At 28.9% G+C, this 72,089-nt stretch overlaps 8 protein-coding genes across 8 annotated transcripts; 3 read left to right on the top strand and 5 right to left on the bottom strand.

Annotated features, from left to right (window-relative positions):
* Nucleotides 1-2,377: 2,377 nt before the first annotated feature.
* On the bottom strand, nt 2,378-10,600 carry LOC132953259 (uncharacterized). Its single transcript, XM_061025780.1, has 6 exons — nt 10,502-10,600; nt 10,232-10,296; nt 4,912-9,934; nt 3,008-3,375; nt 2,593-2,910; nt 2,378-2,534 (listed from the first exon to the last, which is right to left on the bottom strand). Exons 1-6 carry the CDS (start codon nt 10,598-10,600, stop codon nt 2,378-2,380), a joined length of 6,030 nt encoding a protein of 2,009 aa, XP_060881763.1.
* A 3,567-nt stretch (nt 10,601-14,167) lies between these two features.
* LOC132953258 (uncharacterized protein K02A2.6-like) lies at nt 14,168-17,107 on the bottom strand. Its single transcript, XM_061025779.1, has 3 exons — nt 16,228-17,107; nt 14,566-16,110; nt 14,168-14,334 (listed from the first exon to the last, which is right to left on the bottom strand). Exons 1-3 carry the CDS (start codon nt 17,105-17,107, stop codon nt 14,168-14,170), a joined length of 2,592 nt encoding a protein of 863 aa, XP_060881762.1.
* A 3,396-nt stretch (nt 17,108-20,503) lies between these two features.
* On the top strand, nt 20,504-21,064 carry LOC132953257 (uncharacterized). Its single transcript, XM_061025778.1, has one exon. It carries the CDS (start codon nt 20,504-20,506, stop codon nt 21,062-21,064), a length of 561 nt encoding a protein of 186 aa, XP_060881761.1.
* Nucleotides 21,065-21,175: 111 nt separating this feature from the next.
* On the bottom strand, nt 21,176-22,266 carry LOC132953185 (uncharacterized). The gene is made up of 2 exons (XM_061025713.1): nt 22,035-22,266; nt 21,176-21,294 (listed from the first exon to the last, which is right to left on the bottom strand). Exons 1-2 carry the CDS (start codon nt 22,264-22,266, stop codon nt 21,176-21,178), a joined length of 351 nt encoding a protein of 116 aa, XP_060881696.1.
* Nucleotides 22,267-32,495: 10,229 nt separating this feature from the next.
* Nucleotides 32,496-35,707, bottom strand: LOC132953256 (uncharacterized). The gene is made up of 3 exons (XM_061025777.1): nt 33,316-35,707; nt 33,062-33,166; nt 32,496-32,989 (listed from the first exon to the last, which is right to left on the bottom strand). Exons 1-3 carry the CDS (start codon nt 35,705-35,707, stop codon nt 32,496-32,498), a joined length of 2,991 nt encoding a protein of 996 aa, XP_060881760.1.
* A 7,364-nt stretch (nt 35,708-43,071) lies between these two features.
* LOC132953202 (zinc finger MYM-type protein 1-like) lies at nt 43,072-47,361 on the top strand. Its single transcript, XM_061025725.1, has 5 exons — nt 43,072-43,886; nt 44,080-44,184; nt 44,511-44,615; nt 44,671-44,745; nt 44,941-47,361. The coding sequence occupies exons 1-5, from the start codon at nt 43,766-43,768 to the stop codon at nt 47,184-47,186; spliced, it is 2,652 nt and encodes an 883-aa protein (XP_060881708.1). The 5' UTR covers nt 43,072-43,765; the 3' UTR covers nt 47,187-47,361.
* Nucleotides 47,362-47,424: 63 nt separating this feature from the next.
* On the bottom strand, nt 47,425-49,519 carry LOC132953255 (uncharacterized). Its single transcript, XM_061025776.1, has 3 exons — nt 49,360-49,519; nt 49,062-49,154; nt 47,425-47,909 (listed from the first exon to the last, which is right to left on the bottom strand). Exons 1-3 carry the CDS (start codon nt 49,517-49,519, stop codon nt 47,425-47,427), a joined length of 738 nt encoding a protein of 245 aa, XP_060881759.1.
* Nucleotides 49,520-50,674: 1,155 nt separating this feature from the next.
* On the top strand, nt 50,675-51,643 carry LOC132953195 (uncharacterized). Its single transcript, XM_061025720.1, has 5 exons — nt 50,675-50,855; nt 50,940-51,083; nt 51,152-51,262; nt 51,385-51,500; nt 51,617-51,643. Exons 1-5 carry the CDS (start codon nt 50,675-50,677, stop codon nt 51,641-51,643), a joined length of 579 nt encoding a protein of 192 aa, XP_060881703.1.
* The last annotated feature ends 20,446 nt before the right edge of the window (nt 51,644-72,089 follow it).

Raw genomic sequence — 72,089 nt, 5'->3', positions numbered from 1 at the left:
AATTTTGTCAAAATTCGATCTTTAAATGCTTATAAAAGAAAATTTTATGAATTTATAACTCGAAATAATTTGCAAATTTTCGTGATTTTTTCCATATTTTGTCAATTTTTGAACTTTAAATCCTTATAAAAAAAACTGTGACCAACGATTTTTAATATTTTTCATCTGTCTTTGAAACAATATTCTAGGAGCCTTGTATTAAATTTTCAAGTATTTTTACTCAATAAATAAATTTTTATTGATATTCATAAAAAAAAAAATAAAAAAATTGGAAACTGAAAATGTCCCTAAAACAGTTCAAAATAAATCAAAATATTTTGAAAATGTTATCATGTATAGAAAATGCAAATATAAACAACCAGTGAAAAATTCATGTATCTACGGTCATTTGTTTTAAAGTTACACGAAAAACCAAAATCGATTTTCTCGAAAACAGATTTTGCGTAAAAATTCCCGTTTTTCCTTAATTTTTCTTTTGTTTTTCCCGGCGCTTTTGAAAGCTACTGGGGAATTTAAATTTTGACCTCCCCAATGCACCAACGATATTCACTTTCCAATCGAACAAGATACTGAAGTTGAAAATCGAAGCATTATTTCGACTACTTATCGTGTACACAGACACAAAAATAAAAAAATAAAAAAAGACACTTAGACACTAGTCACTAACGTATATATATTAACAGCTAGGAGGAAGAGTTGTTCACGTCTTGTACCACAGACTAGTGGCGGTTTTGAGTTTTGACATGTAATTTGACATGAGTTTTTATTACACAGAATTTGGCGATCGGTGGAGTGTTTTAGTTTGTATTTAAGTACAACCTTAATTATATTACTGTCGTCATTTGTAAATAATAAATGGTCAGATTCACGATAGGTTCTAATTTCGTGTTTTTAAAATTAGAGTTTTATATCAAAAATTAAAGTAATCATTATCAATTCAGGAAGTAATTATTTATTACCCTGTTGACCACTGGCGTACCTGAGGCGGTGCATGGGTGTATGGCCCGTTCTTGGAATTTTTTATTGGTGATGTTCACGATTATATCCTGAATAAAATTGTAGTGTATTACCTACAACTTTTAAATTGCCCCTCACTATCCCCACCTTGATTGAGCTCTGCAGCTACTACGCTACTGCTGTTGACTGTTGTTTGTTTGTTTTTAAAAGTAAAAGACATTAAATTAGGTTCAGCTATATTTGATTTTAAGTAATATATATAAAATATACATATATATTGTTATAAAATATGTTTGCCGAGAGCCCGAAGCGCCAGAGAGAAGAGATAGTATTATTATTGCGCACAAATCAAAACGTGTCGTCCCCCGCCAAAACAATAGGTCATCATATATGACATATATGACATCGCTAGCCGTGGTGAGTCGTAAATCCACGAACTAGACCGCGAAGTAATCACATTGTTATTCGTTTGGCAATTTGAGTAATATTTTAATAGTTTAATTTATAAATAATAATATTATATTATAATAGTCGCAGTCGCACGTCCAAAAGAGCTATATAAATAGTAAAAATAGTCATCAACACAGTGGACTAAAATTACGAGAAGTGAAGTATATAGGTATATATATTATTTTGCCTTAACATTAAAAACATGAGCTGTTTAAGTCAAACCAGTAAAAAAAGACGGATTCGCGAAGAGCTTAAAGAACTTAAAAACCAAGATCAGTTTGTAATTAATCAATTAGACTTTGAAGAACATGATGATTGATGATGAAGCTGTTGGCTTAGAATATAAAAATAATGCAGGTTGGTGTATATATATTATATATGTATATAATATAATAAATAATTGTATACCTAGTTATTGTATACTAAGTAATTATAAATTATTGTTAACATTAATAGTTTACAATTAGACTTATATATATAGTTTAGAATTATATATATACTATCTAAAATTTCTATATCTATTAGATACTAAACTTACGAGAATAATTACGTTTTACTATTTATTAAATAATGAAAATAATGTTTTCAAAAATGAATAATCGCATTTATTCGTATATTATTGTTTATTACACAAAATTTTTTTTCAAAATGTTTAGATTAATTCTTAGTTTATACCACGGACCTATTTGAATAACAACCGTCGTAAAACCGTTCTATACTGTGTGTCTGTGTATAGGTAAGTCAGTACCTATACCCAGTGATGTATTGATAAAATAAACAGTGGGCCTTATTCAAGTAGATTTATATAATGGAGGGATCCAGGTAGGATCAAAAAAAAATTTTCTCGCTTCGCTCCAACTATGAGTTTTATTTATCTTTTTACAATATACTAAATTAAAAACAAAAAAATTATTTTAACAATTAATAGTCTAATATGACAAATGTTTTACATTTTTTTTTTTTAATTTGCTTAAAGTATTTTCCAAAGGTTTGATTTGTTTTCACTATTTGCAACGATAGCTGGTCGACATAATTTGGTTCTAGTGTCTTCTGCAGATCTATGACTAACCATCCACGATTTCACATAGTCTTTGGGGTCCCATTTTTCTAATGGAGGACCATTAATACTAATAAACATTAAGTTGGAAATATTCTTCATGGTAAGCCTTGCTCTTAGTTTAGTACCTACATTTGTTGTTCATTAAACTGAACCCTCTTTCACATTCCGCTGTTGAAACAGGAAATGTTTTATAAAAATTATCAAATTCTGGCATAATGTCTTTTGGTAAAACTGTTGGATCATGAATTAGTTGCCTGATTCCATTTATTGCATTTTCATGGTTGAGCATAAAGCGCTTACATAAACGTTTAACCTCGGTTTCTCCAAATCGTATGTCAATATTTTCTGGCCAGTTGGTCATATCCATTATTTGCATATCTTGAATAATCATATCATCTTGTTTATTATCGAGCAATCTAGATTTTAAGTTGTTTATCAGACTACTAAGAAATTGACTGATTAATTTTAATTAGTTTTGTATTGGTGAAAAGCTGAATATTTTTGAACTTCATAGTATCTTCAATTTTTAAAACTTCAGACATATGTTCCCCCGGTACATTTTTAAAAGAAACTAATACCCTAATTGTTCTATTTATATGTTTTTGACCAATAATGAGTGTTGTGGAACGATCTTGTAGTTGTTTTGACAAAATAGTTAATTCTTGAAGACAGTCACACATCAGGGCTAAGTCGGTCAAAAATTCTGGACTAGCTAATCTTGCTTTTAAACCTTGATACTTTTTTCTTGCTTTAGAGTCTTTATGAGTATCTTCTGATGCCTCAGAAAAATGTTTGCATAAAGCCGGGAACATTCTCCAAACAACATTGACAGCTTTCTTGCTGCTAGCTACCCAACGAACATCTAGAACGCGTCCCACTTTCAAAAATAATACATCTAAATCATGACACTTCCCACACAGCAAAATGTTGACATTAATATTCACTGTATATTTATTTTTTGTACATTTTCATATTATATTGCATTTTATATATCTGTGTAGTATTAAATTAGTAACTTAAATATCTAGTAATTATTTGGATAATAACTGTAAGCCAATATTGAAATCTATACATTTTACGGATAATTGTATAATATCCAAATTTGTATGTTTAAAAAAAAACATAAATGATATATTTATTAAATATACAATTTTTAATATTATAGTCATATCATTTTTATAATATCTTAGTAATATCATATTTAAGATAAATATTTTTGATTATTTATTTGATATTTTAGTAATATCTAAAAGTTCATATTCGATTTGATTCAAACAAATACATCAATAATAAATTTCCACAATATACAATGTTGAATAACATGGTAATATTATTTTAATAACATTTTATTAATATTGCAGTGGTACTGGCGATAACTATATCTAAAGTTCATATCAATAATAAGCTATCTCTAATATATGCAATCTCTTTATTTTCGTTTGATTACAATTTACAAAAGTTACAATTATTTTATGAGTCGTAAGTAATAGCGCATACCTCTCAAAACTACGCAACAAACAACTAAAAATATTATCGTACGACACTATACGGTCTATGACGAACGGCTACGCATTTATTACGATCGGACGGACGGCTAGTATAATATCTTATAATATCGTACGATAAATAATAATAATAAAATAGTTATCGATATTCGATATAGTTTTTAGTTATCAACAGTAACATAAAACATATATATATATGTATATTATATAGTACGATGCGATACGCAACACAACTATTCTGTTTCGGCTCAGTTTCAAATTGAATAAAAAAAACTAATGAAATACTAGTGGACTGTATAATTAATTGATATATTTTATTAATAATACTTGAATAATAATTTTAAATAATAAACACTATTTTAATTGTTATAATAATGTGAATATTACATTACGTCGCGTACATTGACCGGCATTGTCACCGACGCGTCGTTGAGATCGAACTGACGACCCGTGCCTTAATATTAAAGGTGAGGTGTTATTGCCCGATCCATAGCGATATCATAAATGATAATAATGGCTGCTATACATTATCGATAATAATATTGTACATTAAACATAGGGGCCACCTTGAAGGATAGTCTTCAACATGATATAATAAAATAATATTAAGGTCACGGTCTCTGAATGGAACAAAAATAAGTAAAAACATATTAAATTAATAACTAATAAATTTAGCCCACAATCAAAAAGATTATTAAAAATAATATAAAGTTTGCGTTAACTCACCATAATATAAATACAAAATTATAATTATTAGTTAAATAATATACTAAAAATAATATACATAATAAATAATTCGTTAATTCAACATAATATAAACACAAATTACAATAATTAATTGAAAAATACCCTAATAATACATTTTTTTTTTACAACTTTTTATTTTTTTTGACTTGATTCATCGTTATCTTGTATTGGCAATAGGCATAATAGCCTCACCGCTCTCTTCCTCGGCCCACTTGGAGTATTGACCGTTGCGACTCGTACGACGCCGTCACTGCCCGGAAATACTTCGCTCACGCGTCCCAGGTGCCATTGTAACGGGGGCAAATTTTGGTCTTTTATCAAAACCATGGAACCAATTTTTAAAACGGAATTATCTGGCTTATTCCATTTGGAACGTTCCTGGAGTTGACTTAGATACTCTAAGCTCCAACGTCTCCAAATTTGATGCGTAATGTGTTGTACCTTTTGCCACCGTGACAACAAATTATTGGTTAAGTTATTTATTTCTGGTTCCGGCAACGCTGAGAGTGAGTCTCCTATTAAAAAATGGCCAGGAGTAAGGACGGATAAATCAAAAGGATCAGTAGATAACGGGGTAAGTGGTCGTGAATTTAGACACGCTTCAATCTGTACTATTAGCGTATAGAACTCATCGTAGGTCATTTTTACGGATCCTATACTGCGATTTAAATGTTTTTTAATGCTGTGAACCGCCGCCTCCCACAGTCCGCCGAAATGAGGGGCCCGTGGAGGAATGAAATGCCATGTCATTTCATTATTGGTCATAAATTGATTAATCCGTATTTTGTGGTCTTCCACCGACATTAATTGTTTTAATTCGTTAAATTTATTGTTCGCACCTACGAAGCAAGTGGCGTTATCGGAATATATATTTTTACATAAACCTCGGCGGGATATGAATCTTTTTAAGGCAGCGATAAATGCATCTGTGCTTAAATCACACACTAGTTCTAAATGTACAGCCTTCGTCGCGAAACATACGAACACGCATATATATGCTTTTTGAGCTGCGGCATTTCGTCGATTACTGCATTTCAATAGAAACGGTCCTGCGTAATCTACCCCACAATTCTCGAAACATCTACTTGCCCGATCGACTCGAAATTTGGGTAAATTACCCATTAAAGGTGACACATTTTTCGGTCGTGCTCTAAAACATTTTACGCATTGATGTACGACTTTTCGCGCACATTTCCGCCCGTTGAGTGGCCAATATTTTAATCGCACCGTTGCAAGTGTAGCATGAGGACCAGCGTGCATTAACCTTTCGTGTTCGCGTAACATAATTAATTTCGAAAAGTTTGTCTCCTTAGGTATAATAATTGGAAATCGTTGATCTGTATCAATAAGTGTCGCGTTGGTTAGTCTACCGCCCACGCGCACGATTCCATCATCGTCTATGAACGGGTTTAATTTATATATATTACTACTCAACGACACATACTGTTTGCTTTTTAAATCTTTAATTTCCGAGGAAAAATATGTGCCCTGTAGTAGTTTAATTATTGATTTTATTGCAGTTAATACCTCGTCTGTATTAAGCGGGCCGGTAATTCGCGGAATATTATTACGTTTTGATAATGAGTTGTTTTTGTATCGTAATAAGTACGCAACGACGTGCGATAATTTGTTCAGCGTCGAGTACTTATCAATGTCAAACGACGCGCCCACATTTGTAGTACACACTATAATAGGCGTAATCTTTTCTTCATTTTTGATATCATTTATATGTGCGGAATCTTCTATATATGCTGTTGAATGTTTAAATTCATTATTTTTTAACCATACCGGACCATGCCACCAAAGCGTCTTGATTTTTAATTCGTTCGGCGTACACCCTCGTGACAATACATCAGCTGGATTGTCGTTCGATTTCACATGTCCCCACTCCAAACTATTAGTTAATGTTTGGATTTCACTGACACGATTCGCAACGAATGTTTTCCACCTGCCTGAATCTGCAGCTAACCAAGCTAAGGTGACAGTGGAATCTGTCCAAAAATATCTTTTTGACACACTTATAATAAGTGCTGGTATAACTGTGGACATTAGACGTGATAAAAGTAGCGCCGCGCATAGCTCTAATCTAGGAATAGAAATTACCTTTATTGGCGTAATACGAGATTTGGCACACACTAATTGACATGTAATATTACCGTCCTTATCTGACGTACGCATGTATATACAGGCGCCATACGCCTTCATGGACGCATCTGCGAACCCGTGTATCTCAATTTGTTTATCATTATTGGATCCAAGCCAACGTGGTATATTAAAAGTATTTAATTCATTTAAACAATCGATATACCCGTTCCACACCGATTGCATGTGTGGTGGAATTTGACTATCCCATTCAATTTTCTCACGCCATAAATCTTGTAGTAATATTTTGCCCACTAATATTACTGGACCTACTAGACCTAATGGGTCGAATAATGTTGCTAGTCCAGCAATAACATCTCTTTTGGTTACCTCAATGTTTATTTTCGGTGGTTGAACAACGTAAGTGTAATGATCACTGTTTGGTTCCCAATACAAACCCAAGGTCTTCACACTTTCCTTATCCATTGATACTGACGATGCTTCGTTTTCATTTGTGTCCGGGATTAGGTTTTTATGATTTGCTGTCCATTTAGATAATTCAAATTCTGCCTTATGCATAATTGAAATCAGTTCATTACGTAATTGTATTGCTTCCGTTAACGTATCGGCTCCGGTAAGACAATCGTCTACACAGAAATCGTTTTTTATAATTTCTTTTAATTTTACGTTGACGGCGTCCTCAGCAACGCGGTTAACACAACTTACTGCCAAAAATCCTGCAGGTGCTAAACCGTATGTTACAGTACACAACTTATAAATTTTTATTTCATCATTTTGATCAGATCTCCACAATATGCGTTGATAATCGCGATCTTCTTTGTGTATTAATACATGTCGATACATTTTTGTTATATCGACCGAGAACGCATATCTATGTGTTCTAAACCGAATGACGATTTCTAACAAATCAGGCTGTATTTTCGGACCATTCATTAATGTATCATTTAATGATATGCCGGTACTTGTTTTTGCTGACCCGTCGAAAACAACACGAAGCTTTGTTGTTCTACTGCGGTCATTTATCACATACGAGTGTGGTAGATAAAAGCAATTATTGTCATCGATTACCTGTTTATCACCGCCTGCGTCGCATACGCACTCCATGTGTTTAAGGTTTTCATATTCTAGCATAAACATTTTATATTTCGTATATAGCTCGGTATTATTGCGTAATCGTTTTTCTAATGATAAGAATCTTCGTAATGCTGATGTATATGAGTTACCTAACTGCCGATAATTGTCCTTGAATGGTAACCTCACCACAAATCTACCGTCTTTATTTCTCGTGACGTTCTCAATAAAATGTTTGGAGCATGTATTTTCTTCGTCAGTGAAATTACGTTTTAACGACACCTCTTCCATTTTCCAGAACGCTTCGATTTTACCTTCTAATATTTTATATTGATTCCGAGTTGCTAACAAGCATGTGTTTGGTCTTGTCATACTTAAATTATTCGTCGTTTTACCTACTGCTACCCATCCGAACAATGTTTTTTGTAAATATGGTCCATCATTGATTTTTATTTTATCAGCGCACATTATGTCCCAATAAGTGTCTCCGCCGATAAGTATATCAATATTACCTGGATAATTAAACGACGGGTCTGCCATATACATATCACTCGGAACATTCACACTGCGTATATACGTTCGTAGTAATGGGCCCGTTATCTTCGATAACACTAATAGGTCAATTATCGTAGAGTACGAGTTATTTAATGAGTTGATTACAGCTGTTACCTTATATTTTATTGTATTATTCGTTTCACTGATACCGCATATTGGAATGTTTACTTTTTCCCGCTGAAGTCCGAGTTTGTTTACCAAATTGTTTGTTATAAAATTGCTCTGTGATCCGCTGTCTAACAACACTCGCCCATGCGAATGCCTGCCAGCGGGACTCGATATTTTAATTATTGCCGTAGCTAACAACACTTCGCTATCAATGTTGACTTTTGCTGTATGCGCAGATACTGATGCATTGTTTGATAATATATTGACATTTTCGTCAACTGAACTTGTTTCCTTATGTAAAAGTAAATTATGCAACTGTTGACATTTTATACATTTTCTCGATGGACATAAATTTACATGATGATCTGTTTTTTTTAAACAATTTTTGCATAATTTTAATTCATCGACCTTCTTTATTCTGGACGCTATGTCAAGTGCCAGAAATATGGTACATTTGTAGATTGGGTGTGGTTGTTGACACATGTAACATTTCATTTTGTATGTAGATAAAAATGTTGACGCACCCTTCTTTGATGTTCCAACTTTTGAGATTTTTGATAGTGAATAATTAGATTCGTTTTGCTTGCCTGTTAGTAATCTAGCATTTTCGACTGACTCTAACATTTGATTCCTTTTACCTAAGAACTCCACTAACATTTCTACACTAGGTAGTTCTTCTCTGGACGTTTCCATTTCCCATTGCTTGATAGTGTTCGTATCAAGTTTCGTGTAAATTACATGTAATAACAACGCACCCCAATTGTATGGGTCATGGTTTAGCGCTTTTAATGCTTGCATATGTCCGTTTATCGAATCAGTTAATTGTTTTAATTTGATTGCCGATTCTTTATTGATTGGCTCTAGATCAAAAATACGTTTTGTATGCGTTTGTATTAACATACGTGTATTATTGTATCTTGTGGTAATTATTTTCCACGCTTTTTCATAGTTCGATGAGGAAGTTTCCAAATTTTTTATTAATGAAGTTGCTTCGCCTTCTAACGCATTTCTTAAATAATAAAATTTTTGGATATCTGATAAACAATTATTTGTATGTATCATTGCACAGTATATGTCATGAAACGTTACCCAATCATCAAATTTTCCCGTGAATGTAGGAATTTCGATCGGCTGAAGTTTTACAAATGAAAATTTGTGACTTGTTTTTTCACTTTGATCAGCCTGTATTAATTGTCGACCTTGCGCGAGTGCGTTATTTCCCTCTAATCTATCGTCGACTTTTGACAATAAATCATAGTATAAGTCTTCGAATGTGGACCTATATTGTACCTGTTCATTACTAACGTCTAATATCTCGATATTATTTTGTATGGCATCAAATTCGCTCCATGCTTCACGTATCTTTTCAGCCCGTAATCTTAATTGCGTTGTAACATTGGACTTTGGGTCATCCAGAAATGTTTGAAATCGTGTAAGCTGCCCTTTGATCTGACCGCGACGTAGAACGAATGCTGCTTATTTATTATTATCGCTAGCCATTGTGATCGACCTCTACCCACTATCTACCGTTTATAATGTTATGATGATATAATATTTTGGATATAGGTTTAAGCACAATTTCCCTAACGGATTTATTTTGAGTCAAGGACGAATTAATAAGACTTATAGGAGGCCACTTCTTATTTAAATACGTGTTAAATTGAGACTCACTCACCTGATGCTGTCTTCTTTCTTGAAGCTTTTTACTGATCTTCTTCCGTGAACTTGTAATTCAAAATACTACAATGCGTGTAATAATATTGACGCGTACGTTACGATCCGGTTCGTTTGGACCAATGTTTCGGCTCAGTTTCAAATTGAATAAAAAAAACTAATGAAATACTAGTGGACTGTATAATTAATTGATATATTTTATTAATAATACTTGAATAATAATTTTAAATAATAAACACTATTTTAATTGTTATAATAATGTGAATATTACATTACGTCGCGTACATTGACCGGCATTGTCACCGACGCGTCGTTGAGATCGAACTGACGACCCGTGCCTTAATATTAAAGGTGTTCTGGCCCGATCCATAGCGATATCATAAATGATAATAATGGCTGCTATACATTATCGATAATAATATTGTACATTAAACATATTCCATATACCTTTTTAAGACTAACACTGGCTTTGAACAGCGGAAGGAGGAAAACCCCATGTTCCTTATCACTGCGTAGCACGACTGTCTGCCTACCGGTAGGTAGTCAGCAGGCCACAGCAGATACCCGTTCGTTCGCAGTTCAACAATATTATTTTTGCATTTTGCGCGCCTTTCGAGTTTCGACGTCCAGCTATTATATTTCGTCATCGTCATATAAGTATATTATATTTCATTATTTAAAGAGGTTGTGTAATACTGGTGATGGGTATAATATTAAGGTAAATAGTAGAACTCTGTTGGGATAGGTATGTAGATAAATTGACTAGTATTTACAATGTATCAAAGTAAAAATAAGTTTAGTAAGTCTACTAAACGTAGAGGAAAAATTAGAGGAAAAATGTTTACAAGAACATTGATTGAGATAGATAATGTCCCTGCAGTAAGTTAATGAACCATCACAAATTACTCATAATATTACTTCTTCTGAGAGTATTGAGTCTACTTCAGATTTAGTCATTTCTGAGATTAATGAATCTTCTAGTTTAAATATAATAGAACTAAACCCTGTTGAAGATAATACTTATGATTTTTTAGAAGAATCTAATGATTCTTCAGCTGATGATACCGAAAGTAAATCTGATTCTCAACAACAACCATTTACTAGTGACTTGGCCGATTGGGCCGTTAATCACAATGTACAAAATTCAACTTTTTCTAATTTGTTAAAAATTTTAGAAAACCGTAAGTTCTTTAATGATTTTCCCTCTGATGCTCGGACTGTTTATAGTAATTATTCAGGTATTTCTTATAACAAAAAAGTGGATGTTACAACTGCACCACCAGGTATATACTACCATTTTGGTATTTTAAATGGTATTAAAAAACATATAGCTAAAGATTTTTCTTGTGACACAATTAAATTAGTTGTTGGAGTTGATGGTGTACCATTGACTAAAAGCTCGAGTAGCACTTTCTGGCCTATATTAGGATATGTTAGACAAACACATTCAATAGTATTTCCGATTCGAATATATTGGGGTAATGACAGTAATATTTTTATGAAAAACTTTAATGATGAATTAAAAGATCTTATTGTAAATGGTATAAGTATTGAAGTATGTGATCAAAACAATAGATATATTACAAGTAAGAAAAAAGTTACTATCGATGCATTTTGCTGTGATTCACCAGCCAAATCATTTTTATTAAAAACAAAAGGGCATACAGGGTTTTATTCTTGTAGCAGATGCACTGTACAAGGTAAATTCCTACAGAGACGTGTATGCTTTCCGTATTTAAATTGTTTAAAAAGAACTCATAGTGATTTTGTTAATACAATTAATGAAGAACATCATATAAGTGTTACTGAATTAATTAATATTCCCGGTATTGATATAATTCAAAATTTCCCCCTTGATTATATGCACTTGGTGTGTTTAGGAGTAGTTCGTAAAATACTTCTATTATGGAAGGGGAGTGGAGATATTGGTAGAGTAAATGTTAATTCACAAAAATTACCAACTAATGTTATTAAAACAATATCATGTAGACTCTTATTAGTAAAAAAAGATATACCTAATGAATTTAGTCGTAAACCTAATAGAATGTTGGATGATCTATCACGTTGGAAGGCAACTGAATTTAGACAGTTTTTATTATACCCCGGAATTATTGTACTTCATTCCGTTATACCTAAAAAGATTTATGATAATTTTTTATATTTACATGTGGCTATGATAATATTTTTGAGCCCTAATTATAATCATTTAGCAACATTTGCAAAATCATAATTAAATGATTTTGTTAGAGAATTTGGATCTTTGTATGGGAATCACTTCATATTCCATAACGTACATGGACTTATACATTTATATGATGATTTTGAAAAGTTTGGCGGTCTCGATAAAGTTAGTTGTTTTATGTTTGAGAACTACATAGGTCAGCTTAAAAAAATGGTTCGCAAGCACGAAAAACCCCTCAAACAGGTTGTAAAGAGGTATCATGAACAAAGCATAAAAGTCTTGGGTCATAATAAAAATACCAACAATTTAAGTTATGAACCACAATTTGAAATGCCACACAAAGAAGGTCCATTAGTTGATGAGACAGAATCATATGCATGGTTTAAAATTTTAGTTTTGGAAAAATTTAAAATAAAAATCCACAATGATGCTGATTCGTATGCTGGTGTAAATATTGATGGAGTATTAAGTATTATTAAAATTATAAATATTTGTTATAGTAAGAATTTAAGAACAGAAATAGTAATGGGAAGAAAATTTGAAACACTTGAAAATGTTTTTGAACACCCAATAAATAGTTCTACATTAGGGATTTACAAAGTCAAAAACTTTTCTAAACAAATTTTATTATATTTAGAATATTTGTAATTTAACTACTAAATATATTGTTTCAACTTCTGATGAAGGGTTTACTGTAGCTTTGCCAATTATACATTTTGATAATTAATATTATAAATCATATTAAATGAACAGAATTAGATAATTATACTGTCTTAAATAAATGTAATAAGTAACATTAGTATTACTATAATAATGTTGTATTTAGTATAAACAATATGTATTTAAACGTCTGTAATTTTAGATTAGCTTTAATATGTGGAGTGTCGTTCATTTCTATGATGACAATAGTGTGGAGGTTGTTCCTACTTATTGGATTGACAAAGAAGTGTGTGCATGGCCAAAAAACAACTATCATGCTGCTAAATTAAGAGATGGCAAAGTAAAGCCAAATAAATTTGAATTTGATTACTATAGAGCAAGAGTTTTATCGTCAAATATTTGTAAGTTTATGTTTTTGCTACCTATGTTAACACATCATGATAATAAGACTAATTGCACACTATTATATTAGATTGTTATTTCATTAAATACCTTTAATTTAATGAACAGGATTAGCTAGTCTTTATTTCTATAGTTGTTACTATACAAAATATATGTCAAAATATTAATTATTGGTTAATGATTATATAGTTGTTACTCAAATCCTATATGTATAGTTACATTTATTAATATCACAAATCATCATAATCAGTAATAAATAATTATGTACATTAGGAATAATAAGACAGTATTATTTTATAAACACTTTACTTTATTTAACTTTTTATAACATTAGAGTTGAGAGCGCACATGGTTAGTCGCTTGCTCAACACATACAATACACTTACAATATATATTAGGTTAGGTTATGTTATCATATACTTAATCATATCACGTTATCACAATCCTTATCCCTAGTTATAACATAATACATCAATACATAATTAATACATAACAAATTTTTTACATTATACAAAATAATTTAACAAAATTAACAATTAACAAAATCATCTTAACCTAAATAATTATATGTTCAACCTATCTGGTTTTTTCCTTTTACTTTTAGATCTCTTAGGTACAGAGACTTCTACTTCCTCTCCTAAACTTACATTTATATTCTCTTTAACTTTTTCATTTATTTCACTTCCTTCTATTTCAATATTTTTTTTTATCAATAGTTTCTTCTTTTGCTTTAATAATTTCCTTTTCCTTCAATACCGTTTGTTCTTCTCCTTTCTCCTTTTCTACTGTTTCCATGCCATTTTCCTTAACCTTACCCACTTCCATTAGTTGGTCAATGTGCCTTCTCCAAATCACATTTTCTTTTTCCAATCTCACTATATATATTCTCTCACCTAAAACTTCCTCGATTGTTCCTTTCTTCTACTCTTTTTTATTTGGGTTTGAATAATCTCTAGCATAAACTATGTCCCCTTCTTTAAAATATACTTTTCTAAATCTTTTTATGTACTTATTTTTTTCTTTAGGAATGCATAATTTATCTAATCTAGTTTTAATTTTCCTTCAAAACATTCTATAACTTGGTGACTCACCCGTTATCCAGTGTGGTGTATTCCTATATACTAACAGATATCTTTGGATTAGTGTATTTAACGAAACATTTTTATTCTTTTTATCTTTAACCGCCTTTAATATACCATTTTTTAAAGACTTAACAGCATTTTCAGCCGATCCATTCGTAGCTGGATGATAAGGAGGGGACGTCACAAATCTGATCATATTATTTTTACAAAATTGTATAAACTCTTCTGATCTAAATTGCGGTCCATTGTCTGACACAATTTTGTTTGGTAATCCAAACCTGGCAAATATTTCCCTTAATTTTTCAATAACTGAACAACTATTCATTATTTTCATTTCCGCTACTTCTGGCCATTTTGTAAATATATCTGTCATTATTAAATAATTTTTTCCTTGTAAATATAGAAAATCTATGTGTACTCTATCCATTGGACAACTCGCTTCCTCCCACTTTTTTGGTTCAGCTAAAATTGGTTCTGATCTACTTTGTAAACAAGCATCACAACTCTGCACCCAATTTTCTATATCTTTATCTAATCCAGGCCACCACATGTATGATCTACATAATGTCTTCATTTTGGACATACCCATGTGTGTTGAATGTACTTCTTTCAATAAATCCTTCCTCAGACTTTTAGGAATTAAAATTCTGTAACCCCACATTAATATATCTTTATCTACACAAATTTCTTCCTTTCTAATTGCATACGGTTTCAGTTCCTCCCTTACTTTAATCGGCCAACCTTCATTCAAATATTTAACAACTAAACTAAATTCATTATCTTTTTTAGTTTCCACTCTAAGTATCTCATAATCAATAGGCATAGTATTTTCCATAAAATCAACATAGTCAGCTTCATTTATTTGCGTTTGTACCTCCTCTTCATCAGGTAATCTCGAAAGTCCATCTGCCACTTTATTATCATTACCTTTAATATGTAATACTTGATAATCAAACTCAGATAAATATAATGCCCATCTTTGAATTCTCCCAGAGGCCATAACAGGAATACCTTTATTTTCGCCATACAAAGCTAATAGAGGTTTATGGTCAGTCTCTAAGAAAAATTTTCTGCCCAAGAGATATTGAGAAAATTTCTTTACACCCCAGAAAACCGCCAAAGCTTCTTTTTGTATTACTGAGTATTTTTTTTCAGCCACGGTTAGGATTCTTGATGCATACCCCACCGGTCGCTTTTCTCCATTTTCAAACATATGCATTAACACTGCTCCTATACCATACTCCGACGCATCGCAAGACAATACAACACTTAACTCTGGATTGTAATGAACCAATAATGATTCTGATGCCATTGCTTGCTTTGTCTTATTAAATGCCTTTCTACATTCATTTGTCCATATAAATTTCACTTCTTTTTTTAATAAATTGTAAATAGGACCCAATAAAGTTGATAAATTTGGTATACATTTAGCATAGTAGGTTACCATGCCTGTAAATGCTTTTACTTCAGTGACACTCTTAGGTTCTACTGCATTAAGCATTGCTTTAACTTTATTTTTATCCCTTTCAATACCTTCTAATCCAATTATGTGTCCTAGGTAATTTATTTTTGGTTGAAAAAAACTACATTTTTTTTTGTTTAATCTAAACCCAGCATTTTGCAACTTTTTAAACACTTCTCTTAGGTTATCTAAGTGCTCCTTTTCATTACTACCAGTCACAATTATGTCATCTAAAAAGTTTTTAACACCCTTTGTTCTTAACAACACTTTTTCAATAACACTCTGAAATTTTGAACAAGCTGGTTTGGTACCGAAAGGTAATCTTTTAACTATATAAATACCTTTACTTGTACTCCAAGCTAATAGTTTTTGTGTACTTTCACATAATTCTAATTGGTTATAAGCATTCAAAAAATCTAATTTAGAGAATGTTTTACCTCCTTGTAACGCCACAAATACCTCTTCTACTCTTGGTAATGGGTGGTTAATATCTACCAAATATTTATTAACAGTAGTTTTATAATCTGCACATAAACGAATAGATCCATCTGGTTTAATAACCGGTACAAGCGGAGTACCCCATTCACTGGTCTCAACTTTCTGTATTATGTCTTCTCTTTCTAATCTATCCAACTCACCCTCAACTTTTTTGTTAAAAGCAAAAGGTATTGGTCTCGGTTTACAAAATATAGGTGTACATTCCTCTTTAACTTTTAACGTCACTTTTTCATATTTATATTTACCAATTTTTTCCTCAAACAATTCTTCAAATTCATTTATTAACAATTCTAACTTATTATTCTTATTTGTGCTTTCTACTTCAATTTTTGAAACACCTCTAATCGTTATTCCTAATTTGTTCATTCTGCCTACCAGAGCTCTATGTCCTTTTTTAACTACTAATAATTTACAATATAGTTCTCTTTCACCATACATTAGTTTAACTTCAATCTCTCCCGTTGGTTTAATAATTGACCCATCATAAGTTCTTAGCTTTAAAATAGTAGGATGAATGTATATATGAGGTAACTTCTCTTTTACAATTTCTTCAGGTAATATTGAAATTCCTGCACCTGAATCAACTTCCATTTCAATTAATGCATTTTAAACTTTTACCATTATCATTACAGGACTTAGCCCGCAGTTATTTTCACTTTTAACCTCAACTTGAAACATTTCCATTACTTCATTTTCCTCCACTTCAATAAAATGATTTTTAACTGTTTTACACACTTTTGCCAAATGCCCTACTGTATTACAATTTTTACATTTATATTGTTTATACTTACATTCTGCAAATTTGTGATTTGTAAGACCACATACATAACAAGCCTTATCATAGTTTTTCTTCGAAGTCTTCTCACCTCCCATCGCTGTTGATTGTTTTTTCGGTGGACCATAACTATTTTTCTTCTTAACTCCTTCCTTGCTTTTCCCAATCGAATGTACTTCAATGTTCGTTGTTTTGATTGCAGCTTCTTTCTTCATTGCAATTTCAACAAGATCATTTAATTCCTTGGTCGTTTCTTCTTCATACAAACGATCTTTTATCGGACCGTCCTTCATCACCGTAGTGAACTTATCTTTCAGTACCGGAATCAAATTTGTTCCAAAACTACATTGTGCTGCAAAATTCTTCATTTTTGCATACCACTCTGTTACAGACTCATTAGAATTCTGTCTTATATTGTAAAATTCCTCTCTTTTTCTATAAACTAATACTTTTTTAGCAAACTGCCTAGTCAGTACTGTGCATAATTGCTCATATGTCCTATCAGCTGGCTTAATCGGATCACATAGATCCTTAAGCATCTTATATGCTTGTTCGCCCATGCATGTTATTAGTAAAGGTACCTTACGTTCTTCAGGAATTCCGTTTGCCAAAAAAAATTGCTCCATACGTTCCTGGTACACATTCCAGTCGCCATCGATTCTGAACTCAGCCAAAGTCCCCATAGTACCATACGTTTGGACTTTCTGTACATTTGAACCTTCATTCCCTCCTTGGGCGTTCTTAAGGTGGGTATCGACTACTCGCGGCTGCCGCGCGCGCCATGTTCGACCGCGGCAAACCAGACATTTGCCGCGAGAGCCATATTTAGGTATCAACTTTTATTAGAGCGCGGCAGCCTCGCGCGGCAGGTGATCCAGCTGTTCGCCCGAGCGATCCCGTTCAGTTGTGGTCCAATATCAACCATGGACGTTTCACGTGCCCGTGCTGCTGCTGCTTTCATCGTGATACATCAAATTATTAAAAAAAAGCCTAAACGAAAACCACGTTGGTGGATGAAGAAATTGTATTTAAATCGAATGCAGTATGGGGTGAAACTTATGGAAGACATGAGACATGAAGCCATTGAAGATACAATAAAAAATTTTACAAGAATGACAACTATAGAGTTTGAGCACCTGAAATCATTAATTGAGGCACAGGTGAAGAAAATTGACACTCAATTCCGAGAGGCAATTTCAGTAACGGAAAGATTGGCTATAACTCTAAGATTTTTAGCAACTGGAGACTCGTATACAAGCCTGCAATATCTTTTTCGAGTATCAAAACAATCAATTTCACGAATAGTTCCAGAAGTTTGTGACGCACTATGTGTAGCTCTGAAAGATTGGGTAAAGGTAAGTAAATCATTCACAGTTTTAATTAAAATTTTATTGTATACCTATAGCAATCGCTTGAACTTAAAAAAATTTTGAAATATTTAATCGTATAAAAATTGTATATTATAAAATATAATATAATACCTATGTATTAATCAAATAAAACGTAAAAAAAACGTAATCTTAAATATTTTTTATAAAACTTAAAAAAATTAAATCCTTTTTATAACATTTAAAAAAAAATTAAATCTTTTTATAACTTTCGTCTTAGGAAAACATATTTTCTTCATCAGTGATAGACCATGTAAAAGAATGGTCAACCGGATTTTCAGAAGATGATTGTAGAAAAAATTCAACTGGAGGCTGAGGATATGAAACTGTCGAAGTTTGAGTAGACGGGACTGGAGACTGAGAAGGAACTGACAGCTGCGGAGAATTGACTGGAAGAGACTGAGGAGACGGAACTGGAGACTGAGAAGGAACTGACAGCTGCGGAGAATTGACTGGAAGAGACTGAGGAGATGGAACTGGAGTCTGAGGATATGAAACTGTCGAAGTTTGAGGAGACGGGACTGGAGACTTATAATATGGAACTGCAGAAGTTTTAGGAGACGGAACTGGAGGCTGAGGAGACGATGTCAAATTTTGAGCAGTGTTGTCTTGTGTATGTCCATAGGTGTAGTATCCCAAATCAGCTTCAAAAATCACATTGTTGATTGCATTTTTCACGTAAATTAAAGTTCGTTGATCATATTTACGGAGCTCGTTTGCAATGTGCTGGCCGTAAGTAAAATATGAGTCAGTTGCCGATGACGTTTCATTTAGAATTTGAAATGCTTTTTTCAGCATATGTGACTCTTCATCAGTATTTTGTTTTCTTTTTGTTTTTTTGACTGTAGGAGTATTCGGAGCTTTGTAAATATCTGTCGGTTCTTCTATATGTTTATCTGTACTGTCCATGGCTGATAATTGTATAGGTTCTATATTATCATTGTTTTCAAGTGTTGTAACACTATTTTGAGTTGTTGATATCTATAAAACAACGAATAACGTTAAGAAAAAACTAGGAACTCACTCTACTGTATAGTAGATGTCGAATAGACCTCAGTGGGTAGTTCACTATATGTGTTAAATTTGAATGCAATGATATATATACTTGTGTACGAAAAATGATTCTGAACGAAGACGATTGTCAGCCTAGGATAATTTATATTATTACATATTTTATACAAATTGTGGAACCTCATTTTAAATTTTCAATTCTTAGCTATAAGAGTGTTTTTATATTTTTTAACTACAAAATAATTTTAAATTTTAAATTTGATAAATGCAGTCAAAATTTGAACTTTAAATGCTTATAAAAAAATTTGTGACTACGGACTTTAAATATTTTTTATCCACATTTGAAACAATATATAAGAAGCCTTGTATTAAATTGTCAAGCTTTTTTACCCAACAAATAACATTTTATAGATATTTATAAAAAAAAACTAATAAAATTGGAAACTAAAAATGTCCGTAAACACCTCGAAATAATTTATTTGAAAATATTATAGTGTAAAGAAAATGCCAATATAAATATTCAGTCAAAATCTTAAAAGGTGGTGACAGACAAAAAAAAAAATGAAATAATTGTAAAACCAATACATCCATATCTCCGTTCAGAATCTAAAAATTAATAATATTATGCTTATTAAATTGTTTCAGGCACCCGACTCAGAAGCAGAATGGTTAGAGTTAGCACACGATTTTGAAACAAAATGGAATTTTCCTCATGCAATAGGTGCGTTAGATGGCAAGCATGTAATGTTACAAGCCCCTTTTAACAGTGGTACCGATTTTTATAACTATAAACATTTTTTTAGTATAGTACTCATGGCTTTAGTCAACGCAGACTATTGCTTTAGGTACGTAGATGTTGGTTGTCAGGGTAGAATTTCTGATGGGGGTGTTTTCAAGAATACTAAGTTGTACAAGAAACTCGAAGAAAAATCTATGAAAGTCCCCCCACCATCAATACTTCAGGTCCCCTATAGTTTCAAAGTACCTTATGTCATTCTGGCTGACAAAGCTTTTGCACTCAATGAATACACAATGAAACCATTCCACGGAGAACCGGCCAGAGGTTCTCAGGAAAGAATCTTTAATTATAGGCTGTCTCGAGCGCGTAGAGTCGTTGAAAACGCTTTCGGAATTCTCAGCTCAGTATTTAGAGTACTACGGAAGCCTATGTTACTAGAACCAAAAACAGCTACTAAAATTGTCCTAGCCACTATTCATTTGCATAATTATTTGAGGAAAAAACCAAATACACGATCACTGTATACACCACCTGGATCTCTAGACAGTGAGACAAATGGGGAACTTAGACCTGGAACTTGGAGAAATGAATCTGCCCCTACATCACTACTGCCTATTCCTTCAATCACCACCTAACCAATGGTGAAATACCGTGGCAAAACAGATATTAAAACAGATATTACATTATATCATGTTATTAAATTATTATTTTTATTACATTATTATATTTAAACAGATATTAAAATTTTAACTTACATTTTCCAGCTCCGACATTGTGTCGGATGTTTCATTAGGTATGTCTTTATCTTTCATAAAATTAAATTCGTCAAAAGCAAACCACTTTGATACGTAAACTTGATGTGTACCTAAAATATAATTCATAATTCATAAGTGTAAAAAGTTATAATAAGTTGTTTAATTAATTGTGTTCGAATTAAAAATACTATTAATATACTGACTGTTACAAACATTTCTTAAAATAAATGACTTATTCATTTGGTATTAACTATTTAAATTAAATTGTATTTGGGCATGGGTACATTCATTTTATTATCGTAGTATTTTATTTACCATTTCTATTTTTAGATATTAATATCGGTGAAAACAATTTACATAAACACAGTAATATGGCCATATGGGTAACTTATCTTTATCTGACTCCCGAAAATAATGTATTTATTACGAGTAAACTATATAGGATTATATCACTTAAATAGTTGAATAGTTATATTTGCCGATTGTTATTTTTAAAGGATACTAGATTTTTTAAAATCGCCGACTAATACAGAATACTTACACATATCATATTATCACTTGGTATTTTGTAAACACTTGTAAATTGGGATATATGTATACATTAGTACCTATATTGTATAGAGTACCTATAGTAGCTACTATAACTATTTTTATATTATTAATAATGACATTAATTATTATATATTATAACATAATATGGCATATTTTAATCTGGGTTTTGCGGTCCTAGCCTGGACCAGTCTCACCAATTTAGGGCCCCACCTACGGTTCTGAATGTACGCTAGTAAAAATGTTTAAAGTTTATTGTTTTCTAAAATAAATGAAAGTATATTATGCAATACCTACTTACCAGAACCAGTAATGAGGCTTTTTGCTACTCTGGATTTTTCTCTTCTGTAAGATGCTTGAAGGGTGGTCATTTTTTTCTTTAGTTCAGCAACAGGTAAGTTCATTAGTGAACTTATTTCATTCCACGCATCTTCCCTTACAGTCTTATTGTGGTAAAGTGGAGATTTACTGTTCCACAAAAAATCTTTAGCGCCATACAATCGAATTAAAACTAGACACTCTTCACTATCCATGATGAACTATAATCCGCGTACGAATTTTAACGACAAAACCGTCCCAACTGCTCGCGAGCAATTAACTGAAATTCCTTTGCCGCGTGCCTAAATACCGACGCAATTTGGCTCGTCACGCAGCGTGTTCGAGCGCGGCAACTTTTGAGTTGGCTCGCACGGCAACGCGGTATCCATTTGTCGCGGCTGCCGCGCGAGCCAATGTTCGAGGGTTTGCCGCGCATAGTCGATACCCACCTTTATCCTTTTTGATCGCGTTCACATTTATTGTTTTTGCCTCGTCGCCATTGTTATATCTTATGAGGAATATTAAGACAGTATTATTTTATAAACACTTTACTTTATTTAACTTTTTATAACATTAGAGTTGAGAGCGCACATGGTTAGTCGCTTGCTCAACACATACAATACACTTACAATATATATTAGGTTAGGTTATGTTATCATATACTTAATCATATCACGTTATCACAATTATAAATACACTAATTAATAAATATTATTTATACGTGTAACATTATATATTATAACAAAGGTATATTATATATTAATATTTATGTTACATGTATACTGCAGTGTATACTACAAGTGTTTTCATTCAAATGGTAACACAAAGTATTTCTGTTCTTGTTCAGTGACATTATGGGATTGAATTGTGGTTTTTGGGAGGTGATAGGGAATACATTAATACATATGTATACACAACTGTAAGATTTCTTGATTTCATTTGATTTTGAGTGGTATTTTTTTCTCCCAAAAAACCCTATATCAATCCGAGGTCATCGAACTGATATATTTTGTGTTACCATTTGAGTGAATCACCCTGTGTATATAAGATACAAATGTTAAAGGTTTGTTTATGGTTTCAGAATAATAATTCAAAATATTTAAATTCAACTATCAATTAATTTTAAATGATTTGTATAGTTCTACCCCTTGTTCTACCATATCAAATATTATTTTGTCCAAGTTTTAATTGAATTAACTTGAAACATATTTAGGTACTTTAAAAATATAATCATTAATTTATTATAATTATAGGTTCTTTATTAGAGGCAAGAGAAAAATCAGAAAGAGCTCAGTTTACATCTGATTTATCTGATTTCGATGATAGAACCAAAATACAAAATAACAAAAACATCAACTCAAATGTGCAATTATCTCAAAGTACATTATATATATATAGTTTATTACTTATATTATATAATATAATAGGCATATATTTTATAATAACTTATGCTTAAATAAATAATATTTATCAAGTGTATTATTTAGGTTCTTCAAAAATGTCTGATAAACCATCCAATTTGCATGTGAAACATAGCTTGGATATTGGTTAAAAATCAAAAAAAAAGGATCTGCTATAATTTATTCAGATGAATCTAAAGCAACTGAATCAAACGATGGTGATAACTAACTTATTTAATTTAAACTTAATATATATATATAAAATGATAATGTATTGATGACAATTAATTATTTTATTTTAAATTGTTTATTGTTTTGAAATGCTACAATTTTATTTCTACTGTATAGTTGATTGATAATTACATTTATAGTTGTTGTGAGTGAAAGTGCAGATAATGATTATTCCCCAGAACAAAAAAAAAGAAAAGTACCGAATTCGTCAAAAAATAGTTACGACAACACAGATGATGATGATCATGATGGTATCTACGAATTACCAGACTTGATGATATTTCTTCTCAGGAAGGTTTGTTATAATTTAAATTTAAATTAAAATGAAATATCTTACTTTATTGTGCTTCTGTAATAATTAATAATGAATGATTTTCATGTGAAGAATATGTTACAGTAAATAAGGCAGTAGATATTGTAAACATTGAAAATACTCCTGGAAAGTTTGCTTTGTCTGTTCATAAAAATAATGGTACTTGATTTAATTTATTATCATAACTGAATTTGTTAGTTATCTATTTATTGCTGATAATATTATTACAGTTATTAACATGAATGTGAACGAACCAAACTCCACTTGTGTAACAAATTCTACAACTCTTCAATCAAGTCATCAGAATAATAATGGTTGGTATTTTTTTTTGTATCTTATAAGATGTATTATTCTATGAGATAATATGCATTTTATCTAATTTGTATAACTAGTTTAATATTATGATATTAATTTCTAATGTGAAGTATTTTAAATATGACAAAAATTTAAGTATGAGTATAAAACATATTTTCATTGGTAGGAGAAGCAAGATATTATCGATTTGTTTTAAATAAAATCAATTATAATAAATTAATTTCAATAATAAAAAAAATAGGCATAGGTACATAATAATAAACCATGGATGGACTAAGAATATAAGAGTTACCGTTAACCGGGCCAACTTGGGGCGCGTGCTTAACTTGGGGCAAAAATATTATCTTTTAGATTTACCTCCATAACGGTCTCTTATCAATTAATACAAGTATTCTGTTGTTATCTTAGAAATATTTAAAATCATTTTGCAAGTGTCGCAGCATCAAATTTTCAACGTAAGTATTAATTTTTATTAATTCTTTTTGTGTCTAATATCTATCGTTTTAAAAAGGTCCGAAAACTTACACTAATACTCATTGAATGAAACGCTTTACATACTAATCAATAATAAAAAATATGTTCGGATGCGTGTTAAATTTACTACTCCATAATGTAAATTATTATAATCCTGCATACATTTCTGTAAATTACGTTTAACTCATTTGTCCAAATTGGGGCATTGTTATTCAACTCTGGTCCAAGTTATACCTAGGATCATTAAATTAAATTTAAACAAGACTAACTTAGCTAAAATTTAGTCTAAATACTACTTTGGTATATTTATATTTTTAACTATGTACAGATGGGTAGATGCCGGAAAAAAATTGGTGGACGAACATACGAAACTAACCAAGATTTTAAATAAATACGCGGTAGTATTCAGCGAAAAAGTAGGACGTACCAAATTAATTGAACACGAAAATCTGCTAAAAGACCCGTCCCCAATCGCGCTCAAACCATATCCGCAGCAGAAGCAAACTGCTATCGACGATATGGTACGCGATATGGAACTCCAGGGGCTCGTAGAACCAAGCACCTCTCAACGGGCCGCACCAGTAGTAATGGCAAAGAAAAAAGACGGAACTTTTCGTCTCTGTGTCGACTACAGGAGGCTTAACAACGTTACGGAATCCGACGCGTACCCTATGCCAGATCTCAACAAAATGATTAGGCAAATGCGGGGCGCGAAAATTTTCAGCATTTTTGACCTTAAGTCGGGGTACTGGCAAGTGCCGCTACACAAAAATGCACGAAAATACACGGCATTCCGAACACGTAGAGGTCTATTTCAGTTCAGAGTCCTCCCTTTCGGTCTAAAGAATAGTCCAATGACTTTTCCACTAACACCTGCGAGTTTAATCAAACGAACACACAATGATTACATTACAAGAAAACACGATGAGCATCATGTTGGCAGTTCCATTTCAAATTTGTGTAATCTACCAAATATTAATATTGTGACACATTTTGCACTGGATTACATGCATTTGACGTGTCTGGGGGTTATGAAGAAGTTGATTGGTTTATGGATCGATAAGGGACCCTTAAGTGTACGAATTCCAAGTATGGTTTGTATAGAATTATCTGCATAACTGTTATCATTAAAACCATTCATACCTTGTGAGTTTGCACGAAAACCCAGGGGCTTAAATGAACTATGCAGATTCAAAGCTACTGAACTACGACAGTTATTAATTTACACGGGTCAAATATGTTTTAAAAACTATTTAAGTGAAGACTGCTATAAACATTTTATGACGTTAAGCATTTCTATGAGAATAATATTGAGTAATGAGTTCACTGATTACGTAGAATACGCTCAGGAACTCCTAAATTATTTTGTTGTCAACTTTGAATTGCAACCCAGATAGCAAAAATGTAATGATAATAATACTAAATTATTATTAATTCATTATATTTGAAACTAGCCGACCCGTCACAGCTTCGCCCGTGATTGGTTGTTTATTTTGCCTTCGGACCATGATATGTAGAATTTTTTATTCAAATATTATTATTTAATGAGATCGGCAAGTAAATATAAAAAACGGTTAATGAAAACGGATTGAAATTTTTCTAGCGTTATAAATGATAAAAATAAATACAGATAAAAAAGAAATAATTTATGGTTGTTAAAGAATTTGATTGAAGTTGATGAAGAAAAAAAAAGAATTAAAATAAGAATTTTATAAGACTTCTGAGTATATGATGTTTTTTAATTAATAATTCATCGATGGTAGGTACATTATATTGACCTCTGTGTTCATCTTGAGGAACTCTGTCAGCATGAATAATTAACTTAAAGTTTTGCAACTCATCAAACGACCTCGACTCCAGATTAGATCTAAAGCTCTGTATGAGGTGATTATTTTCACGCAAAACTGTTTGCAATGATTCAATGAGACCTCTTTTTAAATTTGGAATCATATTTGTTCGAATAGATATTTGATCCGACTCTGACATAAAATATATTTGTAAAAATTTAGCATTATTTCCAATTTCGGGTAATAAACTACCTATTAATGGAGTTCCCTTCACTTATTTCGTTTGCTCCAAACGATGTCATTTGAAACAGAGTGTTATACCGTCTAGAATTATCAATGAAATGTTTTGATAGAGGGTGAGAATTATCAATTAAACTTTTAATTAGGTCTGGAAGATCCTCAAATTGGTGTAAAACAACTTTACCGTCAGCGCAGCAAAGTCCATGGGTTTCATCTTTCCATTTTTTTGCATGGCACTTAGGACATAATATAGTCATTCGTCCAATTTGAAGCGCTTTAATATTTAAATAATCAATCTCGGATTGATAATTAAACGCTGATTTCATACTCAAAGCGTTACGTTGCTCCTGAGCACGTGTTTGAGAACGTTCTGGTGTGTTATTTTGTTGCCTTCTGTTATACCCAGGTAGCAAAAGTGTAATGATAATAATACTAAAATATTATTAATTCATTACACCTAAAATAATATAATTAAAATAATATACTATTGTTTTATTTACGTTACAAGTATTATATTATTATAGTAGTAACAAACAAATAATATTATATTATTATTATGAAATTATGAAATTAATATTATTAATAAAACAATATAGTATCGTTTTATTTTCAACAAACATATAATATTATTTTTAAAGTAACAACAAAATCATCCTATATTATTATTAATTCATTACTAATTTATTATTATTTTTAGAACTATATGGTATCGTTTTATTTTCAATAAATGTATAATATTATATTGTCATAAAGTCAAATCATACTATATTATTATTAATTCATTAGTATAACATAAATATATTATTATTATATTCTTTTTTGTTCTGAGTGATGAGGGGGTTTAAACTCAGCCCTACTCTGCCCCTCCTCGTAAATGTGCCACGACGCATGCATTCAGCATATTATTGTGACGCAAGCATTGAGTTGAGTTTAGAATATATTTTTGTAATTTTTAAATCTATAGTGGTGGATACGTACGTTTTCTGCTTAAATTATTTACAGGACATATTATATACCAGATACCTATAATAGGTACTATAATTTTGACATATTTTCTTCAACAGGAGATAAATACAAAAATGTATGTACATTAGGATTTATAGAATTATTCGACTAGTTAGGTACGCGTATGTTTGGTGATAATCCATGCCTGCAGATAGTAACAGTTGTAACAGTTCATATTTTATTTATCTGTATTTGTAATTTGTTTACCTATTATGGTTTCATATTGTTTTAGTTTATTTAAACTAGTGAATTTTGTATTTGCAATGGTGTTATTATGGCGTATTATTTAATTGTATTAATTTAATCATAAGTGCCATTTCGGTGGATTGCCTACTACTCCTTTATCACCGGACACCGGTCATTCGGCTGCCCAGCAATATACAAAGGTCAGTACTCAGCTGGGCACTTGTGAGCATGTGAACTGGTTTACTAGTGTACAATACACTAATACACTATACAGTGTACCTACTCAAAATTATAAGTATAATATAATATAGCATTCCGACATTCGTATACAGTAGACCGTAGTCCGTACTCCGTTCTATAAATAACTGTGTGTTTATTGTTATTACTGTTATCAGCATTATATTTATAACACCGCCCGCTCGCAATAACGTATTACCCATATCCTGCCGGCCCACGACGCTCCAGTGCACGATTCGTACAACTCTTTACTCTATGGCCATTTCACTCAGTGCGCATCGTGATCGTATTGGTTATTGTAAATTGTTATTAGGTACTTTTAAACTTGTGTAGTTGTGTGTGTACTGTGCCCGGTGTGTCACTTTGTCTCAACTCTTAATTGTTGACTGTTGTGGAAACTTCGATCTGTGTCAAGTACTAAAGTGTGATATTACACTTTATATATTTTCGGCCACAATAGGTAAGTAAATCTACGTATTAGTATAATGTAAATTAAGTTATAAGTATAATACGAGACACGAGATACCTAATACTTATCAGATTCCACGGGGCATACTGACAGGCGACAGCTACCTAGTAGGTACCTACCTATAAAATCTTACATATTTTTGATAATAATATGCTGTGTCGTCACGTCGATGTGCATTCGAAATCTAAACTACAGTGATCGCTATTCACAATTGTAGAAAATCACGAATGTAAATTGTAAAAACCCTTGATGTTTTGACAATTAAGCATCACAAAATGTAGATTTCCAATATGTTCGGTAGGTACATCGAACAAACAAAAGGTAGGTAGGTGATCATGCGTTATTCTAAGCGACCTATATTATACAATAGCATTTCAATTAGTCTCTACCTAACCTAGGTATAGCCTTCAGAAACTAGATTATTTATGTAGGTATTTAATGATTAATAAATAAATTACAGATACCTACCTAACCTCTATACATTTCTTTGTTTATACTTAGTTCAAGTATGAAAAAATCATTTCCATTAAGTTATCGATCAAAAAAAAGAAGAATTAATGAAGAGTTAGAAGCGCATTATAATTCTGTACAAGATAATTCTTTTTTTATTGATGACTCTGTAGATAATATTGATAAATCTCCTAGTAATTTATCACAAATTACAGAAAATAATATAGTTGAAACGAATAATAGCCCAAATAATAATGATTTTGTATCAGATGATAGTTTAACGGATAATATCAATAAGACTCAAAATTATAATTCAAATACTGAACATTTTAACGATCTGTTAAACTTAAATACTTCAACTGATGGTGATAATATATATTTTGTTGCAGACAAATCTTTTTGTTTTGAGTTAGCTGATTGGTCAATACAAAACAAAATTCCACATACTGCTTTAAATAGTCTCCTATTAATTTTAAGAAAACATAAATGTTTTTCTACTTTGCCCAAAGATGCTAGAACTATTTTACAAACAAAACCAGTAGAGTTATGTAAAATGCGAATCGTTGATCCTGGTAAATATTACCATTTTAGAATCGAAAATGGAATTAATAGATACTTTTCAACTTTTAATAAAATTGATCAATCTTCAAAAGAAATAAATCTTGTTATTGGCATCGATGAATTGCCTATTTCTAAAAGCAATTCCAATCAATTTTGGCCCATTTTAGCTTATGTGAGGTCAAAATGTAATGTTGTTTTTCCAGTTGGACTATATTTTGGTACTGAAAAGCCAAATGATAGCAATGAATTTTTAAAAGACTTTGTAGACGAAGCAAAACATTTAGTTGAAAATGGTCTAGTGATTAATAATAGTATTTATAAGATATTATTAGATGTTTTTTGTTGCGACACTCCCGCAAAGGCATTCATTTTGAAAATAAAAGGCCATAATGGTTTTTCTTCTTGCACAAGATGTGAAATTGAAGGAGAGTATAAAGAGAATCGGCTATGTTTTCCTTATTGTGATATTAACAAGCGAGAAGCCAAACGAACGCATGATAATTATGTTCATCAAACTGATATAAATCACCATTCATCATATACTACTATTTCAAGGATTGTAGAAATATCTGGTGTGAATGTTGTATCCTCTTTCTCCCTTGATTACATGCATTTAGTAACTCTGGGTGTAATGAAAAAACTTTTGCTATTGTGGATCAAAGGACCATTAAGTGTTCGTTTACCATCTTCAAAAATAAAACATTTAACCAAATTATCTTTAAGTTTCAAATCTGAATTTCCTTTTGAAATTAAGGAAATGTTTTATGATAAACCTATAAGATCATCTTGTCTTGGAATATATATCGTAAAACAATTATCAAATAATTTATATATGTGGAATATAAATGATATTCAAAATAAAGTTATGATATTATCATGCAATAAAGATTGCATTGCTATCCCTTTATTAAATTCATCATAGTTGAAAAATTTAAGTTTGTATAAAAAAAAAATATTCAAAATGTAGATTGTTAATTTTTTTGTAAATATTTGTTTTATTTTTTTATCAACTATAATAATATATATCAATTAAGAATAATTGTATCAAGGTTGTATCTATGTACTCGATAGGAACCTATACATTTTAAATATTATGCAGATAGTTTTTCATTAAATTATGCTAAAATTATAACACGCTTCTCTTTGAAAACTTCTACCAATGTGAAATTTTTGGTCAATGTTTTCCAAATACAAATTAATTAAAAAAGTAATTATAGTACCTATTTTATTACAAATAAAAATTATTTAAATATCCCCTAATATATCTAGTTAATTATGTGAATTGTGTGAATGATTAAATTATCCTTAAATTTATTTAAACATTTTTAAGTTATTTTTTCAGTAACAGTAATACAGTTACCCATATTGTATTTTGTTGTATTAGTTTGAGCATGTTAGCACACAATTTGTTTTCTCTCTGACCAATAAGGAACATTAAAATGTTTAGTATATTTTTAGTTTTAATATTATAGTGAATTGACAATAGGTCATATTATTATCAAACTTAATAAGGTAAGAATATTATCTAGCGTACATCATAATATGTTTTGATTGATACATATTTTATTTTTAATGCAAGTTATGGGCATTTAACTCTTTGCGGCACACGTTTTTCAGATTTTTCTACCCCGTTGTTGCACAACCTATTAAATTTTACTTTAATTGTCATAGCTTTTATTGTAATTTCTTTTTAATCCACTCCATAAAATTATTATTACGTAAAAAAAAAATATATGAATTGAATGATGTGTTAACTATAGGTGGGATCACATGTATCCCACCGTGTACTTTGAGAGGTTATTTTGTGAGCAGGTAGTATGGAATTTAGGATTTCAACATTTTTTTTATTTATTATTACAGCAAGTTATAAATTTTATAATAAACCAATTTATTCCTTATAATATGAGTTATGTCCTTTATAACTAAGAATAGTGTTATTAAAATAAAAAAGTAACAAATTTTTATTTCGTACAACAAAAAAAATCTTAAAAACAATTAAAAATTAAATTGATTACAGTAGTATATTTATGTAGGTTCTGGAGCACCGCCCCCTTAAATTTTACATGTAAAAGCATAGGCACCTTTGTATAGGCAATTCGTAGTACACGCACCGCTCAAACTTGCATTAATTACTCGATATAGGCAACCCGCAACACACATACACTCGTCACATACCACCCGATCCGACACGTGACTGACATATATTTTACCCCTTCCCCTTCAAATACATTACCTCCCCTTTAAAAAAAAATATATATAATATTCTGATGTACATTTGTATCGACTATATCGAACACTTGTCTGACATATATTTTACCCCTTCCCCTTCAAATACATTACCTCCCCTTAAAAAAAGTATGTATAATATTCTGATGTACATTTGTATCGACTATATCGAACACTTGTCTGACATATATTAATAATATACTTATATTGTTCTAGCATACATGTACCTTTACAATGTATGTTCAGATGTAAAGAATTATACATGCGAGAAAAGGAAATAATATATCAAAAATAATAAAAAGATTTGAATTATGATAAGTGACTTTATTACAAAAAAAAACAATTTAATATATATATAGAGATATTTTACAAAATAAAAAACAAAACACAATAATATCTACACAGCTATTTTACAAAAATAATAAACTAATTAATATCTACAGAGATATTTCACAAAATAAAAATTAAATTAACCTAAACATTTATAAAATTAAATATAATTTACAAATATATATGTATGTTTATAGTTTTTTTTTTTTTTTAAATACAATTAACAATCGAGTTTAAAATGTCCATGAGCGTAGGTATGTATTCTATCGGTCTTTGCTATCCGCTTATCATCTTGTCGGTTGAAGCATAATTTTTTGGATTTGATTGTTCGTATCTTATGGTTGAATGATCTGATGGATACATTTTCCCTAGTATACAGTTTAGAGTTCTCTTTTTCGTCATCGGCGAAAAGGCAATCGAAATGATCATTGAAAGTCATGTGATTTTTAACTACGTGCCCTCGTACGCCTTTTGCCTTAATTTTCTCCTTGTCGTTCAAAATGTAAGCGTATGACTTTGCTCGAAGCGCGATAAACTGGGTAATTAGCTGTCCCTTTCCCTCATCGGAGAACAATCCTGGAATTTTCTTTCGTTCGGAAATGTAGCATGGATGGTCTATCGGTAAATCTGAAGTATCCATCCGGTCAAGTAAGTTTGAATTGCACTTCAAATCTTTGTAAAAATCGTCAGTCTTAATGTGATATATCAGTGAATCTAGAAATAAATTAATAAAAAAAATAAATATAATGTTTGTAACAGAAAAATTGAATAATAATAATAATTTACCTGTATCTGTATACATGAGGTTGATATTATCACCATAATGCGCCTTCATTACATTAAAATGGTAATCGTACATCATGGTTTTACTGATATCTAATACTGCGAAATCTATACAAATAATTAAAAATTATAAATACTAAAATATGACATTTTTTTATGCAAGTAAAATAAATTGTTACCTATATATATTGGCTTGTTAAACATGATAATTTTGTTTTCCAATGAGACAGCAGCAAGATTTTCACTGTATGTCGTACAATGTTTAAATGTTTGCTTGTTGATTAGTTTTTGTAATCTTTGTGGACATGAAACTAGTTCCATCTTAAAACGTTTCCGTAAAGATTCCATAGTTTTCCCAAAAACTGCATTGTTTAAGAGTTTGAAGAAATCCTTTTCGAATTCATTCTTTGCGTTCTTCCTCATTTCGGTATTTAATTTAATGTATTTTGCAAGCCAATCCGATTGTTTGAACTCTAAAACTCTGTGTACTTTTTCTACAATTAAACCATTTGCTATGGCTTGCTGCAGGTTTCGATAATGGATTACGTAATTTTTTTTTGAATGAAGTGTCGCCATAAGTTTTTTCACTTTTGAACCAGGAGGAATTTTGTTCTCAGGTAAAAATGAAAGATCGTTGTGTAAGTCATGGAGTTCATTAGGGTATGATATGTCTACCTCATACACTCTGCCTATATCTGACGTCGGCGTCAAAGCATCTAATCCATCTAACTTAGGCTCCACCCATTTAAAGTCACCGTATGGCATGTGCTGTGACATTGCCCACCCGTACAAATTGTTACAATCTTGGTAAACTATCCACGATTTTGACTTTGTTGGGTCATAATCTTGGGTTTTTTCATTATTAGCTTTAGCGTACCTCATACTTGCTTGTGTGAGGCCGCCGCGGATTGAATTTTCGAAAAATAAGTGGGTGTCAAAATCAGAGAGTAATTCTAGTTTGACTTTGGTATATTTCAACATACAGTCAAAACTAAAACCTGGAGCTGTAAAGTAGTAAACAGGGTCTAAATTGTATGTAGAAATGCACATGTCTCTGAAATTTTCAAACACGTCAGCCAACAGCAGCACGTCAATTTTTAGATACAAATCGCTATATTCTCCTAGGGTTTTGCATTTGAAATGGTTCCATACTGTGACTGCGTGTTCGTATTCCTCATCGTCTATATGTTCTTCCGTTAATGTGCTATAAAAATCTTCTTTCCGAGGCAAAATCGTTTCTTCTAACTTGTCCCAACTATCGGTAAACTCGTAAGGGTATACACCCTTACGTGTGACGAGATCCATATCTCTGGGTGCGAATGCTTTTGCGGTTTCTCTGAACTTCTTGAACCCTGGTGTTAATAAATTTTCTGCGAGTGTTGATAACTTTGATGCCATGAATCGACAAGAGTCTATGAATCGAATTGAAAAGTTGTTGGTAACGTGTTTTGAAAATGAAATGTATTTTTCTTCGCTGTTTGGAATTACTGAGATTGATTTAGTGTCATTTCCGAGTTCGGTTACGATGAAATGTGCATCGTAATTAGACAAATTGTGTAGAAAGCACGGTATAAAGTTAGGTTTTTGGAGTTTCAGGTTGCAAGTATTGCATAAAGTTTGCCTAAATGTCCCTGATAGATGGCAGTGATCTGCCACCTTTTGGTTTTTGATAGAAAAATTACATTCACATAGATTGCATGTACTTTTCGATACATGTGCTATTTGCTCTTTTTCTGTCATTATGATGGGTTTATTTGTTTTAAGTAAATCTTGAACTCTTCTCGCGATCTCTGTTACTTCATTAACGAAACGCTTGGCTACATCCTGATGTGACTCGCTTCCACGATAAATAATAGGTGATGTTGGTATGTCATATTTCTCAAGCAAATCAATCGTAACGTTTTCTGTAGCCTTTACGAAAACTCCATAGCTCATTGGCTCGTGCTTTTGAAAAGCTGCTGTTTTTTTGCCTTTTTTTTCTTCGCATTTAACAAGGAGTGCCTCGAAATCGGCATATATCGCGAACGGATGTCTTTCAGTGTTACTCCACCCATCGAACTCTAACAATGTACCGGGCTCAGGCATCTTAGGCAGAATTGGCTTATTTGCTCTACATATCAACTTGTGTTGTTCAAGTCCCGCCTGACCTTTTAACTTATATTTTGTATGTATATTGTCAAAACTGGTAAAACATCGTTTGCAAAATACAACATTTTCGGCGTGTAATGTTTTTTGTGATCTCACAAGCCTCGAAAGGTTAGAAATGTAGGTGTAGTGGCTTTTATTACCATCAGTAATTAGTAAGAGATCAAAATGATATTTTTTTTCTTCATCCGCAACCTTAAGTGGATAAACAATATGTTTCTTATTCTTTTCTTTTTTTAATCCATAAACGTTGACTGATATTTTCGGATTATTTTTTTCAAATGTTTTTATTTCCCTCACAGGTGTTGGGAATGTTAAACCAGAAAAATTATATTTGTCCTCGAGCGATGTATAATTTTCAGCCACTTGATTTTTGGTATTACCCGAAACGTGTCTCGCTATGATTGCCCACTTGAAGCACTGTTGGTCTGAGTTTTGGGGATTGATAATTGCTTTTTTATTTTTTATGTCCTCTGGAAGTGTAATATAAGACGAACCACCCATAGGGAAATAACTATAAGTAGTATATATGTACCAGTCCTGGCACAGTCCATATTATATCAATAAAAGATCACAAAGAAAACAATGTATAAAAAGATCAGAAAATCGAAATGCAATAATAATTAAAATATTTTCCGCAAAACTTAATTATTAAAAATAAAAATCGAAATGCAATAAGAATTAAAATATTTTTCGCAAAACTTATGTTATTAATAATTAAAAATTGAAATGCCATGATCCCCCAAAATATTTTTAAGAAAATCTAAATGCAAAAAATGTCCTAATGAGGTGGGAGACACCGTGTCTCCCACCTTTTATAATCTCATCCAAATATTTTTCCCAAAACATATGAAATGTAATAATAATTAAAATATATTTTAATATAATTGTTCTATCAAAAATAAAAATCGAAATAGCATATTTAATTGCAAAAAAGAAATTGAAAAAATTAATTTAAGTAATTATTATTGCATTTAAACTATCCTAAACAATATTTTTTTTGTGTAAAATTTTGCTTTAGATTTTAAAAGTTATACAATTTTTAAAACAGAAATTTAAATTATGTGTTGAGGTGTTTCGAATGTTGAGTTGCTGAGCCAATGAAATAGATGTTGTGAGATGTCTTGAAAGTTGAGTTGTAGTGAATGTTGAACTGTTGATCTAATGCCATAGATTTTATGTTGAGGTGTTGAAAAGTGTTTGAGTTGTAGAAACATAGATTTTGCGATTTGATGTTAATATCTCAGAAGTTAGGATTGCTGGAAAACTTGAACATTGCTTGTAAAATATATAAAGTCAACAGTTTTTAAATGATTTGAAGTTAAAAGTTTTATTAAAAATTATTCCAAATAAAAATATCATTGTTAAGAACGGAGAAATTGTGAATATTATTTTAAATGACTAACCAGTATTCTGTGACATTCGTTGTATTAATTATAATAATATTCATGAATAAAGAAAATTGAATAAAGAAATTGAGTTTGTAATTGGAAAATATTATAGAATATGAAATAGATATGGATTTCAAAAATAAAGACATTCTTAATGAATACAAAAATTATCATCCCTGGGATCAAACTATACCGTACGATTTTTCAAAAAAATTATTTTATTTTCAAAATCCCATACAATATTCAAATTCAACCTACATGCCTTTGGAAGATTATGTTTATAATAAAATCACAGATTTACCAGATTTCAAGAAAGAATACTATATGACTAAAATAAAAAATATTAATGCTCATCTAGCTGTTTTAGATAGACAAATTGAAGACGATTCCATAAGACATTGTGGTGAAGTTTTCGATGCTATGGAGCTTGAAATATCTCTAATAATTTAAATATTATAATTTTATAATTCTAATAATGTTGCATTATTAAAACTTGGATTACACTGTTCAAATTAATGGAACATATATTATTTTATTTACTGACTTATACATATATAACTATACGATAATTCTAATAATGTTACATTATTAAAATTAAATTTTATAGAATTTTATTGCAGGTGTTATCTCGTACATTCCGCAGATCTGTTCATTGAATGTCAGACACCATTTAAGTTGTTTTAGCTGAAAAATAAACTTATTATACAATTAGTAAAATTTATGTATTATAATATTTAAGAATTCAAGACGAATTGAAAGTCCATGTGCCGCTCAATGTCATTATATAATTATTATTCTGAATTAATTTATATATTAGTAAAAAATCTAAAATTTGTAAAATTTAAGGAATCGGAAATCATATTTAAATACCACATATCTTCCTTCGAATCTATTAAAACTATATATAGTGAAAAAATGAACTGTTGTTTTAGATAATGAATTTAAACTAGTTCTACCCGATAGAGGAATATAGATTACCTGAAAAAAGGTTACATTTCGCATTTGATTGCATTTGAAAAATTTTTATAATTTAATTGAATAATATTAACTTATTTTTAATGATCATATTCGTATCTTTTTATTTTTAAGACAATTCTACAATGAATTTAAAAAATCTAATATCTGAAATATTTTATATACAGTTGCATATATGTAATAATTAATTAATTTCAAAAGATGTTTTTCTTGAAAGTATAACCATATAATTAATACATTTAATACAAAATATCTCTGAAAGTCCACATTCCGCAAATATAATGATCTTAATAACGTTTACTCCTTAACATATACAGATACTCGTTTATAGAGTAGATATATTGAGTAACACTCCAGCACGCCTTTATCTTTTCCGTTTTATAGGAAAGTGGCAATAATTCGAAATCGTTATTAGTTATATTATATACCAGCACGTCTTATATTTTCGTTTATAGAATAAAGACAATAATTCAGGTTAATTACACTAACAAAATGTAGACATTCAAAAAACAATTTATATAAATATATATGTTTTTAACAAATATATTGTTTTTGTGTAGAATTTTTATACATTATACTGACATCGTAATAATATTAAAAATAAATTTATGTAGAAATAATATGTAGGTCAACAAATATTTCATTTTAATTATCTATGTGGTTTTATTTTAAAAACATATATGTTTTTAACAAATATATATTTTTTTTACTGAGGATATCCGTAGATATCGTGTGACGTAATATTCCGTCTATCGAATATTCTAGAACAATTTTATTAGTTATTAAATACGATCGACGAGCATAATTAATTCACACTCGCCGGCCGTATAAAGAAGTCGTTGGTAGTCTGCCGGCACTCTCCCCTGACATTTGCCATAAAATAGCGAATTGACGCTAAACCATGGCAAACGAACGGGGGGAAAAGTGTTCCAACAAGAACTGACCAACGCACTCACAACCACGGATGGAAATCCATCGCGGGATTATTGTGAGTATGTAAATATATTTTTATCGACATATTTTAATAACCAAAATAATTATAATCGTATCAAAACAACTTTGTCGAAAACAGTTTGTAATCCTTGGATTACAAAAGGAATTATTGCTTCTATAAAAATACGTAATAAATTAATTAGAAAAAAACAACCTTTGGGATTATTTTACAAATCAAAAATTAAACACTATATCAAAATCTTACGTGAAAATTATTTTATAAAACAAATTAATATTATTCACAAAAAAAATCCTAAAATACAATGGGAGTTACTCTGCAATTATTTAAAATTTAATAAAAAGAAAACTGTTCTCGACATTGATTGTAACCTATTAAATAATCATTATGTAAATGTAGGTCCTAATCTTGCTTCTAAAATACCTTCTACGAATACCAAAACGAAAATGAAAACCAATTGTTTTGTTAATTCTATTTATTTCGAACCTATTACACCTGTTGAAATTTTAAATAATATTAATTCTCTTAAAAATAATATCGCTCCAGGTTCAGATAAAGTTAGTGTGGAGTTTTTAAAATCCAAACAAAAAATAATCTCTGACCCTTTATCTTATATGTTTAATTTATTTATTGAAAAAAATTATTTTCCTAGTGAATTTAAACACGCCGATATTGTATCAATATTTAAAAATATTGGAAGCAAGTTAGATCCGAATAATTATCGTCCGATTTCGTTAATATCAAATATTGCTAAAGTTTTTGAAAAATGTATTTATACGAGAATAATAAATTTCTTAAATAAAAATAATATACTTTCCAGTTCACAATTTGGTTTTCGAGAAAAAAAAAGCACAGAAGACGCAATAGCTAAATTAATCTCACACTTAAAAACTGACAAAAAATATAAGCTTGTTGTTTTCTTAGATTTAAAAAAAGCATTTGACACTGTCGATCACGAAATATTACTATTAAAATTGTATAATATGGGAATAAGAGGAGTTGCTCACAAATTACTTAAATCCTATTTAGAAAATCGAACATGTTGCTCAAAAATAGGCAAAAAAAAATCTGTTAAAAAAATAATTACTTGTGGTGTTCCGCAAGGTACATGTCTTGGTCCTTTACTCTTTATTATCTATATTAATAGTTTAACGGATATAAAATTAAATGGTAATTTAATACTTTTTGCAGACGATACTGCTTTATTGCTGCTTAATTTCAACAGGTGTAATAGGTTCGAAATAAATAGAATTAACAAAACAATTGGTTTTCATTTTCGTTTTGGTATTCGTAGAAGGTATTTTAGAAGCAAGATTAGGACCTACATTTACATAATGATTATTTAATAGGTTACAATCAATGTCGAGAACAGTTTTCTTTTTATTAAATTTTAAATAATTGCAGAGTAACTCCCATTGTATTTTAGGATTTTTTTTGTGAATAATATTAATTTGTTTTATAAAATAATTTTCACGTAAGATTTTGATATAGTGTTTAATTTTTGATTTGTAAAATAATCCCAAAGGTTGTTTTTTTCTAATTAATTTATTACGTATTTTTATAGAAGCAATAATTCCTTTTGTAATCCAAGGATTACAAACTGTTTTCGACAAAGTTGTTTTGATACGATTATAATTATTTTGGTTATTAAAATATGTCGATAAAAATATATTTACATACTCACAATAATCCCGCGATGGATTTCCATCCGTGGTTGTGAGTGCGTTGGTCAGTTCTTGTTGGAACACTTTTCCCCCCGTTCGTTTGCCATGGTTTAGCGTCAATTCGCTATTTTATGGCAAATGTCAGGGGAGAGTGCCGGCAGACTACCAACGACTTCTTTATACGGCCGGCGAGTGTGAATTAATTATGCTCGTCGATCGTATTTAATAACTAATAAAATTGTTCTAGAATATTCGATAGACGGAATATTACGTCACACGATATCTACGGATATCCTCAGTAAAAAAAATATATATTTGTTAAAAACATATATGTTTTTAAAATAAAACCACATAGATAATTAAAATGAAATATTTGTTGACCTACATATTATTTCTACATAAATTTATTTTTAATATTATTACGATGTCAGTATAATGTATAAAAATTCTACACAAAAACAATATATTTGTTAAAAACATATATATTTATATAAATTGTTTTTTGAATGTCTACATTTTGTTAGTGTAATTAACCTGAATTATTGTCTTTATTCTATAAACGAAAATATAAGACGTGCTGGTATATAATATAACTAATAACGATTTCGAATTATTGCCACTTTCCTATAAAACGGAAAAGATAAAGGCGTGCTGGAGTGTTACTCAATATATCTACTCTATAAACGAGTATCTGTATATGTTAAGGAGTAAACGTTATTAAGATCATTATATTTGCGGAATGTGGACTTTCAGAGATATTTTGTATTAAATGTATTAATTATATGGTTATACTTTCAAGAAAAACATCTTTTGAAATTAATTAATTATTACATATATGCAACTGTATATAAAATATTTCAGATATTAGATTTTTTAAATTCATTGTAGAATTGTCTTAAAAATAAAAAGATACGAATATGATCATTAAAAATAAGTTAATATTATTCAATTAAATTATAAAAATTTTTCAAATGCAATCAAATGCGAAATGTAACCTTTTTTCAGGTAATCTATATTCCTCTATCGGGTAGAACTAGTTTAAATTCATTATCTAAAACAACAGTTCATTTTTTCACTATATATAGTTTTAATAGATTCGAAGGAAGATATGTGGTATTTAAATATGATTTCCGATTCCTTAAATTTTACAAATTTTAGATTTTTTACTAATATATAAATTAATTCAGAATAATAATTATATAATGACATTGAGCGGCACATGGACTTTCAATTCGTCTTGAATTCTTAAATATTATAATACATAAATTTTACTAATTGTATAATAAGTTTATTTTTCAGCTAAAACAACTTAAATGGTGTCTGACATTCAATGAACAGATCTGCGGAATGTACGAGATAACACCTGCAATAAAATTCTATAAAATTTAATTTTAATAATGTAACATTATTAGAATTATCGTATAGTTATATATGTATAAGTCAGTAAATAAAATAATATATGTTCCATTAATTTGAACAGTGTAATCCAAGTTTTAATAATGCAACATTATTAGAATTATAAAATTATAATATTTAAATTATTAGAGATATTTCAAGTTCCATAGCATCGAAAACTTCACCACAATGTCTTATGGAATCGTCTTCAATTTGTCTATCTAAAACAGCTAGATGAGCATTAATATTTTTTATTTTAGTCATATAGTATTCTTTCTTGAAATCTGGTAAATCTGTGATTTTATTATAAACATAATCTTCCAAAGGCATGTAGGTTGAATTTGAATATTGTATGGGATTTTGAAAATAAAATAATTTTTTTGAAAAATCGTACGGTATAGTTTGATCCCAGGGATGATAATTTTTGTATTCATTAAGAATGTCTTTATTTTTGAAATCCATATCTATTTCATATTCTATAATATTTTCCAATTACAAACTCAATTTCTTTATTCAATTTTCTTTATTCATGAATATTATTATAATTAATACAACGAATGTCACAGAATACTGGTTAGTCATTTAAAATAATATTCACAATTTCTCCGTTCTTAACAATGATATTTTTATTTGGAATAATTTTTAATAAAACTTTTAACTTCAAATCATTTAAAAACTGTTGACTTTATATATTTTACAAGCAATGTTCAAGTTTTCCAGCAATCCTAACTTCTGAGATATTAACATCAAATCGCAAAATCTATGTTTCTACAACTCAAACACTTTTCAACACCTCAACATAAAATCTATGGCATTAGATCAACAGTTCAACATTCACTACAACTCAACTTTCAAGACATCTCACAACATCTATTTCATTGGCTCAGCAACTCAACATTCGAAACACCTCAACACATAATTTAAATTTCTGTTTTAAAAATTGTATAACTTTTAAAATCTAAAGCAAAATTTTACACAAAAAAAATATTGTTTAGGATAGTTTAAATGCAATAATAATTACTTAAATTAATTTTTTCAATTTCTTTTTTGCAATTAAATATGCTATTTCGATTTTTATTTTTGATAGAACAATTATATTAAAATATATTTTAATTATTATTACATTTCATATGTTTTGGGAAAAATATTTGGATGAGATTATAAAAGGTGGGAGACACGGTGTCTCCCACCTCATTAGGACATTTTTTGCATTTAGATTTTCTTAAAAATATTTTGGGGGATCATGGCATTTCAATTTTTAATTATTAATAACATAAGTTTTGCGAAAAATATTTTAATTATTATTGCATTTCGATTTTTATTTTTAATAATTAAGTTTTGCGGAAAATATTTTAATTATTATTGCATTTCGATTTTCTGATCTTTTTATACATTGTTTTCTTTGTGATCTTTTATTGATATAATATGGACTGTGCCAGGACTGGTACATATATACTACTACTATATACTCCTAACAGCAGTGCCGCAACTACCACCAGGGCAAGCAGGGCAAAGCCCTGCCAGAGGGCCCAAATTAATTTTTCAAAGGGGGCCCATAATGGGTGGATCCTATTATTATTTTTCCGGGTTTTTGATTTTGTAAAAATGTATTTTGAATTGAAATATTTTAAATATTAAATATTAAGGAGTTCATAATCGATAAGTAATAATGCGGTAAACATAGACCTTATGCTTAAATAATAATTTAGATTTTAGGCACAAACTATGAAAAGTCTGTGGTATAAGTATAAGGTCTTTGGCGGCAAATCAATTTCACAGATTTATTCTGTGATAAAAGATTAATGATGAAAAAATCACCGATCATCTTGGCGTTGGCTACACTGAATACTCAGTTTGTCTTATAAACCAAAGCATTATTCTGTGACCAAAGTAAGCACCACTAAAGTGCAAAATAAAAATAGAATAAAAATATCTCTTTTGTTTACATTTAGGTACCTACATACAAAATAATAATTCACCAATTATCTTCCGAACTAACCTTTATGGCTTATGCCTCTATGTGTTTTAAATTATTTCAAATTTATAATCACCAAGTTACTACTAGGTACTTTTAATTTTCACTTTTCATTGAATAGTTTGCATTGCTAATAAAAAAATACTTTTATTAATCATTGCTGTTAATACTTTAATACTTGACTTATAAGTTATTTTAATCATATTTACAATGTCAAAATATCTCAGTGGTTCAGCAAAAAGGAAAATGAGAATAAAAAAAGATGAAGAAATAAAGAAGTTGAGAGGTTCATTAAATATGTTTGTAGTAAAAAACAATTTGGATAATGCTGGTAAGTGGTAAATATATATTATTAAATACTGGGTGGTTGTTAAAATTCCTGAAGTTAAGATTTTCTTAAGACGAAGGTCGTTTACTAAAAACTTAGTTTACTATTTACACATTTACCTAGTAATAACATTACATTCTGCATACAACTGTAAATAATATGATGTGAATATGTGATATTTTTTTAAATATTTTAGTTGACAAGTGTGCCAAAAATGTAATTATTAAAACAAATAAAAATACTGATGTGGAATCGTCTGGGACTTGTGATGATACTGAGCCAGACATATTTGATAATCAAGGTAGGAACCTAAATTAAACTTTTCAAAATTATTAAAATTTAAAAATGTAAACTATACAAAAAACTATGAGGATAAACACATCATATTCAATAGGTAGAATAATTTATAATTATGTTGATATTTATTACTTAGTGATTTAAGTATAGTTTTAGCATACTTTTTTTGTTTATAATTTGCAATTTCCATTTGTTGTTTAATTTATTATATTGATATACCTATGTAGGTGCCTAAACTATAGTTGTTCACTTCTTCATAATATTATCATTATAAATTGTTATGAACATTTTAGTTTATTGTATTTTATAAAGTGATTTTTTTGCTTTTAGTCGATAACTTTTCCACCAACTTAATTAGTAAAATAAATGAAAATACTGATTTGGAATCGTCTGTGACTTGTGATGATACTGAGCCAGACATATTTGATAAACCAGGTAGGAACCTAAATTAAACTTTTCAAAATTATTAAAATGTAAAAATGTAAACTAGGTGAAAATGAAAATAATGAAGTAGAATCGTCTGACACTTGTGATGTTACTGAGTCAGGCATATTTGATAAACCAGGTAGGTAAAATATATTTCTCAAAATACCTATAGTTTTCTTAAAACTTAAACTAAACTGAATAAATTAATAATCATAATAATTACATCTATTTCAATTGATATTAAATGTAAAAAGATATTCATATAGCTGTTAAACAGTTTTGATATTCATTACCTATCTTATAATATGTATAGTAAATTTTGTTTTATTTATAGGTTTAGATTTAACAAATGATTATCCAACTGACCGTGGACATTTTAAAGAGTTTGATACTGTAAAATCTGATTTGAAGAGAAGTATTTTATTGCATGGACCATGTAAACCAACCAACATAGAATTTCCCTATAGCCCTGATGGAAAAGGCATCCTTAGACGTTTTTCAGCACAGTTTTATCACAAAACTACAAATACAGGACTATGTATACCCAGAATATGGTTATGCTATTCAGTCATTTTAGATTGTGCATACTGTGAAGTATGTTGGCTTTTCGCTGATAGGCAAAATAGAAATTTTAAAATAAATTGGATATTAGGAATTAATGATTGGCACCATATTGGAGAAAAAATTGGAGCACATGAAATTTCTCAACAACATATTCAAGCCACTGAAGTCCGAGTACGCTGGTTAAAAAACGAAACTATAGACAAACATATGGAAGATAAAATTATTAAAGAAGCTAGTTTTTGGAGAAATGTTTTAATTAGATTAGTCAAAATTATTTTATTTTTAACTGCGGGGAATACTGCTCTCCGAGGAAACGAAAACAGTAAAACTAAAATAAATAATACAGAAGGAAACTTTATCAGGACTGTAAGGCTAATGGCAGATTTTGATCCTGTTTTAAATAATCTATTGAATAATGAAAATAATAAAATAAAATACCTGAGTTGGAAAATTCAAAATGAATTAATTCATTTATTATCCTCAGAAGTATTAAATATATTAGCAAACGAAGTAAAAAGATCTAAATATTATTCAATAATAGTAGATTCGACACAAGATATAACAAAAATTGATCAATTGAGTGTTATACTGCGTTATGTTGTTTTAAACTATGAAACAAAATCATTTGAAGTAAAAGAATCTTTTTTTGGGTTTTTTGAATTAGAGAACCATGGCTCAAAGGATTATGAAAATCTTATTTATGATGTGTTGAAAAAGTACAATTTAGACATCCAAAATTGTCGTGGCCAGGGTTATGATGGTGCAGCAGTAATGAGTGGAGCTTATTCAGGAGTGCAACAAAGAATATCTTCTACCGTGTCGAATGCACATTATGTACATTGCTGCGCACATAACCTTAACTTGGTGATTTGTGATGCAGCCAAATCGACGCAAGTTGCAACTAACTTTTTTACAACATTACAAACTATATTCAATTTTTTTAGTTCTAGTTGTCCTAGATGGGCATCACTTGCATTTGGTGATGACACTGCCAAAACAATTAGACTTAAAGTATTAAAAAAAGTTTGTCCTACTCGCTGGGAGGCTAGGCATTCATCAGTATCAGCATTAAAACAAAGGTATATAGAAGTTATAAAATCATTAACATATATGAGTTTATCAAGTAGTAAAGTAGATGAAAAACATATGGCAATTTCAATTAAAAAAAAAATAGAATCTTTTGAATTTTTACTTATGTTATGTTTGTGGGAACGAGTATTGCGTCCTTTGCATGGTATCTCTAAACTTTTGCAGAAGCAAGACATTGACCTCCAGAAAGCATTAGATAGATTGACTGATGCCTATACTTGTATGCAGCAACTAAGGAATGACTATTGTAGTGTAGTTGAAAATGCAAGCAACCTGGCAATTAAATGGGGTATTCCAACTGATGACAAAGTGGTTCGCCAAAAAAAAGCAAGGTTGTTTTTTGATGAAGTAGATGGTGACAGACGAATGAATATCACACAAGATAATTTTAAAATAAAAGTATTTTTACCAGTTGTTGACACAATAATATGTCAACTTAAAGATCGATTTAAAGGTTTACATAACGTTTGTAGTATTTTCAATTTTTTGAAACCTCAAACACTTTTAGGACCAGATGAAATTACTATTAAAGGATCATATGACTTTATTCAAATGTATCAATCAGATATAAGTTCTGATTTAACAAGTCAACTGCTATCAATCAAAGAAATTATAAAAAATAAAAATTTGAATAGTATCCAAGCACTGGCCTCATTTATTCTCGAAAACGACTTTGCTACAAGTTACTCTGATGTATTAGGAGCATGTATAATTTATTTGACATTGCCAGTAACGGTTGCAACAGCAGAAAGGTCTTTTTCAAAACTTAAAATAATAAAAAGCTATTTAAGGAATTCAACTGGACAAGAACGACTGTCCAATATTTCAGTTTTAAATATCGAACAGCGTCGTACAAAAGAAATTGATATGGACAAAATATTAACAAATTTTTCAAATATGAAAGCAAGAAAAATGAAATTTGATTAAGTATGAATTAATATATTGTTAAGTTTATTAAAATTATTTAAATATATAACATAAAATATATAAATACAGATATCATTTCCACAGAAACATAGAATACAATAGTTTTACAAAATAATAATCATTTATCATACCTTTTAATTTTATCAAAAAAAAAAATTTCTAGCAGCATTTTATATTATTATGTACCCTCTATAGTTGTAGGGCCCGAAATTTAATTTTGCCCTGGGGCCCTAAATTACTAAGTTGCGGCACTGCCTAACAGTAAACCATCTATTGATTGTAGTGTAAATCCACTTCCTTTAGAAGTATACATTTCTTCTTCAAGCAAAAGGTTGACAAAATCTTGATTAATTTTAGCTTCAATATCTGTATCTATAAACATTTCCTTAGCTGAGGTCTTAAATGCTCTATTCTCTGCTGAATTTTCTACGTTCGGGCGTTCATATGTTGCTTCTAATTTAAGATTATATTTAATTGGTTGTTTTGCTGATAGTGACTTGAGTAGTTCTATTAAGTCTTTTTTTGTTGATTCTAAAAATGTTCTGTAGTTGGTCAAGTTATCTGTATTTTTCACGTAATACCAATTGATTTTATTCGACAACGATGTGCCTGTCTTAATGAACCCTTGTGTCTTGACGATTCTCATGCGTGTCTTTTTAGTATTTGCTGCTTCATTCGAATTTTCCGTATGATATGAGCGCTTCTGACCATTGCGAGATTGAACTGAAAAAAAAATAATTTTACTATTGTATTGCTAAACATTATAGAAATGCATGTTACAGCTTGATAATAGCTATAAACAATTTTAATGAGATAGAAAAGATAAATTGTTGTTATAAATATAAACGTTTTTTAGTAAAAGTAGGTACCTGAAGAAAAATTAAGAATTTAAAAAAATTTTAGTGATGTGTTTATCGTATAGAAAATACGATTTTTAAAAATATGCATCAATAAAATGAGGTAGGTATCAAGCTCTAGTATTACACACATGTATATGTAATGTAGGTATATATATATATATATATATATATATTATATATGTAAAAGCAAAAACAAATATGATATAGAGCTCTCAGTTATAGTAATAATATACAACGTTCTTTTGTGTAGCATGAAACAATAGTAACAGTACGATGTATATACGCTAGCGTTCGTAATAATTTATTAAGATCTTTAGATAAATAGTATGCCTATTTATGTTTTTATTGGTATTATATTAAATATGTATAATATTATGTTTTTCATAGAAAAATAAGATATTCATATTGTATTGTTATATATGTATATTGTATAATATGGTCAAATATATTTATTAAAATTTCTGTTTATACTTAAAAATATATATAAAAATTAAAAATTATTTATATATGTTTTTAATAGCGTTACGACAATAATCGTATGGAAATATTTTCAATTAATATATTATTACATGAATTAATCAAAATTATTGAACAATTTTACGAACATTTTTAATGTATATATACATATTATGATCTTAACGGGTTTAACTATGATAATTATAGGATTTATCAGGAATGTATCTAAATTATTTTATGTTTTCCATGATTTTATACAACTTAGAATATTTTTTCCTATTTTTGTTAAGAAATTATGATGTTTCCGTATGTTTTTATATACTTTCACTAAGATGCTTATATTTTTACAGGTATTGTTTTATGCGATTTTGAAGAAAAAAAAACTAATAGCATTTTTTATTTTATATATTTTGAAAGGTATAAATCAATATTTATTTTAATTCATCGATAAAGTAATATTTCTACATGAAGTGTTCTATTTTTTATAAAATAAGTACCTAATATATTAACTATAATTACCTAAGTAAGTTATATATAAAGTTATGAATAATATATTTACCATTATAATCGTAAATGTGTTCAGCTGGTGTAAAAAAATCTTGAATTTCTTGCTTGGTTATGGTTGGTTGTTGTTGAATTACAATATTTGAACCTGAAATAAGTATTATTATTAATTAGATCCTTAAAAAAAATGATTCATTGAATAAATTACATTTTATTTAACACCTTTATTATTATATATTGCCTTTAGGTAGTATAACGTTTATATGTTGTATTAAATAATTAAACATGATATACGTAGCCTTGATTATATATATTTTATCTAATAAATCTGTAAATAGTTGAAAAATACTTACGATGTTTATCCTTGCTATGCCTGATGATACTATCTCTCCGTGTGAATATTTCTGAACATATACTGCATGAAATCTTGTTGGAAACATCGTGTGACTTGGTATGTCTGTGTAGACTACTGATCCGAGTAAAGGTCTTATCACATATACTACACGAGAACATGATTACGTCTGATGAAAACTGAAGAACACTAGTCGAACTCGCGAAACAAGACTTTACCCTTCAATGAATTGATGGGTAATGAATTATAGAAAAATATATTATAATTTAAATAACAGTGTGAAATAGTTTTATTGAAGCGAATTATTAGCGTATTCGCTAATAATAGAACTAGCGGTAGGAAAATGAACTATGGTGTTCATTAACGTAAAATAAATAATTTGATTTTTATAAAACTTGTAAAATATTTGTATACTATTTTTATATCATAATAATGTTCACTAATATTTACGTCGAATGAAAAAAAAAGTAAACAAATCGGTCAACAATTTACTGAGTAATACAAAATAGAAATAATTATAGTGAACTGATAACGTGGACAAACATAAGGATAGAAGAAATTCGTAATAAACTCGTACAAATTATCCATAGTCCGTTTATTTTTATATCAAGGTCTTTAGAATGTGCAACAATATAAATGTCAAGTTATTAATTGAAGAAATATTTGATCGGGAAAAAAATAAAAATCAAAGAAAAGGTGGGTTATTTTTCGTACCACCGTGAAGAAATGCTTTTTTTTTTGGTGGGACATAACGTGTACCACCATGCCGCAAAGAGTTAACATATTAATATTTTACATACTTATAAGTTAATAACAAACTTTTATATAAAAATATCAATAATAGCCTATGATGTGCCATAGATAATATCCTTATATAGCTTTAAGTTTGATAATAATAATAATAATTTATTCTAATATCAAAGCCAACAACACACAAAACTGAATTTGCTGAACACAATATTGGCATATTGCCTGCATATTGACATATTGCATCAGAGAGAGAAAACAAATACTGAGAGAATATATTATTACGTTACTTATTAAGTTTACAATAACATTGTAATATTCAAATCTATTTTAATTTTCTTTCATGGATTTTGTGACAATTTTCAGATTTTAAAATATTTTATTTTAACATTCTTAATTCTTAATAGTATATTAAATTATTTAGATATTAAAATATCTTAAGTTTATTTATATACCTATATAATATAATTATAAAACAAAAATAATTAAGAGCATTATCATTTTGAAAACAATTATAAAAGAAAAATAATCAAACATTCTATTTTTCAGTAGATCAAAAGTAGATCAAAATGTGGACTGTCGTGGAATTTACTAATGAAAATGCAGTTGAAGCTGTTCCTAGCCATTGGGTAAAAAAAGATGTTTGTGGTTGGCCAAAAAACAATATAAAAAAACATATACAATCTAGAACAATCCTAAATAAGCATGGTTTCGATTATTTTCCTTCGAGAACGTTAAAAAAAGGCATTTGTAATTTCAAGTTATTTACCTATTTAATGGATAGTATATTTTTGTTGAGAGTGGGTATCAATTGATTTTTGTATTTTACTATAGCCAGTTATCTTGAAGCTAAATTAAAAGCTAAAAAAGCTGAGGTAACATCTGATCTTTCAAATAGTGATGAAATTCAGACCAAGATTAGAAGAAAAAAAGTATTGGTTCAAGATCCACCTATTTTTAATGAATTGTTAAACGGGGGTAAATTTTAAAACTATAACATTTTAGGGTTACTAAATTAACTATTAATACTAAACTTTTGTCCATAGATAATTTATCAAAATCTGCGAATGACTATGAATCATTACACAATTGTCAAATTATGAGTTCTCAAATTCCAGTTAAAAGAAGATTATTGGATGCAACTTCTTCCAGTCAGTGTATTGTTCTAAAAAAATATGACAGTATTTTAATAAAAACTTAATTATAATCATGCCATAAGAATTAAGATAGTATAAATACTAACTGAATTTAACTTTCAATTATAAACATTTTTCCATAGGTAATTTATCAAAATCTGCTAATGGCTATGAAACATTAAACAATTGTCAAATGATAAGTTCACAAATGCCAGTTAAAAGAAGATTATTTGATACAACTTCTTCTAGTCAGGGTATTGTTCTAAAAATAATAATGATTATATTAATACTATATATTAATAATAATAATAGTTAATACTGTATACACCTATATGTCACATAGTATAAAATAATATTTTTTATTTTTTTTTTCAGGTTTTTCAGATGATTTTTATGGTTTAAGGAATAGTAGCCAGGATGATATTCCTGATTCACCAGATATATTTAACTCTTCAACTAGTTTAAAAGATTCATCTAATACTAATGGTAAACAATACTAGATTATTTGCCTAATATATACTCTATAGTCTATAGAATATTATAATATTATTATATTTATATTTTTTATTAGGAACAATGCAAAAGTCAACTGTTGTACATACAACTGCATCGCCATTTAAAGTCACTCCGATGGATTCAACCAATTTGAAATCATTGAAGTAAATCAACCTACAAGTAAAAGTTCCAGGATGCTTGATTCAGGTAAGAAAAACAAAATGTACTTACATTCCAAACAAAGTTTCGAAATTAATTAGTTTCTAAAATGTTTTTAAAACTTATTCAAATTAGTCCGTTTTTCTATTATAAATTAATTATTCATCTTATATTTTAATTATTTGGAATATTAATGTCAACTATACTAAAAATATATTCAATAATTTTACTCTATAATTGTATTTTAACTATTTTAATATGAATATAAATATATTTATTTTGTATGAACATTATTTTACAGTTTATGTAATACCTAACTGTTATTTCTACAGGGACATCTTCATTTCATGGTATAATAGATAAAAACAAACCAACTTTTAATGCTACTCAAAGTGAATCAATTTCTGGTGGTAATTATTACATTAATCTCTTTTATTCTTATACATTTCTTGAAAAATCATTTCATTGTTTATCTTTGTTGACATAGAAACATTGAAAAAAATATTGAGTGTAGTTATGAAAATTAAATATGATGTTGAGAACATTGGACATAATCAAACACGTATAGACAACATTTTAACTGAAACTATTATAAATATGGGTAGCATTTCCAGTAATAGTCATGAAAATTCAAACATTAATGATGATAATGATTATTGTTTGTTACTCCCACTACATAACGAGGACGAACTAAATAATTTTGAAGAAAAATTATTAAACAAGTCTTTCAGATTAAATGTTGTAAGTTAAAGTACTATTTAAAAATAGTTTTGAAAGGATAAGTTTGATTATAACACTTTAAATATTTCTTATTTAAAATGTTGTATGATTTCCCTTTAATTTGCTTTCAAATAAAAAAATAATAATAATAAATCAGTTATATTAAATTTATTCTTCCAGGTTAATGGTCTCAAACGATTGGCAAAAAAATCATTAACATCAACAATAAGACAAATGTTAAGAACAGTTTTTGACGATGAATTTTTGCAAATATTTAGTTATGTTAGTCAGAAGAAAAAAAGGATATTTTCTTCATTAGCTTCATGTGCTATTATATTTGGTAATAATATTAAAAAAAAAATAAGAACTTACTATGTGAGGTTATTTATTATATATTTCCAAAGGTGGACAAGCATAATAAAAATAATTGATAAGAGAAAACAAGATCAATGAGTTAGAAGTTAACAGTTAATAAATCTTAAATTTAACTCAATAAGTTTGTTATATGGAAAACAAATGTGGTTTTTTAAACAACTCCTTTTTTTTTTACACTTATACTTCTAATTACTTCTAATCTATTTCTTTGCATTTCTGTTATATAACACACAGAAGTGCAAAGAAGGATGATAAGTAAATAGAAGTATTATTAGTGTACAAAAAAAGGATATATAACTAACACGTACTTCTAAGTAGGTCTACAATATATTATGTATACAACTACTTCGTTAGTGGGTTACCCCCTGTTAAATTATATCTACTTCTCTGATAGCATAATATGATGTCTAAGTTAGTTTATTAAAATAATAATCTGTATTGAATTTTTTTAGATGCTATAAGAAAAATCAAGAATTTTCAAGACATGTCTAATTCGGATATAGAAGCGCCTATCAAAATATATTTAGCCGGAGCAGCTTTCAGAAAAAAAAAATAATGCATTTATATACCTGTTTTATTTTTTTTATATTAATTTTTAATTCAACAAAGGCAATAAAAAATTATGTTTAAAAATCAATATATGAAAAGGTAATAAGAAATACCTACCTAAAATAAAAGTAATTATTAGTTAAAAAATTTAAAATTTTGTTGAATTTATTTACTCTAAATTATTGCATAATTACATACAAAAATACATGGAAAACTGATATTTATACTGATCAATAAATTTATGTAGGTATATAATAATATATTTATATTTAGGTATATATCTACTATATTTTCTAATCAATACTATTAATATAGTTTATATTGGCACCTCAATAAACAATTATAAACTAAATATTTTTATTCAAAGTTCCTTTTAAGGTAATCAGTTAATGTAAAATTAGTAATTAAATAATCAAAAGGTATTATGCTAATTCAAATACGAAGAAAATATTACGAGCGGAGACTTTATTATGGCGATTATTATAAAATATTTGATATAATAGGATCTACTTGAATATTATTATAAAAACACTATATTTGAAGTCTAAAAATATTATTATTTTTATATTATTATAAAAACATTATATTTGAAGTCCAAAAATATTATTATGTTTATATTGTTATAAAAATGGTATATTTGAAATGTTATTATAATAATTTAAAACTTGCCAAAAAATAATACTATATTAATACAATTATATTATTGTAATGTATTTATATTCAATTAATAGTTATTGTGTAATATTACTTATTACGTTTGTAACTTTATTATAATGTTATAATATTGTTATTTTGCTACCTGGGATATATTCGAGTTGCATTGGCAGTTCTTCTGCTAATGCGTGCTCTTTGCGCTCTCGGCATGATAATGAATTGGCCACTTACTCAAAATTTGGGTAAGAAAAAAAGGTAAAAAAGTAGGTAAAAAAACTAAGTACAAATTATGCCAGTGCGTAACCAAAGCGGTGTGCGTAGCAAAGAACCACACTCGACGGCTACTAAGCTCAGACAGAGTCCGTGATGCCACGTGCGGTGAGCTATGTGCTAATAACCTGCTGTTAGATAAGCAGTAGGTATTGCGTATTATATTAGCGATTAACAATGTAGGTATAAAAATAGATAAAACACTATGTGCGGAAAAACGCGTTTGGCAAGAGTATTATTACAAAAGAGTATTTTTCGATAACGCAAAACGTGATCGGTATTTTCCATACACTTCTTATAATATTAAAACTATTATTAATTTCGACAAATGTTTTTGGACGCGCGTGTACTATTGACGAATGTCAATTAAATCATTTGATGACCTGTTAGATCTAATTAAATCTAACGAATTGGAATCAAATTAAAATATTTTTATAATATGTAATTGCACAATGAATCGCTGTTTCGTTGTCGAAACGCGCGTGTCAACCGAAAGGTCCGATAATGATTTATGGGATTCAATACGCGGAGTCACGCGTAGTTCTCGTTATCGCGATCGAGAAATCCGTATATCTAAACACGCGCGTCCATCGTCCATGTGAACCTAGCCTAAATGATTAGTTAATATAACGAAGTTATAATAATAACAATATAGTATAGATATGAATATTGGGTATACGTGTTGTCGGTGTAAGTGCGATAAACTTCTCGGAATGCCGATATCAAACACGATACAAAAAAAAGGTCAAGTTACAGGTAGCTGTAAACCCGCGGCCCGCCGTGCCGCACAATATAGGTACAATTGTTTTTAATTTTTTATGAACTTTTATGAACTTTTTTACTGACAAAAGTGGTACTATAACCTTCAGCAGTGTCGGGTTTCAGCCAAAAAAAATTTCAGCCAAATCGGTCCAGTAGTTTTCTCGGTTAGCGCGGTCGAAGGAAAACCCTTACAATTTTATATATAGTATAGATAGATAGATAGATAATATCATTAAAATAATATAGTATTATTTTATTTACATTACATTTTTTATAATATTTCGGTATCGAAAAAGTAATCATACTATATTATTATTACTTCATTACGAAGATATTATTATTAATATAATAATATAGTATTGTTTGTTTTGGAATAAATTTGTAATATTAGTTTTAAAGTAATAACACAATAATATTATATTGTTATTACTTCAATACGAGAATATTATTATTAGTAAAATAACATAATATCGTTTTATTTAGAATACATTTATAACATTATTTTCAAAATAACAACTAAATCATACTATATTATTATTAATTCCGAATTCGTTACAAATTCGAAATTCAAATTTACGAATTCGTCAATATATAAAACAGTATATTTATATATATATCTAATATATAAAAATCTCGTGTCACAGTGTTAGTGTACGAACTACGAACTCCTCCGTATATAATAACGACTCTACGGATTTTAATGACATTTTAGATTCTGAGTGAAACGATGAATGTATTGATTTTACAATGATGTGTGTTTTTTTTTTTATTTTTTTTTTTATTTTTGTGTCTGTGTACACGATAAGTAGTCGAAATAATGCTTCGATTTTCGACTTCAGTATCTTGTTCGATGGGAAAGTGAATATCGTTGGTGCATTGAGGAGGTCAAAATTTTAATTTCCCAGTAGTTTTCAAAAGCGATGTGAAAAACAAAAGAAAAATTAAGGAAAAACGGGAATTTTTACGCAAAATCGATTTTTAACAAAATCGATTTTGGTTATTGGTGTAACTCTAAAACAAATGACCGTAGATGCATGAAATTTTCACTGGTTGTTTATATTTGCATTTTCTATACACAATACAATTTTGAAAATAATTTGACTTTTTTTGAACTGTTTACGGACATTGTCAGTTTTCAGTTTTTTTAAATTTTTTTTCTATAAATATCAATAAAATTTTATCTGTTGAGTAAAAAAGCTTGAAAAATTAATAGAAGGCTCCTAGTTTATTGTTTCAAAGGCAGATGAAAAAAATTAAAAATCCTTAGTCACAGTTTTTAATTATAAGCATTTAAAGTTCAAATTTTGACAAAATACGGAAAAATCACGAAAAATAGCAAATTATTTTGATGAGAATTCATAAAAATTTTTCTTTTTAAATCTAAGATTTGAAAATGTAATATAAGATTACTCATAAGTTTGTCTACCTTTATCAAAAAAAAAATGTCTAGAAGAAACTTAAATTAAATTTTTATGAGCGTCTGAAATTTATATTTTTACAACATTTGATATTTACTCGATTTCTCATGTAACAATTTTCTTATTTTATTGTAATTAAAAAACGAATGACTGTAGATACTTGAAAATTTCACTGAATGTTTATATTAGCATTTTATATACACCATAAAATGTTGAAAATATTTTGACTCTTTTTGAGCTGTTTACGGACATTGTCAGTTTTCAATTTTTTTAGTTTTTTTTTCTATAAATATCAATAAATTTTTATTTGTTGGGTAAAAAAGCGTGAAAATTTAATATTAGACTCCTGATATATCGTTTTAATAGCAGTTGAAAAATATTAAAAATACATATGCACAATTGTTCGGTGCGTATGCCAGTTTGGACTTTACCCTAACGTTATCGTCGCGGATAATGTCCAACGCGCGACCGTTCCGTTATCTGTGTACCGCCGGCGGTCTCTTCCCGCCACATGCTTGTCCGACGCAGTCGTCGCAGTCGCAGTCGCTGTCGCAAGTCGCCGTAGCCGTCTTGACAAAATATATCGCTCGCCTTTTTTTGTCGTCTGTGTGTCCGGTATATGTGCGAACCGGTGCGCCGTCGCCGTCAATATCCGTTGTGTGATTCTGTGCCCGTCCGAGCCGTTTTTGCTCACCAGCATAGTGCTCGCGTTCGTTGTCAATCGTTACAACAGCGTTGAGCACTTCGCTAAACCGTTCAGCTTCGTTAAGCTTCGCTCAGCCGCCCGTAGCCCCTCGCGCCACGTGGTTGGTCGTTCCGACTGGCACGTGTACCTACTCAGTCGTTTGAACACCTCGCGCTTTCCCGCGTCACGCCCTCGCCGTGACCGCGTATCATTTTTGGATATAGGATATTTGTCAAATCACGGCGTATCCATTTGGTCCTCGCTTCAGTTTTGTTTTAAAGTCAAAATATTCGCACGCGCTTCGGCGCCCGCACGCGTAGTGTTGTAACCGCCGTTGATACCCGCACGCGTAGTGTCGTAATCGCTTTGTTACCCGCACACGCAGTCATTATTGGCCGTCGTCCGACGACAGCCTACGCACGCACGCGTCGACCACCGAACGCGGATCAGCTGTTCACCACCGATGCAGATTGTCCGCTACTCCGTATCAGGTCGTACTGTCTACGCAATCACATTTCATTATCATCCACCTTTTATTATTATTATTATTATTGTTTACGCTCGTAATATTTTGTCACTCGACTATTGAATTATTATTTTTATAAGTTTATTATTTGTCATTTTTTGTCCCTTTGTATTGGCGATCGCTTGTGGTCGGCCCCCACCTACTACTAACATAATATTAAGCGTAATTTTCCCTGTAGCAACGGTTAATATACATCATATTTAATTGATAATTTTTATAAGTTTATTATTTGTCATTTTTTGTCCCTTTGTATTGGCGATCGCTTGTGGTCGGCCCCCACCTACTACTAACATAATATTAAGCGTAATTTTCCCTGTAGCAACGGTTAATATACATCATATTTAATTGATAATTTTTATACAAAAATTCAACGACATTATTATTTCTCATTTTCATTTTCCGTCACCCATTCTCAATTTTCCTATTTACAGTCCACTACTATCGCACGACAATTACCATACGCACACATAATTCGTGAGCGGGCAATACCTGACAGTCACATATACGCCGTCGAACTGCGCGGCTGCTTTAACTCAGGTTGCCTCCACACAATTTTTTTTTATAAGCATTTAAAGTTCAAATTTTGACAACATTTATCAAATTTATAATTTATTAATTATTTTGTGGTTAAAAATTTATAAAATGTTTAACTTTTATGGCTAAGGATTGAAAATTTAAAACAAGGCTCCACGTTAATAGGTTATATATAAATTACTTTATTCACAATAATATCATCAAATATACTTGGTAATATCATAGGGTGACTGACCGTTTTCGCTCAGAATCGTTTTTCTTATACAATGATATTATATCATTGAATTCAAATTTAACACCATCCATTACAGTGACCCACTTGTAACCTACTGTACAGCAGAGCGACATCCACTTATCCACCTTTTTTTTTATAATTTGGTAGGTATATTATATGCGGAGAATAGGTAAAAAAGTATTCTTCTCACTCCTCTATAATAATATAATATACCACCACCCGCGGGGATGTGCTCTAACGGGGATTTTGTGATTTACAGTGGAAATTTTTGTTTATACCTAAATTATTGCTAATTGGTTATAAGATAAATAATTAATAGTAATTAGGTATTAGTATTTATTTATTATTGGTTGCCATTGGTTATTCAGGCAGATCAGGTAATATTATTAGCATGCATTAAATCGAATTTTTGAACATTTTTGCCTACCAATATAATCTTGTTCAGAATTAAAAATACTATATAAAATGCAACAAATTATTAGACGGTGATAATAATATTATAATATTATTTTGTAAGCACTCGAAACGTACTCGCCGATATTTCCCTCCACGCAAGCCTACCCAACGGTCAACAACATAGCGGGCCGGCACCCTGTCACCCGCCTACCAACTATTCCAGTCCATTATTCGCCGTACTCCGTGGACATTTTGGGTTTTTCCATCCATTAATGATAAGATTAATATATTGAATTGTACATTTGTACTTCGTAGTCCGTGTGTATACTCTCTATATAATATATTTTTGCTCTGCCATGAAGGCATGAAACAATAAAATAAAGTATAAACGAAAAAGATAATATACGAATAGGTATACGAATTACGAATATACGACACCGAGTAACATAATTAGTTATTACTTATTATACATTTTACTATTTTAGGTTATGCTGAATGCGTCGTTTTGAATTGTCACTCAGTCACTACTTACTGATCTTATAATATGTTGAAAGTTGTTCTTTTTCTGCTTTTATTGTTTTATATATTGTACGCAATAGTGAAATACTAAGTATTATTTTCTTTGTCTATGCTAAGTATCATATTATATTATATAAGTGCAGATACTGTGTTGTGACTTGTGAGACTATGGTCTGTGAGACGTGACACGTGAAGTTCATATAGTAAAATTATTAAATTAATTTATATATATTTTTTATTTCATCAAACGTCAGAGGATTTAATTCGTTTCAAATAATATATTCAGGTAAGATACTTAAGTATTAAATATTAATTATTCATTAAATTATATTAGCAAAATAAATAGTTATATAATTAGGTATAGTAGTAGTTTAATTATTTAAACAGAAATTGTGTCTAACGCGGCATAGGTATCTACTCGTAATATTTTTATTGATGATTCAGTATCAAATTAATTTAAAAATGTAATGCGTACTTTCTCATTGTAGGTAAATACATAAGTGCCTATTCCTTCTCTTATAGTTTGTATATAGGAATACAAACTAATTATTTCTATATTATATACAATATTTGATTAATATCTATATTATAGTATGTTTATTTACATTTAAAAAATTTTTAGATACATTAAAGATAGTAAACTTGAGAGATTTATATGCGCTTACATGGTAAAAATAATATCATATAGGTAGGTAATAAAGCTGTTGGATACCTAGTTACCGCTATTGAATACATTAAAAAAATAGTTGTATGTTTTTCAAGTACCTAGGTAGGTATATGTAGGTAATACCTATAGGCTATAACAAAATTTAATAAAAATGTGTGCAGTTGGTGATTAAAATAATGTACAAATATTAAGTATATTATCATTTATTATATACATAGTGTACCTATATAGAAACTGGTTTCATCAAATTCAAATTAATATAGTAATATACCCAATTATGGATAAAATTGGGCAGGTGGGCAAACCAGAGTTCCTCATATTTAGGTTTTGGCTATGAATATTACCTATCTAATAATACATTAATAAACAATTATATTTCACAAGTATGAAGTAGGTATGAATTTTTACATTACCATTTATATACCTATTGAATATATACATAGGTAATGTATATATTTTATCGTATTTTATGATGAGTATATTATATATAAACTAGGTTCTTACCTTATTTATTGATTTAATCATAGGTCCCTAAACATTTATTTAATAGAAGTAGGTAAACTAAGTATAAAATATTGAATTATCCAACTCTGTATTAAATTTTTTTGTCTGATTCACAAATTTAAAGACAAGGTTATGTATAATATATATTAACGATAATATACCTATTTCATATTTCCCGAGATATTTCCTTTGTATAATAATATTATATGTGTTCAATTTGTTTTGTAATTTTTAGTACCTATGTCAAGTAATAGAACCAAAAGGCGTAGGATCTGAGAAGAGCTTGACTCTGTTTTCTATGAGGGTTTATATGAATCAGAAAATGTCAATGAAAATTGTGCAGAAAATAACACTGATTTTATAAATATTCAAAATGAAAATACTGCTGTTCAGTTACCTAATACTTCTGAAATATGTCCAGCTAAGAATAAAAATATATCAATTCAATTGAATAATATTCCTGATCCTGGAACATCTTTTCTAGATGGTACTGATAATTATTCCCATTGTAATCAATTATTAATACCTATTGGAGTACCTACTGCAGATCTATGCTCAGAAGTAAAATGTAGACTAGCTGAATGGGCAGTTAATTTTAATATTCCTCAAAATGCGATAAATGGATTATTGCCAATTTTTAAAAGTATACCTGGCCTTTCAGGAATGCCAATAGATGCACGAACAGTATTAAAAACAGGAACTCTGGAGCAAGCTCAAAATCTCAAAATCGTTAGTCCTGGTTTTTATCATCATTTTGGTTTAGGTTCTGCTATTGAAAAACATTTTCATTATACTGAAATAGGTGATACTGATGTAATTAAAGTGGTAATCGGAATAGATGGACTACCTTTATCCAAAAGTAGTTGTAGTCAATTTTGGCCCATTCTTGGTTACATACGATCTATAAGAAATGTAGTTTTTCCTATTGGTGTATACTGGGGTCATGAAAAACCTAAAGACTCAAATGAATTTTTAAGAGATTTTGTTAATGAAGTTAATACTTTAATACATTTTGGTATAAATATTAATGGTATAACCAAACAAGTAAAGATTGATGGCTTCAGCTTAGACGCGCCTGCAAAAAGTTTTATTTTAAAAATCAAAGGTCACTCTGGATTTGATTCTTGCACCCGATGTACTGTTGAAGGGGAATACCTTAAAAACAGAACTTGTTTTCCTTATCATCCAAATACAATAAAACGTACCCATAATGATTACATCAGTAGAACACATGAAGAACATCATGTTGAAAGTGCGATTTCGATATTGTCAGAACTACCTATTGATAATATAACTTGCTTATTTGGTCTTGATTATATGCACCTAACTTGTCTCGGTATAATGCGCAAATTAATACATTTATGGATTGACAAAGGCCCTTTAAATGTAAGATTACCTAGCTTAACAACAAAAAAATTATCTTCTTCACTCTTATCACTAAGATCATCTATACCTTGCGAGTTTTCACGCAAACCAAGAGGGTTATGTGATTTAAATAGATTCAAAGCTACTGAATTCCGTCAAATATTAATTTATACTGGCCCAATTGTCTTTAAAAACATTTTAAATCATGACTGCTATAAACATTTTATGTCATTGAATATAGCTATGACTATTTTATTGTCACACAATATGGACAATTATGTAGAATATGCTCAAAATGTATTAAATTATTTTGTTCAAAACTTTGAAACTTTGTATGGAAGACACTTAATGTCCTTTAATGTCCATGGGCTAATTCATATTACCGATGACTATAAAAAGTTTGGTCCTTTAGATAACATTGCTGCTTTTCCATTTGAAAATTATTTAAAACAATTAAAAAAGATGGTACGTAACACGATAAGCCACTGCAACAAATAATAAAAAGATTGAATGAAAAAAATTGTATTGAAGTCAAACAACCTGCCAATAATTTGATAGAATGTGAAGAGCTGAAACATAAACATGCTGATGGACCTCTTTTAGAAAATATTGTTGGAACCCAATACAAAAAGTTATTTTTAAAAAATATAAAAATTAAAGTTGGGTCAAAAGCTGACTCTTATATGCTAAACAAATCCAATGAAATTATTAAAGTTGATAATATAGTTAACCTACATGAAACAAACAACATTATTATTATTGGAAAAATGTTTGAAACTAAAACATCTTTTTATGATAATCCTATTACTTCAACATTTTTAAACATTTATGAAGTGAATAATCTATCAGAAAATTATAATTATTGGTCTCATGATTGTATAAAAACAAAAATTATATTATTTGAATTGGATGGAAAAAAAATAGCTTATCCAATTATTCATGCTTTAAACTGATAATAGTTAAAAAAAAAATATATTTAATATTTTTCTTGTAAATATATTGTAACTAAAAAATATATTAGTTAGGTACCTATCTATATAACAGGTGTACTACTAATTGTTTTCTTACTAATTTAGCATTTGGCTTTTATAATATTATATGTTAAATTTAAAATTTATTTTATTTTTTATTGTTTAATAATTAGAGGTAAAAAATAATTATAAATTATAATTATAATTACAAATAATTATATTTGTTGTGCAAACATTATTTAAATGTTGATGTATATTTTTCAAATGTATAGGTAAATACCTAAAGAATTAATTATAATGTGGACAATTATATGTTTAGATGACGAAAATTGTGTGGAAGTTGTCCCAAATTATTGGTTTAAGAATGGCTATTGTGCGTGGCCAAAGAAAAGTATAAAAAATCCAAAAAAATATGTTGTCCGTCGTTCCGAACCAAATGAATTGGAATTTGATTATTTCAAGGCAAGGCCTATATCTAAAAATATTGGTAATTTTCTTGACTAATATTTGTATAATTAGGTATATCGTAAATTGTAATGTTTATATTATTTTTATTATTTAGCTAGTCTAGAAGATGTACGTTCTAGACTAATAATGGCCCAAGAAACATCAGGGTTGTCAACTTACGAAGATAATAAGTCAACTCGTAACCAACGACACCGTCGACCAACAGATGATATCATGGAAATAAAACAAACCGATAAAACAAAACAACCAAAGAGACCATCATACAATAGTAATAAATTGTCTGGAAATGCTATTGAAGATCCTCCTTCAATGATCAATTTGAATAGTAGTGACAACAAAGGTGATTAATTTAATCAAAATAATTTATAAATCAAATAATTAGTATTATCCTCAATTATTTAGAAATTATTTAGATTTTTACTTTTTTCTAAAAACTATGTGATAAATGATTTTTATTTATATAGTGATATTGAGTAACAAAGACAGCAGTGATGACAGCAGTTACGACAACAGTGATATAGATAAGAGTTATAATCCGGAAAAACATTCAAAACATCTTAATACAGGTAAATAACCAAATTTAGTTATCATCTATGTTTGCATTATAAATTATTTGATTTTACATTGTGACTATTACAAATTACAATGCATGGAAATTATGAAACTATCAAACTAAAATACCTCACTAAATAGATATAAAAATACTAGATATTGTATAAAAATTGTTTGTAAATTAAGAGCACTATTTATTTGTTCTCTCTGACCCATTATCGCAAATTTGTGTTCAGCAGAACCAAACTTATGTTATTTTAAGTATATAAGAGTGAATACTGACCTATTATTGAACTTACATTTACGAACATTATCTGTTTATTAAATTAATGTATTTATAATTTAATAACTCAATATTTTCATGTTCAAAGAACTAAATTACATTTTTTTAAGGTCATACTAATTACCAGATCTTAGGAGGTTGTCCACCTTCAAAAGTCAAAAGAACACTTTTTGGACCACTCAACGATTCTATTGAAGGTACTTATTATACATTATACGTCAATATTTGATTTTAAATATTTAAACTATTGGTGTTGCTTCATATTATAGATAGTGAGTGTTTATCATCTCCCAACAGCAGAAACAAAATATCATCTGTTGCAAGAAAATTATCTGCTTTTAAACCAAGCACATTAGTTGATAATGGTATTATTATATTATATTATGTGTAAATATAAGAGTCAAATAAGTATACTTTTATAATGATTTAGATGTATTGGAAATTAAGTCTTCAGAAAGAGCATATAAAACAACTGCCATATATAATACATCTTCATCACCATTTAAAGTGTCATCACCAGAAAACCACCAGATATTCACTCCCACTGTACACAAAGAAAAATTGGCATTTTCAGCTGCTGGGAACAGTAATAATGGTTTGTATACATAAATTTAAAAAATATCGGTTACAGATAACAGATGTTAATATTTGAAGAAGTAGTTAAAATTATTTAGAATATATTATCCTCTAAAATAAAAATTACTTAGGGAAACGTCAGACATATAGGTACTTAAGAAAAAACAATAACTGTTTATACCTATTATATAAGTACTATTATGAATTCAACTGTAAATCAATACTTTTTTTGTCTGATTTTAAATGCCATAATATTTATTTTTAGTCTATAATGCACGCTGAATAAATATTATCTATAAATGTTTAAAGTATGCTACCAATATAGTTATACATTGTTTAGTAAATTTTACTCATTTTTTATAATATAATTACATTTTTTATTTCAATTTATTTATTTATTTATCATAAGTTATAACCTAACGGGAAGAGCATAATTCATACAGCATATTACATTAATACAAAGATAACAATATAAAACAGTAAATAGTAAAACAGATAGGTTACAGTAATAGTTATGACAAAAAGGTATGTTGTTCATTAGCCATACGCATAATGCCATGGATGGGGTTATTTCAACCCTATTTTGTGGTAGAATTCGGCACCGAGAAAGGAGTATGATAATGGAGGAAACGATGTGGTACTCTAAAGTTGATATTGGAGACGAGAGTGGGGGCATCTATAGAACTGTCCAAGAGTTTGTTTAGAAACGATGATAAATTAGTAGCTGGCGCTCTTCTATATCGACCAGTGAAAAAAGTTTTAGTTCGATGAGTACAGGGAAATAGTCATGTGGAGCATGATCTATCTTTAGTACATATGAAGCAAAAGATGGAAAACGTCTTTGAATGCGCTCTAGTAGGAAGGAGTTTGAGGTTGTATATGAGGGTCCCTCTAGCACTGATATTTAAATATATATATATTATAAATAATATGAAGGATGTATGATAAAATATATTAAATATTGTATAAAATTAGTTCTATAATTTTTTAAGAATATAAAACTCAGTTTTAATTCTGTTATTTAATTTTCTTAGAAAACTTATTGAAGAAAATTTTGGGAGTGGTATTAAAAATAAGATACGATCTTGAGGCAGTTGCGCAGAGACAAAATGAACTGGAAAAAATTATGTTGAACCAAAGTCAATGGAAAGATGGACAAGCTTTATTTGAAGATCAAGTCGATGAATTTGAATTCTGTGTTCCGATAACCAATGAAGATTCTTTAAATGATTTTGAACAAAAACTTGCTACATCTCAATCATTTAAATCAAATGTTGTAAGTGTAAAATTTAATTTGACAAATTTATGCTCTCTTAAATGTTTAAAAATTGTCCATTTATATTTTAATAGAAATTAACGATTAATGTTATAGGTCAACGGGTTGAGACGTCTATCACGTAAAACATTGGCATCCACAGTACGCCAGATGTTGCGTAAGCTCTTTGACGACAAATTTTTAACAGAATACAGTTATGTTGGCCAAAAAAAAAAATAGATCTTTTCTTCATTGGGAACATGTACTGTCATTTTTGGTAAGAATCAATAAGATTATACATATTATTATCTCTTATATTATAATATGAACAATTGTTTGAATAATGCACAAATTAGGTGCATGTATAGTGTATACAAATACCCTCCCAAAATTAATGTAATTTAAAGAAGGATAAAGTATTATCATACACATTGAATACTTTTATTAACCTTACCTAGTTTTGAATAAAATATTTTATTTTATTTCTGTTGTAGATGCTGTTCGTAAAATAAAGGAGTTTATCAACTGCACTAACGCGGACATAGAATCGCCAATCAAAGTCTACATTGCTGGTGCAGCATTTAGAAAAAAAAAATAAATTGTATTTAATTACATTACTATAGATATCTAAATTTTGTTTACTTGCAAGTTGGCAGTTGTACTTTTATATTCATCAATAAACTAATTGTATTTAAAATACATTACTTTTTTCTCAACTCACCCTTTATAAAAAATTACAGAATGTGTTAGCGTGGTGAAGTGGACTCTGCAATTGTGGTATAGGTGATAATGTTTCTACTCATTTTATGTTTTACAGGTTGAATTTAAAGAACATTATATTGAAAGTACAATATTTTACTAGTAAATAAAATTATTTAAAAACCTTTTCTATTCATAAATATAAATAATGGAACTTGACTAATCCAGGGCCTTCAGAAATTCTTAGAAAATTATATTTTATTGACTGAATAAAATAGTCAAACTTGTTGAAAGGTAACAGTTGTTTTTATAATTATAATGATTTCTTTTAATTCTTTTATAATAGTTCAAATAATTTGTATTCGTCATTATAATTTAATAAAGCATAATTATTGTAATTTTTTATCATTATTAAATTTTATACCATTATTATAAACTATACTTTTAATATAATGACATTTCAATAATAATATAAATATAATTTTATATTATTATAATAATGTAATAATGACATTTTATAATAATATAAATATAATTTTATATTATTATAATAATGTAATAATGATATTTTAGAATAATATAAATATAATATTATAGTAATAATATGTAAAAAACGTTATAATAATGTGGGAAGTCAGGCCAAAAAATAATACTATAATAATATAATTATATTATTGAATCCTATTTGTTATGAAAAAAGTATGTAAAAATAATATTACTCATTTCATAATAATGTTAAAATACTATTATTTTAACATTACTATAGTGGTAATTTATTATCTGGGTATATGGTAAGCACTTTGTGTCCCATAATGTTCATGGTCTAACACATATAGTGGATGACTATAAGCATTTTGGACCTCTTGACAATATAAGTGCTTTCCCATTCGAAAATTATATGAAGACATTAAAGAAAATGGTCAGAAAGCATGAGTTGCCACTTCAGCAAGTAATTAAACGCCACCATGAAAAAATAGATTGTAATATGGATGATAATAATAGAAACAAAACTAATGTTCCAATATGTAAAAATGAACATTCAAAAGGACCACTATTACAAGACTTAACAGGATCTCAGTACAAAACTTTATATTTGGACAATTTTACAATACAAACCAATAATATTGCAGACTGTTATGTGTTGTGTAAAAACCATAATGTTTATCAAGTAAAAAACATAGTGAATGTTAATGGCATGGACAAAATAGTCATATTGGGCAACGTTTTTTTATTTAAAAAACCTTTTTATGAAACACCTATTAATTCAAATATTTTTAATATTTATGAAGTTGATAATTTGTCAGATGAATTAACATTAATTAATTTAGATGAAATTAGAAGAAAAATTATGCTTATAAAATTAAATGATAGAAAAATGATCAAAAAATATCTGTGCCTATACTACATTCCCATAATTGTTAATTTTAAATAAAGTATTTAATGAATGTATATAATATGTAAATTAATAAAAAAAATGAAAAAAATTTGTGAATATTAAATAATAATATGAATGATATTTGGGTTAGTTATTATTCTTTAGATTATATAAATTATAAACTCATTTTAAGCTATGTATTATATTATAAACATTACATTTATAGGTTTTTCAAAATGTGGATAGTAGTGAGCTTTGATGATGATAACACAGTGGAGTGTGTACCAAACTTTTGGTATAAAAATAATGTATGTGCTTGGCCGAACAAAACTGTAAGAAACCACACAAAAATGATAGAACGTCGTTGTAATCCAAATAATCTGGAATTTGATTTTTTCAAAGCAAGAATATTAGCAAAAAATATTGATAGGTACAATAAATTATTCTGCAATTACCTATTTACTATTTATATATTTTATCAAAAAAAAATGATTATCTATTCAGATACTTTGTCTGAAGCCAGAAAAAAGGCTAAACGTGCTGAAGAAACGTCCGAACTATCCTCTGCTAATGATGATAAGGAATCCAGAAAAATCAGACATAAAAAATTGAATTCAAGTACCGAGGAAATCTCTTGTAATGAAATCCACGAAAAAAACTATGGTTTAAGTAAAAAAATAACTAGAAGTTTTTCTATTCTTGATAATCCCCCCATCTTTAATGTGAACATTGATGAAGGTATGATATAATCTTTGATTATTTATGATTTCATTTAATATAATGCATTCTGGGTGATTCACCAATAAAGAAGCTTGCTCAACTTTTTTTTCTTAAATAATACAGTTAAACAAATCTATAGGTGCATTAAGACCATATCTTTAAATTCATGAATTTTTTTTTGTAGGTACCTCCTTATATTAGTACCTACTACAAGTTCTTTTTTAATGTACCTTGTTTAGTAGGTTATTTTTGAAGATATTGATATATTTAAATCTAAATTCGAACGAATTATGAGTTATTTAACCTTGTTTTCTATGTATAATAGATCCATATTAATGGGTTTGGGTAATTAAATAAAAATCTCAAAATTTATAATTCGTAAAAATAGCTAAGTAAAATAAATACTAGAGCCATTATTCAATCTATTTTATATATTTTTCTTTTAAAACTGATTTTGAGGTCTTTAACCTTAATATATAAATTTTGATAATTTAGAAACTAATCATTCAAATTTTGATGAAGATACTTCAACATTTTGAATAATAAATAAATAAATAAATAATTACAGTCAAAAACTAGGGTACTCATTTGAAAAACAGAAATTTTGTATTGCTACTCTCCTTAATAAGTGTTAAATAAAAAACTCTAGAATTTTTATAATATTTTTTAAATATCATATGTTAGATTTTGAATAACTTTAAGTTTGGGTAAACATGCTATTATGGTGAATCGTCCTGTATAATAGTCTTATTTACTTGGTTTTTATAGATAGTAGTTATGAAAAACATAATAATCCAATTAAACGAAAAACTTCAATGCATCCAGGTACTTTATTTTATTATTATTATTTTTTTTTGATCCTAATAATAATATTGGTAGTAAGACCAAATTTATTTTACTTCAGTACAGAATTGATCTTTTTACATATACAACACTTTTTTATGTCAATTGTTGTATATAAGCATTGTTTGTCAGAATAATTCTCTTTATTGTATAGGTTCACCAAAAAAAACAAATAAGAATTTAGTAGATGATTTGACTACACCAACAGAAAATTTGAACTTAAGGCAAAAGGAAATACATTCAAACAATTCTAATGATAGACAATTTGGCTTAAACTCTATGGCAAATACCCCAGGTATTATATTATTTAATAATTACTGACATTCAATACTTATATTGCCTATTTAAAAAAAAAAATATATTTAAATTATAGGTTCAACTAAAATATCCAAAAAAGGTTATGATAATAGTTCAGAATCTTGGTTGAGTTCACCATTAGAAAATTGGAATACTAGTCAAACAATTAATATACATTCAAAAAGTTCTAATGAAAGACAATTGGCCTTTATCGCAAATACTCCAGGTATAATGTTATTTACTGAATTACAATAAAATATTTATATTTTATATTGCCTATTTTAATAAAACTTTAAATTTCTATCATAGGTTCTTCTAAAATACCCGAGAAAGTTGTAAATTCAGTCCTTGTTTGAGTTCACCATCAGGAAATTGGAATGTTACTCAGGATAATAGTGATATTTTAGTAAAATCAAACAGATGTAAGAGGCGTATAGATTTCAATTCAATAGTAAACACTACTCCAGGTATATTTAAATTTAAATAAATTAATATAGGTATTTTTGATTACTGTTACTTAGTATACCTAATAAAATGTTACATCTTTATTTTAGATTCTTTTAAGGTAGGTATCTAATGGCAGAAATGTTAGAACCACATCTGATGGTAAATTTTAATATTATTCTTTGTATATGTGTTATATTATAGTTTTTAAATCTTAATTGCATTACATTTGTTTAGAAAAAATAGATTTACTTCTTCGTGCTGTTACCAATTTAAAATATGAAATGAGAGAACATGGTATTAAAATAGAAAGACTAGAATAAACCATAGTTAATAACTGTTTAAGCAAGAAGATAGTTGAATACAATGATAATACCACAGATGATATATTTGATTTTCCAATAAAAACTTTGGAAGAATTAAGTATATTTGAAGACAAATTATTAGATAATACTTTTCGACTTCAAATGGTAAGTATATTATCATAATTATTTTAATTTAATAAACATCTCATAAAAAAAATAAGTATATAGACGGGTGAATTGGGAGATATTGTATACTTGTTGTGTTACACTATACAGTGATACACACGTAAATATCTTTAACTACAATTTTCATTATTTTTTTTTAAATTAAATTTATTGATTTTTTTTTTTTATTATTATTATTTTAAATATTATTAGTTTTACAGCTTTATTGCCAAATAGTAACTCATCAAATATTTGCTTTATTTAAATTTTCACTATACATTGTTTAATAAATTACTAGGGGAATAGATTTAAATACCCTTAGAGCTGACTAAAATATTTATCAACTAAACAACCAAGTTAATGATATATTTTATTAAAGTAAATATTAATACCTAAATACTTTTAAACCATTTTCAGATAAATTATCTATCCAGATTGGAACGTTCAAAGGTCGCTGATATGACAAGACAGATAATGGCCAAAATTTTTCATAATAATATACTCTCTGTGCATTCTTATGTTGGGCAAAAAAAGAAAAATGTGTTTTCTGTGCTGAATTCTTGTTCATTAATATTTGGTAGACTATTTTAAAATAATTCATGTTCTCTTGAAGTTATACAACTAAAAAAATTAATGTTTTATATATTATTTCAGCAACAATAAGAAGCATACCAAAACATAAAAATTGTACTGATCTTGAAATTGTTGGTCCATTAAAAATGTTCATGGCTAATGCAAAGTTCCGTGAAGAAAAAAAGCAGCAAAAACACGAATCCATCTCTAAATAGCATAACTATATAAATACTATTATAATATTGTTATTAGGTTATTATGGTATAATATTAAAAACATATAAGACTATGTAATTTAAAGTAGATATATGTGTCAAAGAAGACATTATTTCAGTATTATATTTATTATAATAAATAGACATGTTTTGTTATTTTGATATGGTTTAAGTTGATTTCTTTTTATTCATATAAACCTTTTGAAGACTTAATTTATTTGATTGTTTGAATTTCTTATTCAATAACCTATATTCATTTGACATGATGAATAATT

Source organism: Metopolophium dirhodum, unplaced genomic scaffold (genome assembly GCF_019925205.1).
Source record: "Metopolophium dirhodum isolate CAU unplaced genomic scaffold, ASM1992520v1 scaffold1, whole genome shotgun sequence".
NCBI lineage: Eukaryota > Metazoa > Arthropoda > Insecta > Hemiptera > Aphididae > Metopolophium > Metopolophium dirhodum.
Note: the sequence above shows the minus strand (reverse complement) of the source record. Positions and strands in the feature narration are given on the sequence as shown.

What these genes read in the sequence shown, in the direction of transcription:
- LOC132953259 (XM_061025780.1), bottom strand. Translation starts at nt 10,600, where the DNA reads ATGGATCGGGCCAGAACACCTTTAATATTAAGGCACGGGTCGTCAGTT. An exon ending in AAGAAAGAAGACAGCATCAG is followed by an intron (nt 9,935 to 10,231) that starts GTGAGTGAGTCT and finishes AACGCAATTAAG; the next exon opens with ATTACGGGCTGAAAAGATAC. An exon ending in GTGGGCCGAGGAAGAGAGCG is followed by an intron (nt 3,376 to 4,911) that starts GTGAGGCTATTA and finishes CTGTGTGGGAAG; the next exon opens with TGTCATGATTTAGATGTATT.
- LOC132953258 (XM_061025779.1), bottom strand. Translation starts at nt 17,107, where the DNA reads ATGGAAGTTGATTCAGGTGCAGGAATTTCAATATTACCTGAAGAAATT. An exon ending in TGACATAATTGTGACTGGTA is followed by an intron (nt 16,111 to 16,227) that starts GTAATGAAAAGG and finishes TAAATTACCTAG; the next exon opens with GACACATAATTGGATTAGAA. An exon ending in TACACCACACTGGATAACGG is followed by an intron (nt 14,335 to 14,565) that starts GTGAGTCACCAA and finishes GATTGGAAAAAG; the next exon opens with AAAATGTGATTTGGAGAAGG.
- LOC132953257 (XM_061025778.1), top strand. Translation starts at nt 20,504, where the DNA reads ATGGCTTTAGTCAACGCAGACTATTGCTTTAGGTACGTAGATGTTGGT.
- LOC132953185 (XM_061025713.1), bottom strand. Translation starts at nt 22,266, where the DNA reads ATGGATAGTGAAGAGTGTCTAGTTTTAATTCGATTGTATGGCGCTAAA. An exon ending in AAGCCTCATTACTGGTTCTG is followed by an intron (nt 21,295 to 22,034) that starts GTAAGTAGGTAT and finishes ATTATATTTTAG; the next exon opens with GTACACATCAAGTTTACGTA.
- LOC132953256 (XM_061025777.1), bottom strand. Translation starts at nt 35,707, where the DNA reads ATGGGTGGTTCGTCTTATATTACACTTCCAGAGGACATAAAAAATAAA. An exon ending in CAAGCAAACATTTAAACATT is followed by an intron (nt 33,167 to 33,315) that starts GTACGACATACA and finishes TTATTTGTATAG; the next exon opens with ATTTCGCAGTATTAGATATC. An exon ending in CCTCATGTATACAGATACAG is followed by an intron (nt 32,990 to 33,061) that starts GTAAATTATTAT and finishes ATTTATTTCTAG; the next exon opens with ATTCACTGATATATCACATT.
- LOC132953202 (XM_061025725.1), top strand. Translation starts at nt 43,766, where the DNA reads ATGTCAAAATATCTCAGTGGTTCAGCAAAAAGGAAAATGAGAATAAAA. An exon ending in AAACAATTTGGATAATGCTG is followed by an intron (nt 43,887 to 44,079) that starts GTAAGTGGTAAA and finishes TAAATATTTTAG; the next exon opens with TTGACAAGTGTGCCAAAAAT. An exon ending in AGACATATTTGATAAACCAG is followed by an intron (nt 44,616 to 44,670) that starts GTAGGAACCTAA and finishes AATGTAAACTAG; the next exon opens with GTGAAAATGAAAATAATGAA.
- LOC132953255 (XM_061025776.1), bottom strand. Translation starts at nt 49,519, where the DNA reads ATGTTCTCGTGTAGTATATGTGATAAGACCTTTACTCGGATCAGTAGT. An exon ending in GCATAGCAAGGATAAACATC is followed by an intron (nt 49,155 to 49,359) that starts GTAAGTATTTTT and finishes TACTTATTTCAG; the next exon opens with GTTCAAATATTGTAATTCAA. An exon ending in ACACATTTACGATTATAATG is followed by an intron (nt 47,910 to 49,061) that starts GTAAATATATTA and finishes TTTTTTTTTCAG; the next exon opens with TTCAATCTCGCAATGGTCAG.
- LOC132953195 (XM_061025720.1), top strand. Translation starts at nt 50,675, where the DNA reads ATGTGGACTGTCGTGGAATTTACTAATGAAAATGCAGTTGAAGCTGTT. An exon ending in AACGTTAAAAAAAGGCATTT is followed by an intron (nt 50,856 to 50,939) that starts GTAATTTCAAGT and finishes ATTTTACTATAG; the next exon opens with CCAGTTATCTTGAAGCTAAA. An exon ending in CTTCTTCTAGTCAGGGTATT is followed by an intron (nt 51,501 to 51,616) that starts GTTCTAAAAATA and finishes TTTTTTTTTCAG; the next exon opens with GTTTTTCAGATGATTTTTAT.